The sequence below is a fragment of the Peromyscus californicus genome, unplaced genomic scaffold (genome assembly GCF_007827085.1).
Source record: "Peromyscus californicus insignis strain IS unplaced genomic scaffold, ASM782708v3 Scaffold_16__1_contigs__length_79575227, whole genome shotgun sequence".
NCBI classification, from domain to species: Eukaryota; Metazoa; Chordata; class Mammalia; order Rodentia; family Cricetidae; genus Peromyscus; species Peromyscus californicus.
This window is the reverse complement of record NW_026294458.1, coordinates 68,718,448-68,790,536: the sequence shown is the minus strand read 5'-3', so window position 1 is coordinate 68,790,536 and position 72,089 is coordinate 68,718,448. Positions and strand designations below refer to the sequence as shown.

General features: G+C 42.3%; 1 protein-coding gene across 1 annotated transcript; it reads right to left on the bottom strand.

Moving 5' to 3' along the window:
• Nucleotides 1–28,140: 28,140 nt before the first annotated feature.
• Map3k7cl (MAP3K7 C-terminal like) lies at nt 28,141–69,454 on the bottom strand. Its single transcript, XM_052741084.1, has 5 exons — nt 69,022–69,454; nt 66,325–66,433; nt 52,132–52,193; nt 41,899–42,014; nt 28,141–29,205 (listed from the first exon to the last, which is right to left on the bottom strand). Exons 2-5 carry the CDS (start codon nt 66,392–66,394, stop codon nt 29,025–29,027), a joined length of 429 nt encoding a protein of 142 aa, XP_052597044.1. The 5' UTR covers nt 66,395–66,433; nt 69,022–69,454; the 3' UTR covers nt 28,141–29,024.
• Nucleotides 69,455–72,089: the final 2,635 nt, after the last annotated feature.

The following is a 72,089-nucleotide window of genomic DNA, read 5'->3' as shown; positions in this document are numbered from 1 at the left end:
AATGACCAGAAACTAGGAATCATTTGGCTGGTTAAGCATTCAGGCTTTTGAGAAGCAGTTCAGCTGAGATTCATTTGCATAAGGACTCAGAAGCTTCCAGTCTGAGGAAACAGGATCAGCTGAGGAACTGGCGAGGTGAGGTAGCTGTGTTTGTTCTGCTTCTCTGATCTTCTAGCACTCACCCCAATAACTGGCCTCAGGTTTGATTTTATTAATAAGTACCTTTAAGATTCATGACACACACACACACACACACACACACACACACACACACACACACACACGGGTTTTATGGGGGAAAACAGACTTATTGATACAGGACAAGGTAAATCCAGTTGGAAAGCTGGGGACCGATCACATGCTTCTTCACACTGCCTGATCCGGTCTTTACCACCCAAAAGAGTATGACCCCCTTTTTCTTCCCTTTTAAGTGGTCAAGTAGGCAGATAAAAAGCAGTCATAGCCGGGCGGTGGTAGCGCACGCCTTTAATCCCAGCACTCGGGAGGCAGAGCCAGGCGGATCTCTGTGAGTTCGAGGCCAGCCTGGGCTACCAAGTGTCCCAGGAAAGGTGCAAAGCTACTCAGAGAAACCCTGTCTCGAAAAACCAAAAAAAAAAAAAAAGCAGTCATATATCTGGCCAGATAGCCCAAGGTCATGAGCAGAGCGAATTCCCACTACACCCCTTGACACCTGCAGCAGGTGGGGGACCTGACCCAACCCCTCACCAGCTGCAGCACTCAGGAGAATGGGCCCTGAGCCTCACCTGGACCGCACAGTAGAGCTGACCCTGTAAATAGGTGTGCAGAGTGAGCCAGCCCTGGGAGAATGAGAGGGGCATAGCTGGTACTACCTCCCTCATCTGCAGTGCGGCGGTGGGGGTGAGGGAAAGATGGCCTTCCCCCTTGCCCCTACCACCTCCAGATGCCACACTAAACAGTTGTCACTGGTGCATGATTGGTTGGTTGTCTGTTGAAGACAGGTCTTGATATGTTACCCAGCCTGCTTTCAAATTCTTTTTTTTAAAACTTTCTATTTATTCTTTGTGCCTTTCACATCATGCATCTTGATCCCATTCATTTCCCATCCTTCCATATCTGCCCTCTACCCTTGCAATGTCCCCCCAAAAATAAAATGAAATAAAATTTGAGAAGACAAAAAAAAAAGAAAGAAAACAAGGAAGAAAGAAAAAAATCTTGTCATGGAGGCTGTAGTGTGACACTGAGTCATGCAGTAAACCCCTTTATCCATAATCTTTACTTGCAAATGTTCATTGCAAAGAATCATTGGTCTGGTTCAAGGCCTGTGATTTCTGCTACACTACTGATGCTGGGCCTTCACTGGGACTCCTCTTGGATATCCTGTTGTTGCCCTGTGTCATGGAGATCCTGCAGCTTCGGGTCTGCAGGACTGGCTCCTTCACATGCTCCAGCAGATCGTAGATGGGATGGGCCAACTCATAACCCTGGTTCTGGGCCTGGATAGGTGCAGAGTTGGTCAGCCCGCCAGCTCTCCCCTGTCTTCACCACCAGAATGAGCTCTCCAACATTGCTCAGGCTAATTCACCCCTTCAGGCAGCGGTGAGCAAGGGATGGGGACAATTCTTCTGCTTTCAGGCCCTTAGGGTTAGCTCTCCCACACCTACACCTTCAGGGCCGGCTCTACTGTGTTGCCCAGGTGAGGTGCAGGGGCCATTCTCCCAAGTGTTGCAGGTGGTACGAGGCAGGGACAGCTCTCCCACCTGCTGCATGGTGGAGGAGCATTTCTCCCTTGCCCACATTACCATATGGCAGATGAGAAGTGGGGCCAGATCTCCCATGCTCATGTTCCCAGAGAGTGTTGCTACTTGGCACTAGGAGGAAACTGGCCAGTGCACAACTGAGAAATGAGAGGTCTATAATGATCTGTGAAAAGTAAGCACATGGTGAGTCACAACCATCCATATGTAACTCCAGTCCCAGGGGATCCAGTCTTTTCTTCTGACTTCTGAAGGTACCACACACACACACCACATCACACCACACACACACACACACACACACACACACACACACACACACACACACGGAACATATACATACACCAGGCAAAACACTCATACACATACAATGAGTAAATTTAATAAAAATTTTACGTCACTTGACTGTATTAACAAAAATGTGAACTACTAGAAAAGGGAATCAATGACCTCGATGGTGCAATTGAGATTATTATGTGTCAGAGAGAACAAAACAGGAAAAACAGGCCTCAGAGACCTATACCTTATGACAGTTCCAGAGGTGAGAAATGGATTTTAATAAATAACAACAACAACAAGATAAGAAATAAGCCAAGTATGGTGGCACACATCTATAGTTTCAAAACTCAGGAGTTAGGGGGAGGGAGATTGTAAGTTTGAAGCCATCCTGGGCTTGTCTCAAAATGGAAGGAAAATCTCAAAGAAGATAGTGGCTCAAATTTTTCCAAAGATGATGAAATACACTAACCTACACATCCAAGAATCTCAATAAATTAAAGTAAAATAAACTCAAAGAGATTTGGCGTGCGACAGAATTGCAATCAGAGTACTGAAAGACAGACTCTTTAAAGAAGTGCAGGAGAAGGACTCATCGCATGCAAAGAATTCTCGGTGCAACTAACAGTTCGGGGCTAGAGAAATGGCTGAGCAGTTAAGGTCATGTCCTGCCTTTCCAGAGGACTTGAGTTTGGTTCCCAGCACCCATGTCAGGCAGCTCACAAGAGCACAGAACTCCAGCTCCTGGGGTCTTGTTGCCCTCTTTTGGCCTCAAGGGGTACTGCACTCACGGGCATCTAGCCACGTATAGGCACATACACAATAATTTAAGTAAAAAATAGTTAAAAACTAACACATGATTTCTTGTGAGAAACCACTGATATTTGAAGGAGGTGGAGTAATATAGGCAAAGTGCTAGAAGAAAAAAACTGTCAACTAGCACACCTTCATCCTGTTCACCACTGAGACCATCCTTTTCCCATGTTTCCCCACTTTCCCTATTTCCCTAACCCTAGTGAGAGATAATTCAGTCAAGGGGCTTAGTGCACCCTCCCATTCACCATAGCAATCACTGTTCCAAGTCTTGTCACCTCCAGAAGCCCTTTCTGTTGGCTGCAGGGACACCTCACACCATCCTTTAGAACCTCAGTAAATGGTGATAAAAAAAACATCCCTGAAAACAAAAGTGTAAAACTTAGTCTATCCTGTGCATCCCCCGGGCACTTGGACACAAGCACATGCTCACACAGACTGGTGTGCTGCTGAGGTTTTACTGTCAACTTGACACAGCCCAGTGTCACCGGAGAGGAGGGAACCTCAACTGAAAAACTGCCCCCATCAGATTGGCCTCTGGAATGGGGTTGGGGGGCATTTTGTGACTGCTCTTTGATGTAGAAGAGCTCAGCCCACTGTAGGCGACACCATCTCCCAGAAAGTGAACTTGGGCTATGTAAGAAAGTTAGCTGAGCTGGCTGGAGGGAGCAAGTCAATAAGCAGAATTTCTCCATGGTTTCTGCTTTACTTCCTGCGTAAGCACCTGCCATGACCTCCTTCAGCGATGAACTATGACCTGGAAATGTAAACCAATGAACCCTTTCCTTGCCTAGGTTGTTTTTGATCACAGTATTTACAACAGCAACAGAAAGTAAACCAGAAGACACCCATAAAGGATGCATACACAGAAAACAGAAATGGCATGCCCATTTCCGGGCAACCAACCAGTGTTATCTTACTCAGCCAAGGGCTTTTGATGTCTGTCCTTAACTCTACTGTTACTATTTTTAGATGAATGGATACCTACAGAAAAGCTCTGGAGGTATAGACAGAAACCTTAGCTCATGTGACCCAGAGCTAGAAAGGGCCACCCCAACACAAGAGGAAGGATGGAACAGGGGCTTTCCTGGGGTGTGGCAACACCAAATGACTCATGCCACTTCCTTGTTCTAACCCTTTCCATTGCTAGGGTGGAGAAGACTCAGACAGGCTGGGGAAGCACTCTTATTTAAGGGGTGGCCTTGGTGTGGTGAGAGCTTTCTGATTTCGTCTTGCAACAATGCCAGGCAAGGAACTAAAACTGCAGAGCGAGATGGTGCGGCTTCAGAGCCACGACAGATTTAGTGCTTGGAAAATGCCTTCTCAAAGTGCTGTGCCACGCCAAGTACTTCCAACTAGAGGATGTTGGGAGCCTTCTGAAGCAGTCTCAGAACCTCCCACCTCCCTTCTTATTCCCTGAAGCATATCCTAAAGAAATGAGAATTCTTCTGCCCCACGGTGGGTGGTAGAAACCAGAACCAGTTTTCATGAAGGCAAGGCACAGAGAGACAGCATGGTAGCCGTCTCCAAGCTCTCTGTAGGAGTGAGACATAAATAAAGGTTCTAGCCTACCAAATCATAAGAGCTCTACTCTGGAAGGGGCCTGCCGTGTGCCCAGGAGGAAGGGATGATACACATCCAAGAAGACTCCCAACAGGCAGGTCCCACTGAGTCTCCATACTTGGTATACTACACCCTTTCCACACATCAGTCCATTCTGCACTGAATCTAAAACACACACACACACACACACACACACACACACACACACACACACACACATACAGCCATCTTTTCTGAGTCTAAAACTCTTATTAAATAAACCTCCGGTGCTTGTCTCTTATTTTGCCTTTGTTACAGGAATGTCAGCCATGACCCTTGTGAAAGAATCGAACCTTTTCACCCCAGCAGGTACAGGAGCCATCTCTGAGATCAGTTCAACACGTTCTAAAACTAGTTACCCACCGTGTAGATATGCTTACAAAAAGAGTCAAGCTCACCAAACTCCTCTTTGTGAAGCCAGGGACTAAAGGAACCTCAAAGCTCACAAGGCAGCTATAGAGACCAGACAAGGAAGACAGGACAGAGGAGAGGGAGAAGAAGAGGCTAGCCTCCATTAGCTTGGCAACCTAGTGAGCACAGGAGCCCTCTCTCAGTCCCCCCAAGCAAGGTTCGATTTGCAGTTTCATCCTGTGACTTTCTGAGATTTTTCTCTCTCGACAGCTAGAGAAGATAATGGTTCCAGACACTAAATCTGTCTGAAAGCAAACCACTCAAGTGCTCGCTCTGCTCACAGGCAGAGGAATAATTGGGTTTTTTATACCTCATGAGGCTTCCAAATCACCAGAGATTAAGCATCAGCAATTATATAAATCCATCCATAATTCAAAAAGAATCCAAGCTGTTGAGGAAACCAGAGCCAAAACAGAATGACTCTTTACTTCCATGGAACCACGCTGCTTTTGAAATGCTGTTATTGAGCTCATTCAGTAAAATTTGCTTGCTTAAAAGCTCTTTGTTGAACAGAAGAGTGGAGAGTAAGGAAATTATAAAATGCTGTTTCATAAACAGGCTATGTGTGGGTATAAGGGAAATTACATTTAAATTTTTGTGTGCGACACCTACTGCAGTGTGGGCACCTAGGAAGGGACCAAAGAGACGTGGGTGCTATTGTTATTGTGCTTTTTATCATTGTTTTAACTAAAGAGGTGGATTTATGAATTACAAAGGCTTCTCAGTGGCTGTGTAACTCACCCAGACTGCTCAGAAGGCTTACAATTGACCTCGTGGTCCACAGACAAACTAAGTTCTATGAAGAAGCTCTGTCTGTATTAAAGATCCTGCAGGTTGTTTGACCCTGGCTGCATAGGATATCATGATGGCGGAGAGTGTGACATTCTGTAGACCTCGTATCATAATCATCTTGGGCCACATTGTGACCTTCAGTGGCCACTTGCCTTCGTTTTTGTATTTCACAGACATTCTTATAACTAATAGATAAACTCCCCAGGCAGGGATCGCAGAGCTTAGCAGACGTCTCTCCTCTACCAACACAAAGCTAAGCAATGTTTTAACATCTGACACCTTTAGAACAAACTTTCCCATTTGGCTGTAACCCTGATGATCCACCAGTGTAACTGGGAAGCATACTGATTTACTTCTTCCTTGGTTCTGCGACTATGCAGATTCATGTAACACCTTCCACAGTGAAGCACGTCCTTCAGGGCAGTTTGGATCCGTGTTCCTGGGTCACTCTTGATTGGCTTTCAATAAATGATTTTCTTATTTCTTTTAGCAGAGTATTTTATATTGGTACATGTGGGGGAAATGTAATATTCATGTTTTGGACCAAATTATAACTAATGCCATGCCTTCAAAGGAATCTTTATTATTATCTAAAAATAATTACAACTTCACATTCCTGAATTTTTTTAATTGTAGGAATTCCTTATTGTGCGTGTCTCTGACCTAGAGGAGACCAGAATACAGCCACCTCAAATATGCCTCTTTCTTGTTGTTTTGTTTGTTTTTTAAGGAGAGAGAGAAAAAAAGAGTGTGGAGTTATGTGAGGAGGGAGGGAGGGAGAATCTGGTAGAAGTTGGGGTAGGGAAAAGTGTGATCAGAATACATTGTATGAAAAAGAATTTTCAGTTAAAATAATAATAATAATAATAATAATAATAAGCCTCATCTCCACTGATGCTTTGGGGCCAGTGTGAAGTCTTCATTTTTGTACCAGGAAGGAATGGCAAAATCACCAGACCTTCTTATTAGTGGAAGAGGCACCAGTTTAAGCTATAATTCACCTCTATGTTCTGGTTCAGCAGAACAGCAGCCAAACATGAATACAAGGCCACATCTTTGCATTTCTGAGTATTCCCCATGCATACACAAGGTATACTGTTGCTGTTACACTAATATGCTGGTATACTGATACTATATTAAATGTATACTAATATACTATTATATTTCTGCTGTTTTCTTGTTGGTGTGTCTCTTGTTTTACGGATCTGACCCAGCCAAGCACTCTGAAGTATAAAGAAGAACTTAGGTTTATCACCTAAAAATCCCAACAGCTAAATCTATCCATTAGTTAATTTCTGTCTTTGTTACCATTGCATAACTATCAGATGTACCGAAAGTATCCTGTAAGGAAAAATTATACTAAAAATGTGAAAGAAGGCCTGTGGGAGATGGCTCAGTAGGTAGAGCACTTGTTGCCCAAGCGTGAGGACCTGGATTTGGATGCCAGTGCCCACATAAAAACCCAGGTGGGGCCATGTGCCGAATTGTAACCCCAGTACTCTGGGGAACAGAGACAGGAGGATCACTGATGGTTATTGAGCACCCTCCTGGCTTCTGGTTCAGTGAGAGACACTCTTTCAAAGAAATTATGCAGGAAGTGATAGAACAGGACACACACACATGCACGCACGCACGCACGCACGCGCGTGCACATGCATGCACAAGAACTCTGTGAGTTCAAAGCCAGCTTGGTTTACATAGTGAGATGCTATCTCAAAAAGAGAAAAGTAAAAGAATTTCAATCTGCATGGGCTACCTAAGAGTATTTACTCTTACTAGACTATTTTGCAACTCTTTAAATATACAAATTAGAGCTGGAGAGATATCTTAGCAGTTGAGAACGCTGGTTCTCCTCATACAATTCTATTCCCAGCAACTACTTGGTAGCTTACAACTGACTGCAACTCTAGTTTCAGGGAATCCGAAGCCCTCTTCTGGCCTCTGCCAGCACCAGGCACACAAGAGGTGCACATACAGGCCGGCAAAATGCTCATTGTATCAAATAAAATAATTTTGAAAAACTAAAAAGAAACATAATTTGGAAAAATTTGATTGTCATATAAATAATGTCTGTGAAGAAATAAAAATTGGATTTTCTTATCAGCAATACCCCAGCCTGTGGCCTATAGACCACATGTGTCCCAGGATAGGTATGAATGTGGGCCCAACCATTAGATGACAACATTATGTCACAATGTCAAAAGTGTGGACACCTTTGACCTAAATAGCCATCAGACTTACATGGTTCACTCAGAAACACATTCACTTTCTCTCCAAGGCCAAATGCAGTGTCCTCCTTCCTGAAGCTTCTGAGTATTCGTCATCAGAGAATCTGTCCATCAAAGACGAGTGACTAAGTTTATGGGGTAAAGAGCTACACCCTGCCAATCATGAACAGCATTTCCTTAAACAAGAAAAACAACGGCAATGCTTCTAAGTGTCTCGGGGGACATAGGTAAACCATGAGCAAAGGAAGGAAGGAGGCCACCTTGCAGAGAGGAGTCAGAAGCCAGACTTTATCTAAAGGATGAAGTCATATCAGCTCATCACACAACAGCATTCAAAACAAAGACTTGGCTCTGTTTTGAGAAAGTAAAAATATCAGAACTCCACTGTGGTTCACACTTTACCATTACAGTTGCATTTTTAAAATCACAGAAAAAGAATGATCCAGAAACTTTGCCCTAGGCGACATGTTGCTGAAATGTTGAGTCCTTGTTTTTAAACTTTAAATCTTATATAATTACAGAACTTAGCATTTTCCAGCTATAATGTCATTCTAGTTATGGAACATGTTATGCAGTTGAAATAATTATACAGGAAGAATTTAATTAGCCCGTCCATTCAACCTTTAATGTCAGTTATAAAGAAACTTAAAATATATGCCTACATGACTGTGTGGTGTTTCTGACAAGAAAGACACCAAGTTATAATTTTATGAATAGCTGCTGATTCTAAATGATCATTATTTAGTGTGTGATTCTAGGGAATGCTGGATAGGAAAAAAAACAGAATTCTGTCTGTGCATTCAGTGTGGGACACTCAATGGAAGAGGGTGGGAAGCTTTTGATAATTAGAATGTCCTATCATGTCTATTTTAATTATTTAACTATAAAATTATCAATAATTTAATTGATTGTTAATGTGTAGATATTTCTTTTTAAAGGGCTTTTTAAGTGTGTGTGTGTGTGTGTGTGTGTGTCTGTGTGTGTGTGTGTGTCTGTGTGCCACTTGTGTGCGTGGACACCCTCTGAGGCATCTGATCACCTGGAGCTGGATTTACAGGTGGTTGTGAGCCACCTGATGTAGGTGCTAGGAACCAAACTCAGATCTTCTTGAAGAGTACCATGAGCTCTTGAACACTGAGCCATCTCTTCTGTCTGCTATCTACTTAGGAGTATCTGTCATTTGCTGCCTCCTACTAAGGTGATCAGACAGTGAGATAATACAGTCAACACTCCTCAGACATCTCCTCCCACAAAGCCATCCTCAGTGTCCACAAGACAGAAGCGTACATGTCCTTCTTTCTGCTCCCAGTATATCTGTGACTACAAAAAATGGTGGCATTTGGGGGACAATATAGATGTGGAACCACACCATGTTTGGATTCCAAAATAACTAATTGCTTTATTGGGTGATTATAGATAATAAGTCAATACTGTGACTCTCAACAAGAGGTGCATTTAAAAGGTTATACTGAGCTGGGCGGTGGCGGCGCATGCCTTTAATCCCAGCACTCAGGAGGCTGAGGCAGGCGGATCTCTGTGAGTTCAAGGCCAACCTGGTCTACAGAGTAACAAGGTCCAGGAAAGGCACCAAAGCTACACAGAGAAACTCTGTTTTGAAAAACCGAAAAATAAATAAATAAATAAAAGGTTATAGTGTTACCATATAATTAATATATATATAGATATATATATAGATATATATATATAATAGCATTATAATATTGTGAAGATCAAGGGCAATGCCATGTTGCCATCTGGAATATAATAAGTGATCAATAAAGGTTATTTAAGCATTTCCTTCTCTTTCCTAATCACCAGTGAGCTTTTTAAAGTATTACATTATGTACATATATATGTACAAATACATATATATATATGTTTTTATATTTTTCACTGTACATGGAATGTGTTACACGAGGGCACTTCCACACAGATATACTTTGATCATTGAGTACACGTCTTCATCATCATATATGTACTGTACAAAGCTAGGTGGTTGCTATAACAGAAAATGGGCACCAGTGAAATGACAAGGATCCTAAGATTCACATCTCTCACACTGTCACCTCTTCCTTTGCTACATTGCCATCAGAATTCACTTTTTCCTCAACTTCGCTGTTCTGACACCAATGTTTAAAAGCACACACACATTGAGCAATTTATAATGCTTGCAAAATGTTCCTGGCCTTTCCTGTTCGCTGTTTACAATGAGGGACGAATGTTCAAGCCTAATTAAGTAAGGAGAAAATATTTGCCCAGGGAGAAGGATCTAGTTCTGCCTGTCCATGAAGACAGCAGAGGGGCGGAGGCAGTGGTGCTCAGGAGGCCAAGACGGCAGAGTAGGAGGCAATGCCAGATCCTGCCTGACCATTCAGCTTCACGGTCACCCCCTTTCACACACCTGCCAAGCCGGAGATCAGGCAGTCTTGAACATGCCATTCTGGGTGCTTGTCACATAGGGGTTCTTCTCCCAGAACCACCCTTCCTTGCATTTTGACCTGTGATCTTTGCAAGTCTTTATTGAGTCGCCTACTTTTCACGACTATCCCACCCTTCTCTGGAAGGGAGAGTAAAAAAAAAAAAAGAACAGAAGTAATGTCTTATAGCCCATCTCCTTCACTCTAGGAATGGTAAAATATAGGTGGTCCAGTCACATGTGAATTCTAGTAAGTGATAAATGATGTGCATGATGAGTCTGTCTCAGATATTCCACAACATAGTGTGTACTACTTACTTGAATTCAAGTTTCATTCGGCACTCGGCATTTTCATTTGCTCAATCTTGCCTTACTGTTGCTCCTTATTGTGGAATAATATTGGGCAACTTGTCCTGTGTGGCACCATTCTTTGTAAATATTATCATACTACGGTCTCTTTGAGGCCAGGAACTCTTGTTCCCTCACTGCTCCTATCTCACCCACCGAATTCCCATAACACCGTCTTAAATGTTGGGAAAGCAGGGATGGGATCCCCATTCATCCTTTCACTCCTTTGCACTGAGAAACCACTGCTAACGTCTGACCAGCTGCCAGGCACTGGGCTGGTTCTGAAGATAAAGCTTTCAACAAAACCCAGCATCAACAGGTTGCTCCCAGCTCCAACAGGAATGCAGATAGGTCAGAGCTCTTCTATCACTGTGATAGCTTCTCCAACAGGGTGATGATAATGCAGGTGAAAGACACCAACTGCACTCTTCTAGGAGGGAAGAGCATCAGGCTGAGACTTGGTAACACATGGCAGTTTACCAGAGAAATGGCAGAGAGAATGGCATAATGAAAGCTTGCAGACAGAGGCATGGAGCACCGATGATTATGAACCCAGCTTCCTCTTATTTCAAGCTTGTGCTGACTTGGGACGTCACTCACTGTCTTGGAGACCTCAGGCTCTTGTTTATTGTTTTCATCAAGTACTTCCAGAACGATGGCTCTTCTGCCCTTTCGTATTTTCCTTCTCTGAGCACTGGGCTGCTTTCTCTCTCTTCCTACAGCCTTGGCATCTTCAGGGATGCAGGGCTGAATGCTACCAGGTGTCTTTCCAGGCCTTGCCTCTCTCCATCCATCTTCCCCTCACTGCTCTATTCTGGATTCTTGTTTTCCTTTACTCCCTCCACCTCCCATGGCCTAGTTGAAGCTGATTCTACTGCTGCCTTCTGATCTTTTGAGCAGCACTATTCACCTTTCATTCTGCATTGCCTGCATCAAAAAAACCCACATGGCAACGGCGGTGGACAATGACCTTTGTAGGTTCCAACTCTAAAACTGTAGTCACAAGAGAAAGTAAAGCACTTCTCTAATGAGAGGCACACAAAGTACAGGAGGAAGTTCTCAGGTGAACCTGTTAAATTGCCCTTCCTAGGCAGTATCCTTGGGACGAGCCAGCTGTCCTTTCTCATTTGTGCAGTACTGACCTGTCTGTGCCCAGCACAAAAACAGCACCCGCGAAGCTGCCGATGCAAGAATTTACATGTAATTAAATCTTCAGTCCTAATTAAGTTGTTGATATAATTAATGTCCAGTGATGGCCAAGTGATAGAATTAAACAAATAACAAACTGCTTTCTGTATACTATGTGTTGAGCAAAATTTTACAGGGTTTGAACTGAGGTCTTACACAGAGCCCGGTAAAGCTGATCAATTTAGAATCTAATCACAGCAACTAGACTCTCTTTGGCTTCTGGAGGGCCTGTAGCCAATTAACTAATGAAGCTATAAATAATTAACAGGTTAGGCTGTAATCAATTGTGTGATTGGCTGACTAAGCTGGGACCAATTAAGTTGTTTTTCTGTGACATGCTTCTGTTTTCCCATAAATGCTATCAGATCACATTGTTGGGAGAGTTCTTGAAACCTGCTGTGACTGTCCCAGCTGCTGCCCAGTTTGTGAATCAGTTGATTTTTGTTTTGGCGTGCTAAACGTAATTAGTCTAAGGTACTTTCATTTTAACATGGGAAGCCAGGAATGTTAAGTGCTCTGAAGAATTTGTGAGAAGAGGGTGTCTATGGTGGTTAATTTCACATGTTAGCTTGATGGTCAAACAATATTCTGGATGTTTCTAGGGATGTTTTTACATAAAATTGCTGGTATTTAAATAGGCTGAGGAAAGCAGGGTCCCCTGTCTTTGGTGGTAGACTTTGTTCAAAACAAAAATGCTAACTATTCTCTGCATATATAAAAACTTCCTCCTTGCTGCCTTCATAGAAGCCATGGGTGTCCCCTGAGTCTTAAGCTTCCTGGTCTACAGACAGGACGATGCCTCTGGCACTTCCCAGTCTCAAGCTTGCTGACAACTCTACACACAGCAGGGCTTGAGCACTTTAATACCTATAAGCTAAATCCTTTTTACAAATTTATGTATGTAAGGCACATAGATGGTAGACGATAGATAGATAGATAGATAGATAGATAGATAGATAGATAGATAGATAGAAAGTCTTAGTTAAAGTTTCAATTGCTGTGAAAAGACACTGTGACCATAGCAATTCTTATAAAGGAAAACATTTAATTAGGTGACTCACTTACATGGTAGGAAGCAAGGCAGCATGCAGGCAGACATGGTGCTGGTGCTGGAGTCCCTACATCTTGATCTGAAGGCAATAGGAAATTGTAATCAGAGGCTTTTCTCTGTCCTGCCTCATCCTGCAGCCATTTCCAAATAATCACTCAGAGGCTTATGTTAATTATAAATGTTTGGCCAATGTCTCAGGCTTGTTACTAACTAGCTCTTATAACTTAAATTAACCCATTTCCATCAATCTATGTATTGCCATGTGGCCATGGCATTACCAGTCTGCTGGCATCTTGCTTCTTGGGCAGCTGGCTCGGGTCTCTCGACTCTGCCTTTCTTTCTCCCTCTATTCAGTTTGGTTTCCCCGCTTATCTATATTCTGCCTAATATAGGTCAAATCAGCTTTATTTGTCAACCAATGAGAGCAATACATATTCACAGCGCACAGAAAGACCACCCCACAGCATTGGAAGTGATCTGAGACACTGTGGGTAGCTTGAACATATATGAGTCTTCAAAGACTGGCTCTACAGTGACACACTTCCTCCAACAAGACCACCTACCCCAACAAGGCCACACGTCCTAATAGTGTCACTCCCTTTAGGGACCATTTTCTTTCAAACCACCACATAGATGATGATGATGATGATGATGATGATGAAGAAGAAGACAATAGATAGCTAGATGATGGATGGATGGATAGATATATAGATAGATAGATAGATACATAGATAGATATTGTAGCTTTACACATACACATACACCCTATTGGTTTTATTTCTGGAGAACCCTCATGCAGTCTTGCTAAAAGCAAAGCAATAAGAAGCCACTTTGACTAGAAAACTGGTCTTTAATTTGACTGACAAAGCCTTTTTTATTCTGATAAGCCTATCTCTCTTGGCTTCTCCCAGTGTTCACCTACACTAAATGCAGATGATTTCATTTCAATGGGTCATTTTTATTTCCATATTCAATGTCAAAGACTTTGAAAGAATATTTCTAATTAATTTAATCCTTAGCAACCCCCTAACAATAGGCAAGTAAATATTTACCACATGTATACCTAAGACTTCAAAGTAGGCTAGGGGATAGAGTTGTATTTGAAGGAGTCAAAAGATAGGACAATATCTGTGAGTTCTGATATTCAAAAATCTAAAGAAAAAATATGGGTAAAGCTAATTGAGACATTCTCATTAGACCTCACAGTCCATGATGGTTTTTTGTGTATTTGTTTATTTGTTTGTTTTGCAGAAGTAAAGGTTTTGAAAAGGATGCAGAACTGAGAATTCAATGGGGAGGAATGAGGGGAGTGCTGAATAAGGTCTTCAATGGGATCTGGGTGCTAAATGCATTTCACTAAACAGTATCACTTTGTAGATGCGCTGTAGTCAGATGGGTCCTGAATGGGTCAAAAGCTCTGCCACTGTGTTGGGCTGCTGAATAACATTTTAAACACATGACCTAATTTTTCTGTGTTGCACTGAGCCCTGGAAGTTTATTCATCTTTCCATCTCATAGTGAGTTTGATAGCATACTAATTGTAAAGCAAATTGAGGTCTCACAGTCTCCTCATTCTCTCCACAGTAGGAGGAACAGCCAGCCAGCCATGAGAAGTCACTAACAGGAGCTATGTCCAGTTAGCCTTGTGCAGACACGAGAAGAATTGGAGTACCTATTCCCCCTTTTTACAAGAGTGTAGAGGGCTGTTTCCAAAACCAAGGAGTGACATCATCTGCCACTAGTTAGTGAAATGCCTTCCAAGTCCCCAGTCTAGAAACTGAGTGATTTGGCAATAATGTCCAAGCCTTTCTTTGTCATTCCTCACCTCTGACAAACTTCTAGCAACAATAAAAGGAATAAAAAATTTGGTCCATATATGTATATGTGTGTGTGTGTGTGTTACTTGATATTCAAGGGCAATCACTTTTAATTTCACACCAGGCTGAAGGTAGATCAAATAGCCTATTTCCATGCTACACACAATTATATCAGTGATCCAGGGACAGTATTTTATCTTTGTAGAGATGTTCGTTATTTTAAGTACCTTGGATGTACAGTAAAAATGAGGGAGTTTAGGTCTAAATGATGACTTTATGAACTTTGATGGTGGATCAGACAGCAATGCTGCTACCTGATATGATATGTAGAAGCTCAGACTTCTAAGGTGACAGCCTCAACCATCTCCTTAAAGTAAGAGAATATTTGAGTATCACGGCTGACTACTCATGGCTACTCTGAAGGGTGTGAAATCCACTCATCACACACATGCACACCACAACATGGAGGGAAGGAGGGAAGGAGTTGAAGTTTGAATGTGGACTATAGCTGGAAGTTTTCCTGTGTCCCAGCCAGCTGGTGGTTGGGACAAATCTCTCTCACTCTCATCCCCCAAGTAAACACACAGAGGCCTATATTAATTATGAAACTGCAGCATTACTAGGACTAAAATAGCAGCTTTGGCTGCTGGCTCCACCCACCTCAACTTTCCAACATGGTAGAACTATGTTTACCGCCAGCTCTGGGAGAACCATGCTCTCCACTGACTCTGGGAGGCAGTGGGTCTATGCTTCCATCCAGCAGTGTGTAGCCCAAAAACCTTTTCTTTCTTTCTTTTTGTTTTTCCCCTGTACTTGCAAAGGCCAAATCTGCCATGCAATGCTCTATGTAGCTTGGAGATGCCACTGTGTACCGAGGTGGGAATCCACCACGCTGTGCTGAAGTCCGAATGCTGTGGTGTCTCACGGCCCACATGAGACATGAAGCAGGAGCCTGTTTTGGGCTCCATTTAGAATCGCCTAAGTATTCTCAGGTTTCAGGTGGAAACTCGAGCCATTGGGTGCCATTTATAGTTGGACGTTTTCCTGTGTCCCGCCCAGCCCCGCACAGTCCAGACAAATCTCTCTTGTCCCCAGTCCTGCAGCTGCTTATAAAACAATCATTCAGAGGCTTAATATTATTTATAACTGCTTGGCCATTAGCTCAGGCTTATTACTGACCAGCTCTTACACTTAAATTAACCCATAATTTTTATTTATGTTTAGCCACATGGCTTGGTACCTTTTCTCAATTTTGCCCTGTCCTCTTGCTTCTTCTGTGTCTGGCTAGCAACTCCTGACTCAGCCTTCCTCTTCTCAGAATTCTCCTTGTCTGCTTATCCCGCCCATACTTCCTGGCTGGCTACTGGCCAATCGGCATTTTATTTATCAACCAATCAGAGCAACACACATTCACAGCATACAGAGTGATATCACCCATCAGTGGAATGTTCCCCACAGGCTCTTGTTCAAACACTTGGTCCCCAGCCACTGGTGCCATTTTAGAAGGTTGTAACACCTTTTCAGGTAGTGTCCTACTCACATAAGATCCTACACTGGTTTTATTCAACTCTTCGGTTGACTGGATGAGTACTCCCTGTACTCTTAGAGACACGTTATAGAGTGTCGCTTGACCAATAACATGTGTACATCGTAGCTCAGTGAAGCTGACATTTCAAATTAAGCATCAAAACCGTGTCACTGGAGGCATCCTGCAGCAGCTGACAAGATGGCTGTCCCACTCTTCTCCATCTTCCTTTTCTGGCCTGGATGAAGTGCAGCTAATTTGGGATGATAAGAGAGACAGACATCCCTCACAAAAGGCAGAGATACTTCAAGCCCTGAAGACTTCATGCAACACAACCTGAAGATTGGCCCAGGACTTGGCATCTCTCTCATTTGCATAAGAGAACCAAGAAGCATTACCTGTTTAGAACTCTGCCCTTCACAGCTGACCCTCATTCCTTTTCAAGACTCCCACTGCCCACAAAACAGAATTATAGACTGGACAACAAACTAGAAGAAACACCTCTGTTCAAGTTTCATTTTTGTTCTGTGATAACAATATATATATAATTTCCAATGCAGGAAAGTCAAATCCGCAGGAGCTAGCGACAGCTGGTCACATCACATTCACAGTCACGAGCAGAGACAAATGCTTAGTACTCAGCTCTCTCTCCTCTCACACAGTTCAAGGCCCCAACCAGGGAATGTGCTACCCACTTCAGGCTGGGTCTTTGGGAAATTAAAAGAGTCCCCCCTGAGACATGCCCTCAGGCCAACCTGATTTAGATAAGCCCTCATTAAGATGAGATGTTCTTCCCAGGTTCTTGGTTGCATAAAGTGACAATTAGAACTATCACAACTTGTGACCAAATATAGAGAAAAAGTAAGACTGTCTAGTGAGGGAGTATCCCAACTGTACACAGCACAGTAACACACACATAGCCCGTCACATCGTTTCATATCGTCTCAAAGATGACTATAAAGAGCTAGCTAGTGGTTTTTCTTTTTTCAATTAAAAATTTTTTTTTTCATTTTCATCCCCAGTTTCCCCTCCCTCCCCTTTCCCCACCCCACCTGCTTCTCCCCTTTCCCATGCCCCATCCACTCTTCAGAGAAGGTAAGGCCTCCCTTGGGTAGTCAACAAAGTCTGGCATACCAAGTTGAGGCAGGGCCTAGCCCCTCCCCACTGCATCAAGGCTGAGCAAGGTATCCCACCACAGGGAATGGGCTCCAAAAAGCCAGTTCATGTACCTGGCATAAGTCCTGGTCCCACTGCCAGGGGCCCCACAAACAGATCAAGCCTCACAACTGTCGCCCACACTCAGAGGGCCTAGTTTGGTCTCAGGCAGGTTCCCCAGCTGTCAGTCCAGAGTCCGTGAGCTTCCACTAGCTCTGGTAGCTGTCTCCTGTGGGTTTCCCCATCATGATCTTGACCCCCCTTGCTCATATGATACCTCCTCCCTCTCTTCAACTGCTCTCCAGGAGCTCAGCCCAGTGTGTGGCTGTGGGTCACTGCATCTGCTTCCATCAGTTACTAAATGTAGGTTCTATAATGACAATTAGGGTAGATCATCAATCTGATTACAGGGGAAGGCCAGTTCAGGCACCCTGTTCACTGTTGCTAAGAGTCTTAGCTGGGGTCATCCTTGCGGAATCCTGGGAATTTCCCTAGCACCATGTTTCTCTCTTGCCAGATAATGTCTCCCTCTATCAAGATATCTCTTTCATTGCTCTCCCTCTCTGTCCCCTCCCACAGCTCAGTGTTTTTATTCTCATTTTTTCTTTCTGAAGTGTTGATGATTGTCCCTGTTTTGACAATAATTGGGTTTTAATTGATTCTGCATATTAAGATAAACAAAGCTATTCTATATCAAGCAAACAATCTAATATCCTATTAAATGGAAGGCTATCACTTTGGAATCTCCTATGGTGAATTTTTAAAGCATCTTTAATGCATGTACATAAGCCCTTAAGGCAAGATTAGAAGATGAAGATAAAATTCTACTTTAGCATGATGGACGCCAAAGTGACTACGTTCAATTTAAATTGTATTTTAATGAAGACCTACGGTCACAGAAAAACAAAGACGTGGTCAAGCCTGCTGCTTGTTTGCTGTGGTGGTTATTGTTACTGTTTGGTTCTGGGAATCAAACCCAAGGTCTGGCTCACCACTGAGTGATAGCCCCAGCATTTGGGTTTCAAACAAATTAAACACAATTATTGATACTCTGATTCATGTTAATATTAAATGCCCTAGAATTTCTCACACTGTGAGAACTCTTTTATTTATGTGATGGTTTAATTTGACCATAAAACAGGGTTTGCTTTTTTCTTTCTTTCCTCCTCCTTCTCCTTTTTCTTCTTTCCAATATTCATATCAGTATTTTAGGCACTAGTGTTGAGAACACACATTTTCAGAAATCCCTTACCATACCCACTTCCAAAGGACTTTCTTCTCACCAAGCACAAGCCAGCACAGGAGGGCTGTGCAAGGACACAGACATGATGACTGAACCTTCTCCACACTGGCCCCTAATTAGCATTGCTTACATTTATTAAAATGTAATGTTAATCCCACTCATCGAGAATAAGATAACTACCACAATTTTGAGCCAAATTTGAAGCAAGCTTTAACTAAATGCTGGCCATGCTGGGTGGCAGTGGTGCATGCCTTTAATCCCAGCACTTGGAAGGCAGAACCAGGTGAATCTCTGTGAGTTCAAGTCCAGCCTGGTCTACAAAAACTCTGTCTCAAAAAAAAAAAAAAAACTTAAATACTGGCCAGAAGGGTGGGCTCTGGCCAGGAAATAGTCACGGTCATCTTTTGCAGAGGCTTAAAAAAGGCAAAACCACAAGGTATTTCCCACTAGATCCAATCGGGGCAAGCATATATCCTGATGTACTTCCTGCCTGCATACCTCCCACCTACATCCAATCAAGGGCAAGCGTACATCCTGACGTAAGTACCACCCTCCAATATTTGATCAAGCACTTCTGGTGCAGATGAGTCAAACGACACAGGACAAGCAGGAACTTATTCTTAACTGTTTTAACCTAAAACAGAACTCTTAACCTGCATAAGAGTTATATTTTCCTGTTTGATTTCATAGTACACCGGCCAGTTAAAATTGGTTTTCAAATGAAGAGTAAGATCTTAGAGATTTATTCCAGGCAAGACTGGGGACATAATTATATGAAAGGCATTAGCTATTGTCTATGTGAATCCTGGGATTTTGTTTTCACTAAACAGGCTGCATTTTCTCTGCCAACCCCGCCTCTGATCGCCCCATGAGCTGCTTGCCTTCTCCATTCAGACTTGTGTGTGTAACAATGCTTTGGTACTAAAGGCTGTCACAGGATCAAAAGTGACAAATCTGAGCGTCCTGCCTTTTTGTTTGTTTTGGTTTGCTTTTTGCAAGTGTCTGCTTCCCCTGGCCGTCCTCCTGACTCGGCTTCACTGGTGCTGGGATTAGAATGGGCACCGCTGGCTGCAGCTGGCTGCAGCCGGCTGCAGCTGGCTCGTGTTGTGGTCCCTTGCCACTGAAGACGGTCCACTTCTTGGAGTTGGTCTGTGCTAGAGATTCACCACGTCCTCTGCACATCTCTCCTTTACCTTGCTCAGGGCCCGGCAGAGAAGCTGCTTGGGTTTAACAACCAGGCTCCTGGTCCTCTTGCTGCTGGTCGGGCTTGGCCAACGGGAACCACCCGGAGAAGATTTCAAAGGGCGGGAGTGAGACAGATATTCATCTTCTCCTTTTCTCTCTGCAAAACCCTGATAAGCTGTAACTCTGCTCCACCCAAGGTCACGTTCTGGAGGCCGGTCAGTGGCCAGGGAGGGGTAGGGAACCCCTCCCATAGACACGGCTCAAGCACAGCCCTCAGGAAGCTTCCTCCTTTGTTCGCCCTTGAAGGCCAAGCAGCTTTCCCTGCACGGCCCTTCTGATCTCCCTGACTCTACGCCCTGTTCTTTAAACGGTCCTTCCCTGGGGTTGTCCTGGATCACCCCCTTGTGACTGTACTCCTCTCCCTCTCAGGACCCTGATTTTCCTGATGTGACAGACGTACAGCTGTGATTCCCAATCTCAACCTCAATCCTAAATGGCAAACTCACACCTGGTGTTGGCTGAAAGTCACACACGGAGGGTACCAGCACCTCGATAACCATAAAGAAGGCCTCCCCCTCCCCACCATTTCTGAATGAATCAGAGACCAACAAATGCCCTTTCCACTGCATAGGCTGAATGTCAAATGTTGTTATGATGCTGGTCAGTGTTATCACCAGCATCCTCAATACCACATTTAGATGGAATGGTAGCTGTCGCCTTGGAGGTGGGGACCAGTGTTTTTAAGTGCACTCAGTGAGCATCTCCACAGAGAAGGAGAATACTTGCCTGTGGACCACTTGACAGGCTGGAGGTATGGGTCAGGGTAGGAGGGTGAGCCTTGCCTCATGCCTGGGGTCTGAGATCAGACCAGCAAAAATTCAGTGTCCCTCTTCAGAAAGCCCAGAAAGTCCTGAGGTCTTCAGAAAGCCCAGAAAGCCCTGAGGTGTGGTTGTGAAGCTGTCCACAGAACACTTAGACATGAGGCAATTTACATGAAAAAACTGAAACAAACAAAAGAAGCCATCGGGAAACTCTCCCCCTTACCCCCACACTCTCCCCCAAAACCAGCTATTTTTAAATAATCAAATCACCGTAGTATCTGTGGCATTTGGGAGATTGCTGGGACTGTGAGTCATCTCCGTATTTACAGGAATGATGGGGAAAGACAGCATGTTCAGCAATCATCCATTTACGAGATGTGAACAGCAATTAAGGTGCTGGAGGTGGGAAGAAGATGGAGGGGGAAGGGGAGGGTATTTCACACGCAATTGTACCTCGTCCCAAAGTCTCTTTATCTTTCCCTTCTCAGGACTCTGACCCGAGAGAAGAGCCACTGCCCAGATATATGTGGTGACATGGTAGTCACCGGCCATCCTGGAATTTTGTCTCTGCTGCAGAAACTTTGGTTCCTCCTAGGACACCCTGACTCATATGCTTAGAATGTCATTCCTGACCCTCTTCGCCCATAGCACCTGGTGAAAGTCCGACTCCTGAGGGAAAAACTCTGTGTTCCAGGGTGCGTGACTCAGGTGTGACCTCATGGCACAATCAGAGCCTCACTCAGTAAACAGCCCTCATAAAAGTGACCTCTTATCTACCTACCTTCCGAGCTGCTGGAGCAGGACATGCTTGAGAGACCTGAACACAATGTTTCCAACCTCTCACAGCAACACTCTCCTCTTCCCCAAGAAGAGAACTTGCCTATACTATGAGAAATAAAAGAGCATATTCCCACTTCGTAAGAACAGAAGGTTGGAATAGGGAGGAGAGCAACCGAGGAGCACTGCTGTCAGCACTGCGGTGTTTCCTTAGCCCAGGCAGGCTTGAATTCACTGACCCAGGCTGACCTCAAACTCACCTCCACCTTTGCACTTTTGTACGGGCTTCCTGTGCTCATGTGTGACGGTGTCCGTGTTCCCAGCTCTGATGACCATCACACTTCAAAAACAGCAAAGATGACAGCTGGGTGTGGGGGGTGCAAGCCTGGAATCCCCACATTTGGGAAATCCCCGCATTTGGGAAAGTGAGGCAGGAGTTTTTATGAACAGGAGGATTATGGATATCTCCACATGGAACACGCTCATGGAAACAACACAAACTCAAGACTCTTTATTCTGCTAGGCAATGTGGTGTTGCTAAAGGCTCCTCTGTTCTCTAAGAAGTATACTCATTAACCGACTTTACAAAATGCACATCAGTTGTGTCTTCTGTCTATCATCCATCCCTCCATCTACCCACCAGAATATATAGAGTACAAAAAATTCTACATAGCCTTCTAAGTAACCTAAAATGAGGTAAACTATCAAAGAAAACGCTTAAAAATCCACTATCCTAGCAATGACTATAATGTTACCCTTGTAACATAACACAATTGAAATTCTTGCATAGTGCCACTTTGCTGTTAGGATTAAGACCAAAACAAAAAACAAACAAACCCCCATACGTAAAATGTGGTTTGATCAAATCCACCCCCCATCCCATTCCATCCCCTCCAGTTCTTCCTTTTCCCTCCCAACTTCAAACAAACAAACAAACAAAAAAAGCACGGAGTCCATTTAGTGTTGCCTGTGTACACACAGTGTGGGGCTTGGATGGCCTCTTGGGGGACACATCTCTGGAGAAAACTGACTTATCTTTAGCAGCCATCAGTTACCAATGGCTTCTCAGGTAGTGGCTCATCTACACTGGCCTACCATCAACTCTTTAAAGTAGTTCAGGGCCTTTTCATGGGTCGGGGGGGGGGGGGGGTGTTGGTTTGTTTGATTTTTTTGGGGGGGGGGGTCGGGGGTTTTTTTTGTTTCCTTTTTTTTTTTTGTGGTCTAGATCTTCTCCACCTGCCTTCTCTGCCTCCATAACTCTTACTCATCCATCAGATCTTATCTCATTACTCATTACCAAAGCATCAAAGATTCCTCATCTCATCCCTACTCCCTTTTTATATGCACTCATAAATGATATCTTTTTCCTGTTTGGCTCTCACCCCACTTGGCGTATTACTTATCTTTTACCAATGAAACGATCACCCCAAAATTTAGTGGCTTAAAGCAACAAGTATTTACTGTCTCAAAATTCCCAGGAACCAGGAGCTGGAAGCAGCTTGCCAGGGTTGTGCTGGCTCAGTCTTTGATGAGCTTTCTGGCAGCCTGTAGACACCTGAAGTCCTGCCTAGGGCTGGAGGCTCTGCCCAGCTCATTTGGTCATTGTCAAGGACATCAGTTCTAACCCCTGGGCCTCTCCCCTCTCAGCCTGACTCTTCACAGCCCAGCAGCATACTCACCGGGGAGAAAGGACAAGGATGTGGAGGCCACACCGTTGCCTTCTGTGCTGTGTCTTCCAGTCTGGCCCCTCCCTACATACACACTTAAAAACACATTTTAAGTCAAATGCATACCATCAGAAAGAAGAATTGGTGTTCACTTCTTGAGGGAATTTTTTAGAAATATTGTAAGCTGCCCCACATGATTACTTAAATGAACATGTGTCTTCCTTCCTAGACTAAGAATTTCTTGGGAATAGGACCCCCTACACACACCACTCCCACTGTTCTCTGCCCGAAGCCTGAAAGTACCTATATATGGAAGGAAAGAGGGAGGGATGGAAGGAGGGAGGGATGGGAGGAGGGAGGGATGGGAGGAGGGAGGGATGGGAGGCAAGGACAGAGAGATGGGGGTATGTGGGAAGGACATGAGTGGGAGCAGAGGTGGTATGTATGTAACTGAATCCTAGATCTAGAGAGTTTTGTATACACTATGAAACTTTAATTTTCTAGTTTGAGTAAATGAGTATAAATATAGCCACTTAGTAGGGACATATGCAAATGGCATGATGCATCCGATACGGCAGATATAATTTCTCTGCATATAGCATGAAATACAAGGAGACTCTAATGGGGAGGGTGTCTACTGGAGAGGGACAGCAAAAGAAAGTTAGAGGAGAAAAGACAGAATACATATTTTCTCTTAATGACAGAATCTAGATTTAGTTAAGTATACTCACGGCTATATAGTACGTGTATATGTGGGGGTATTGTGTTTCATGACATGAAAACACAAGAGGGGTTATACTGGGTTAGGAAGGGGACCAGCCGGCCACAGGAGAGTAGGAAGAATGAAGAAGCAGGGTAGGGAAGTAAATGTGAGCAGAGTACAATAAATGCTTTATCTATTTCATATGAAAATATCAAAATAAACTCAGTATTTTGTGTTTGATTTAAAATTATTTCAAAGGTGTCTCTGTTGTGCAAAATATAGCATAATGAACTTGTGAAAATTCTCCAAGAACTAGATAACACCCTGTACTTAAAGACACAATGTAGAATACCAGGTATTGCAGCCAGAAGTTTCTCAGTCCCACCTGGAACTGCAGTCCCACAGCTGCTTATAAAATAATTACACAGAGGCTTATATTAATTACAAACTGTGTGGCCTATGGCTTCAGCTTCTTGCTAGCTAGCTCTTACATCTTTTTTTTTTTTTTTTTTTTTTTTTTGGTTTTTCGAGACAGGGTTTCTCTGTGTAGCTTTGCGCCTTTCCTGGGACTCACTTGGTAGCCCAGGCTGGCCTCGAACTCACAGAGATCCGCCTGGCTCTGCCTCCCAAGTGCTGGGATTAAAGGCGTGCGCCACCACCGCCCGGCTAGCTCTTACATCTTAAATTAACCCATCTCTATTAATCTATATGTTGCCACGTGGCCATGGCATTACCGGTCTGCTGGCATCTTGTTGCTCCTTGGGTGGCAGCTGGCATCTCTCTCCACTCTGCCCTTCTTCTCTCTGTCTCTCTGCTTGGATTTCCCACCTGGCTATAAGCTTTCTTTCCATAGGCCAAAACAGCTTTATTTATTAGCCAATGGGAGCCACACACATTCACAGCATACAGAAAGATATCCCACAGCAAGGTATAGTGGCACACACCTTTAATCCCACCACTAGGGATGCAGGAACAGGCAGATCTTAGTGAATTTAAGGCTAGCCTGGTCTTCATAGTAAGTTCCAGGCCAGTCAGAGCCTCATAGTAAGACCATGTCTCAAAAATAAACAAACAAAAAAGATAGAGTCTGACAGAGAGAGGCCACTGAATCTTGCTCTTCTTCTGTGTTTAAATGACTCATGCCATCTATTTGATGTGGATTCCACTTCTGGTGTATTTCCCATCCCTCCCATCTATTGATACGTTTCCATGGCTACCACTCCAGGACCCTTGCATATTCCTATGAGCTTCCACCAATTTCTTCTCTCTCTCTCTCTCTCTCTCTCTCTCTCTCTCTCTCTCTCTCTCTCTCTCTCTCCAAGGCAATCAACTCACCACAACCAGACTAGTTATCTGTAATTCTTTACGCCATTTGCTTTTGTGGTCTCTTTTGCTGCTGTATTTGTTAAGTGTATAATAGACCTCGGGGGTGAATTGTACTTGGATTTCAAGTCCATTCTGTTCCTTATTTGTACTGAATTGATAATACACCCAAGCCCTCTGTGACTTAGAGAAACAAGCTCTGCCAGTTCCAATAGATATGGCTGCTAGCCATATTTGATCACATTCTTCATGTCTGCAAAAACTAAATGGCCCACAAATAGCAGATCTGTTAGTAGAGCAATTGCAAAATATAATGAGATTTTCATCGTTCTTTAATTCTAGCTCTAAGGCAAGAACCTTTACACTATTACTAATAAGGCCTCTGTGTTGATTTTTAACATTCTGTAATATTAACAATATTGCTATATCGGAATTCTTTCATTCTATTTTTCCTTTTTGTGTTGCTGGGGATTGGCCCTAGGGTCTCACTCAGTGCCTGGCAAGTACTATACTATGGCTTTCTAATGTGAAGATGGTAAATTCTCAGTGAACTGTAGTAGATAGACAATATGCAGTGGTAAGTAAGGTTTGTGGGAAGTTGTCAAATGAATGACAAATTCTGCCTTTAGGCTTCTCAGACTTGCAATAAAGTAGATGATATTTCATGTTTTAATAAACTGAAATCTACTGAAAATACATACACTCAGGGCAAAGTTTGCTTCTGAGGAACAAATATGTATATTTTGGAGACATTGGATAAAGGTTCTTATTGAGACTAGCAGGGCTACAGGTGTTATTCATACAGTGATTCTGGGCCATAGCCTCAGTGACATCCTGTGGTGGTTTGAATAGGAATGCCCCCCATAGGCTCATAGATTTCAAAGCTTGGCCATTAGGGAGTCCCGCTACTTGACAGAGATTAGGAGGTGTAGCTTTGCTGGAGTAGGTGTGGCCTTGCTGGAGGAAGTGTGTCACTGGGGGTGGGCTTTGAGGTTTCAAATGCTGAAGTCAGGCCCAGTCTCTTTCTCTTCCTGCACCTGCCAATCTGGATGAAGAACTCTCAGCTCCTCTCCAGCATCATGTCTGCCTGCATGCCACCACACTTCCCGCCATGATGATGATGGACTAATCCTCTGAACTTGGAGCAAGCCCCAATGAAGTGCTTTTCTTTTCTAAGAGTTGCTGTGGTCATGCTGTCTCTTCACTGCACTGGAACACTGACTAAGACACAGCCCAACAGTTTTGCCTCCTCTAATCCTCATCCTGCCAGAGTGGGGACTTGGGAGCTATTTCCCTCATCCTCGGCATGAGGTCACAACTGCTTGCGTTCTACAGATGCATGCAGCGACTGAGATCAAACCCAGTGTTTGAAGCTTAGTGAGTCACTCTTCTGCTGCCGCTCTGTGAACCCTAAACTGTGGAAATTTGGAGAGCAAGATCTCTTTCCTGTTAGTACTTCCAAGCTTCACAGTTACTACAAAACGAACAAGGAAAATAGGGTCTAGCCAGAATCACAAGGGCTTTGTTTTGTTTTGTTTGTTTTTTGCTTTGGGTCAAATACTAAAGCAACAAAAGGTGTCCAGACTTCACAGTGATAATGACCTGCAGAAAAGCTTCATCTCTGTAAGAGGGAGGCCTCACAGCCTCTGAACTACATATGAAGGAGCCCCTGGCTACCCATTCTGTACCCAAGATCCCCAGTGATTGGTTCACCATGAGGGAACATTGCTCTTTGTCCTGTTGACATGTCACTGAATGGGATAACTCTTTTTAGAGAAGGCTGCCCAGAGTGTGGTATCATTCTTGGGCCCTGGCCTCCATGCCAGTATTGTCCTGTACCCTAACTGTGGCAACCCAAGAAAAGGGCCAGCACGACGGCTCAGCAGGTGATTGCTGCCAAGCCTGAGGACCTAGGTTCAATTCCAAAGATGTACAAGGTAGAAAAAGAGAAGTGACCCAAAAGTTGTCCTCTGACAATCACATGGGCTTGATAGCACACACAGGCACACACTCACACACGTGTGCAGGCACATAAACACACGAATAAATAAATATTTTTTAAAAGGACAGAAATGTCTCTAGATACTGTCAAATATCCCCTAGGGGACCGTCATGCCTGATTGGGAACCACTATCAACATCTAAGGTCAACTTAGTACCTCATAGTCAGTATTAGTGCTCTGAGTATTTTAGTGCCCCATGGTCACTGTTAGCACTCTGAGTATTTTAGTACCTCGTGGTCAGTATTAGTGCCCTGAGTATTTTGGTACCTCATAGTCAGTATTGGTGCTCTGAGTATTTTAGTACCTTATGGTCAGTATTAGCACTCTTAGTATTTTGGTACCTCATAGTCAGTATTGGTGCTCTGAGTATTTTAGTACCTTATGGTCAGTATTAGCACTCTTAGTATTTTAGTACCTCATGGTCAGTATTAGTGCCCTGAGTATTTTAGTGCCCCATGGTCAGTATTAGTGCTCTGAGTATTTTGGTACCTCATAGTCACTATTGTTGCTCTGAGAACTTTAGTACCTCATGGTCAGTATTAGTGCTGTAAGTATTTTAGTACCTCATAGTCAGTATTAGTGCTCTTAGTATTTTAGTGCCTCATAGTCAATATTAGTGCTCTGAGTATTTTAGTGCCTCATGGTCAGTATTAGTGCTCTCAGTATTTTAATACCTCATAGCCAGTGTTAGTGCTCTGAGTATTTTGGTTCCTCATAGTCACTATTGTTGCTCTGAGAACTTTAGTACCTCATGGTCAGTATTAGTGCTGTAAGTATTTTAGTACCTCATAGTCAGTATTAGTGCTCTGAGTATTTTAGTGCCTCATGGTCAGTATTAGTGCTCTCAGTATTTTAATACCTCATAGCCAGTGTTAGTGCTCTGAGTATTTTAGTACCTCACGGCCAGTATTAGTGCTCTCAGTATTTTAGATGAGAACCCAATTGCTTCCCTGGAAAAAGACTTCACTTCTTTTTCAGCACATGCTACTGAGAATAAATTCTAACCAGGGCAACACCTAGCATAAAGGGCTTAAGAATGAAACAAGACTCGGGGCTGCACTTTTGATCCATGTTTAATGAAAAAGAGGTCACATGACCAGGAACAGACACAGAACAAAGATGGAATTCACAAGCACGTTCCTGTCAGTTACTGTGGACCTAGCACATTTCCGGAAACCCCAAAGACCACAATAGTGATGTCATTCCACTGATCTTCCATGGACACAGACCAGGGAGTGTCTGAACAGCCTCTTCCCATGTTCCCCAGGCCCAGAGCCCCAAGACACACACAGCCAAGGCAAATGTAGCCACTGGTTGTTGACACGGAGTGAAGGAAGCGCAGCCTTGAGTCTTTATTACACAGCAAGTCAGCACTGGCCAGTGAACTTTGGGCATGGACACAATGTCTGCTAACATTTTCATGAGAAAGCACTTCAGCAATGCCACCCTCTATTCTTAGGACAATCAACCACTGAAGAATTACATCTGACTCTACCAACTTCAGCTATGTGGAAAGAAATTTCTATGGTTTATAGCTGAGCAGCATTGAAATATGAAAAGGCATAAAAATTTAAAATGCACAGCTGTGAAACTACAGTGAACATCCTACTGGCTTGTTTTATGACTTAGGATTTTCAGTGGGACTAGTCAATATTCTACTTTTACTATTTTTTACTTTAATGTATACTATGATCATATCTTTAAGAACTCTGGTCTCTGAAGATATATACTGGTGATAGCTTTGCGTTAATGACCTTGCTTAAAATAAAATATCCCTCTCTCAAGCTGGAAGCGAGTCAGCACTAAACTCATTCTAGACATTTGCCATGTGGGTAATAAAGAGAAGCAATACATTTTGCTCTCTGTCCCTTTAAGATACAAATTTTGCTGGCCAGTGCGTAACAGCCAGCAACCTTGTATGCTCACATTTCATCATCGGCCAGAGTTAGGAGGACCCTTGCCTCTTCTGATACTGGATTCTGAGTTTTTCCAGTTGTTCTACACACTGAGACTGGGCCATCTTCAGCGTCCGGTTCTCCTCCGTCAGAGCCTCAAATTCCCGAACCAGCTGAGCAGCATCCAGCTTCTGCTTTTCTGCCTGATCCAGCTTGGCAATGAGCTCCTTTCTGAAATGCAGGGCACAGGGCAAGAAGCACAGGCTTCATTGCAAACATATCCAGAATCCACACTCACACTCTGCACCTCTCGGTGCTTACCCTTCTGGCTGCCAACGGCATACCTTTATTTTCCCCTTCTTTTCTTCCTCTTCCCTTCTCTTTAAGTATCTTTATTTTTTTTCATTACTTTACAAAGCAACAGGTTTCCTTTCACATGGGATTTTCACACCTTTCTCACTCTCCCCTCTTCTCCCACCCTCTGTCCCCCACTGTACCCTTGGCCCCCACTGTACCCTTTGGCCCCCACTGTACCCTTGGGCCCCCACTGTACCCTCTGTCCCCCACTGTACCCTTGGCCCCCAGGCCCCACTTCCATTTTGTTCTATTGTCTTCTCCACACTTCCCTTAAAGCCTTTTCTTCCACTCTCATGGACCACTTTCCAGGTTCCTGGCCTTTACTCATTTACGTCCTCCTGGACGTGTATATTTAACCATCAGAAGTTAGGACCCACATGCACTGTTTGTCCTTCTGAACCTGGGTAGTTAGGACCCACATACACTGTCCATCTGAACCTGGGTAGTTAGGACCCACATATACTGTTTGTCCATCTGAACCTGGGTAGTTAGGACCCACATGCACTGTTTGTCCTTCTGAACCTGGGTAGTTAGGACCCACATGCACTGTTTGTCCATCTGAATCTGGGTAGTTAGGACCCACATGCACTGTTTGTCCATCTGAATCTGGGTAGTTAGGACCCACATGCACTGTTTGTCCATCTGAATCTGGGTAGTTAGGACCCACATACACTGTTTGTCCATCTGAACCTGAGTAGTTAGGACCCACATGCACTGTTTGTCCTTCTGAACCTGGGTAGTTAGGACCCACATACACTGTTTGTCCATCTGAACCTGGGTAGTTAGGACCCACATACAGTGTTTGTCTTCTGAACCTGGGTAGTTAGGACCCACATACAGTGTTTGTCTTCTGAACCTGGGTAGTTAGGACCCACATACACTGTTTGTCTTCTGAACCTGGCTTACCTTGCTTGCTATGTTTTCCGGTTCCAGCCATTTTCCTAAAAATTTCATAATTTCACTTTTTCTTTACAATTGAATAAACCCCGTGTGTATATGAACCACACTTTGACTGTCTGTTTGTCTGTTTATGACATCCAGATTGGTTCTTTTTCCTTGTTATTGTAAAAAGAGCTGTGATAAACGTGGATAGGCAAGTATCGCTATAGCAAGATGTAGAGCCCTTTGGGTATGTGTCCAGGAGAGGTAACTAGGTCATAGGTTAGTTCTATTTTTAGCTTTTTGAAAAGCCTCTCACTAGTTTCTACAGTGGCTGTAGTAGTTTACACTCACATCAACCGTGGATGAGAAAGGGTCTCATGCTACAGACCTAAGTTGGCCTGGAACTCACTACATAGCCCAAGGTGACCTTAAATGTGCAGCAATCCTCCTGCCTCAGCTTCCCAAGTGCTGGAATTATAGTTGTGAACTACAATGCCTACATATTAGTCTTCTTTTTTATTTTAATTTATACAAAATCATAAGTTTTAGAATCTTTTACTTAGCACCTCCACTAGATACTCCAATATGCTAAACATATTCTAAAGACCCATAGGCCTTTCCATCATCCGAACCAGTGATCTTTCAAACTATTTAGTGTGTGTGTGTGTGTGTGTGTGTGTGTGTGTGTGTGTGTGTGTGTTTGTGTGTGTGTAGGTGTGCATGTGCTGCAGTCTGCAGTAGAATCAGCTCTCTCCTTCCACCGTGGGTTCTGGGGATCCAACTCTGGTGGTCTAGCTTGTGCGGCAAGTGCTTTTACCTGCTAAGCCATATCACTGGCCTGTGATCTTGTTGTGGAATATTTGCTTAAATAAACAAAGATGGGTTGCATTTGTTTAACTATGTAAAGATGTCTTGCATTTGTTTATGTTGTGGAATATTTGTTTAACTATGTAAAGATGTATGGCATTTATTTAATTATGTAAAGATGTGTTGCTGTCTTATCTTGCCTGCCTAAGGCACTTGATTGGTCTAATAAAAAGCCGACTGGCCAATAGTGAGGGAGGAGGTATAGGCGGAACTTCTGGGCAGGGAGAGTAAGTAGGAGGAGGAATTTAAGTTTGAGGAGGAAAGAAAAGGAGACACCAGGAGCCAGACCGACAGACACGGAGGAAGCAGGAAAGTAGGACATACACAATGAAAGAAAGGTGAAAAGCCTTGAGGCAAAACATAGATGAGTAGAAACAGATTAAATTAAGTTAAAAGAGCTAGTGGGACAAGCCTAAGGTAAGGCCCAGCATTCATAATTAATAATAAGTCTCTGTGTCTTTATTTGGAGCAAAGAAAATGCCAGCTACATGATGTTTTTGTTAAGCACAACAAATGAAGTGTTGACTACTTAAAAGACAAAACAGCAATGCATTCCTGTTTCTGAGAAAGAAGATATCAAAGTTTTTATAAAAAAGGCCAACAAGTTATTGAAGTTATTACTTTAGAAAGGAATGAAAAGACCATTAGTTACTAATGCAGCACACACTAAGGCCCCGCCTACTGTCTTGTAGGGGAAAAGCTACTTTGTCTCTTACTGGATCTTTGTCCTTATAACTCAGTGCTTAGCTTCCTTTGTTTCAAATATCTCAGTTTAACAAATCTTCATCAGGGGTTGGGGCTGGAGTTCAGTGGCAGAGCACTCACCAGCCATGCTCAAGGCCTGGGGTTTGATTCTGAGGATATTATTTTCCATGTCTTTCTCTAGTCCTCACACATATTAATACCCATCAGGCATTGGGTCCAGAACCCCCATGGATTTGCTGATGCTCAAATAGAATAGCATAATATTTTTATGTAACCTGCACATGTCCTTCTGCATATTTAACTCTAGATAATTTACAATGCCTAATACCACATGCATGCTACATTAAAAAAACAGTTAAAATGCTGTTCTGTACAGTTTCAAAAATGGGACAAGAAACACACCCTAGCTGCTCAGCATCCTGATGTTGATTGGATCATGAATGTAGACCCCTGCACAGAAAGAACCACATTCCTGAAAGTCTTCTCTTTTTCTTCTTATACTGACCTGATACTATATAAGATAAACAGAAGAATGGAAAGAATATATTCCTAAAAAAGAATAATATTGATATTTATATTGGAAATAAGTCCAGGGCTACTAGAACAAAAACATTTTTTGATCCCAAATTCTATCTGAAATGTTCCAGTAATCAATAAATAGCAAATGGCATGACTGTCCTGTTCATTTGTATCTCCTAAGCCATTGGAGTATTTAAGACTATTAGTTAAAAATCAGATATGATAGATGCATTGCCTGTAATCCTGGCCCTTGGAAGCCTGAGGTAGGAACTGGTGGTCAGCCTAGGTTACATGGAGAGAAACCCTATCTTAAGAACTAAGAAGTAAAAAATACTACTAGTTAAAACACACGCACATTAAAAAAAAATTTTGTTGGACACAAATCCAGACTATTTCAGCACATATATATATACTCATTCATGAATTATATGTGTTTGTTTATTCTGTATATTACAAAGCACATCATAAATATGGATATGTAATGAGGTAACATGGGATGCTAGAAAAAGTGGGTGAAAGAAAATCTGGAGGAACAATATACTCACACATTCTCAAAGTGTATTCCCAGAAAATCTTACAAACTACAAAGGGTAGAAGAGTGGAGAACATGGGGTGACTGCTTCAGCTAAATCAACAGCACTGTTGTCACTACTGAGGAGACAGGTACCATGTGCCCTGTGAGGAGCATGCATTATATCTGTGCTCTCGCCTACCCAACGCAAAATGCCCATGTTACATCTAAACATGAGGAATATTAGACAATACAAGAAAAAACATCCCTCGTCGCTCAGGAAGAATAAAGCACATTTAGGGAAACTTTTAATAGTCAATCCAGTAAAAGACACATGAGCATTTTTAACACTTCCTTTGGAGTTTTCTATACGTTTGAAACCATCAAAATGACCTCTGAAGGAGCAAAAGTTAAATCAGAATAGAAATTCTAGTATTTTCTTCCCATACCCAATAGACTCCCTTAGTGACTCAATTTGGTATCGGCTGAGCAAAACCAAGCATTGTAAAAGAAGGACCCAGCAGTACCGAAGGGGAGGGTGTAGGACACACGGGCACATACACTAAGTTCTTGGGCTCCAGCTGATCTCTGGATCTTCTAAGCTGTTTAAAATAGAACAGGCTCCCAATAAATACTTGACGAATGAATAATTGAAGAAAAAAAAAAGGACTTCAGGGAAAGATCATTTATATCTTGAAAGAAAGGAAGCCTAACTCAAAGTGTTCCGTTTAATTAAAAAAGCCACACAGCTAATAAGAAGAGGCAGAAATCAAGGCTGTCCTGACTAAATGCTTAGGGCTCTGTGTCCCTGAGCACGGTTAAAGCAGAAAATGCCGATAATTAAATATTGATTAGTAAAAGTTCTCTTGTAACGATCTTAAAGAAATTAATGAGAAAAAAAAAACTACATGGGGTTGCAAAAGAGAACTGTGGCAAATCCTTCACCCGTCAGGTCATCCCTGGTCGGCCTGGGGTTCCCTCCCCCCTTTAAATTACCTACATCACATAAACCATTTAGGTCTAAGCAGAGTTCTGCTTTCACTGCATGGTCTGGGGTGTGGTACCAGGTCTACCTGTGGCATTTTCTTAACTCCTTGTTTGACTTCAGTTATCCCCTGATGCCATCTATCTGTCTTTCGTTTTGATTTTATAGTTGACCAACCACAGAGTCATCAGCTTTATAACTGCAAGGAATGGTTGAGACTGTCTCCTCCCATCTCTCTGCACTGGAGAATGTCAATAATAATTTCTTCTTTACTACAATCAAGAAGCCTCAGCTAATAGGTTTCTGAATTAGCCTCATGTAAGTAATTATATTGATAGCCAATAAAAACTGCCAAGATGCCTGCTGTCTCCTGTTTGGGACTTATTTATTTAGACATATTTATGTTCATCCATTAGCAAGTTGTGAGTAAGCCTTAGCATATCAAGCTACTGAAACTATTTTATAAACGGATGATTCCAAGAAGAACTCATTATTTATAATGAGGTAAAATATGGTCCCGACTTTGATTTTTTTCAGGCTACTATGTCTGTCACTCATACAGTGTCTTATGATGTGGGGTGGAGGGCCGTAGCTATAGGAATCTTGCTATAGGAATCTTACTTTTATGCTAAGAACTGGTAGTATAACAGTCTATGTTGATGTACCTTAGCAGTCTGAAGGATCTTGTGGTGGTATTGTGTTCCCCAAAATATTGTGCATGCTAATAAACTTATCTGGGGTCAGAGAACAGAACAGACACAATATTAAACATAGAGGGTAGGCAGTGGTAGCACACGCCTTTAATCCTCGAATTCCAGAGGCAGAAATCCCTCTGGATCTCTGTGAGTTCAAGGCCACATTGGAAACAGCCAAGCATGGTGACTCACACCTTTAATCCCAGAAAGTGAGCCTTTAATCCCAGGGAGTGATGGCAGAAAGCAGAAAGGTATATAAGGCATGAAGACCAGAAACTAGAAGCTTTTGGCTGGTTAAGCTTCTAGGCTTTGAGCAGCACAGTTCAGCTGAGATCCAATTGGATAAGGACTCAAAGGCTTCCAGTCTGAGGAAACAGGATCAGCTGAGGAATTGGCAAGGTGAGGTGGCTGTGACTTGTTCTGCTTCTCTGATCCTCCAGCATTCACCCCAATACCTGGCTCCAGGTTTGTTTTAATTAATAAGTACCTTTAAGATTCCTGCTACAGGATCTACTTTAGGATCTACCACAAATCATCAGGCATCCCCATCCTAAGCCACATATCTGGAAAAGTTTTACTTGTAAAGAAAAAAAGAGAGAAATAAAAGTGTTAGTAAAGAAAAGATTAAAAACATATGGAAACTAATTTCAAAATGGAGGAAATTCTTTAGGTTCCAAGAAGTTAATTCATTGATGGTACAAATATTTTTTTTTTATCTAGAAGAATCACAACTGGGGCTGGAGAGATGACTCAGTCATTAAAAGCTAGGCTCACAACCAAAAATATAAGAGTGGAAAGATCACTATCATGGTCCTTGGTGCTTGCAAAATTAACGAAGAATTTTTATGGAGAAAAAGTTAAAATTCTAGACAGTTTGGCTCCGATGAGCTAGTAGGGTAAACTTTATTTAAAAAAAATTCAAATCCTTGAGCTGGTGATGCATGTATGTTCAGAGGCCCATATTTATATGGGAGTGAAAAAGCAGATGCTGCAAGATGATTGGAGGATGGAAGATCTCACCTTCTTTTTTTTTTATGATGGAGAGATAACAAATGGTGTTGAATTGAGGATTCCAAAACTCAACCTGCCAATGGTGCTAAAGATTCATGAATCATAAATGCATACATGTATTAAGATATGAGGAGTCAGAGGCGTGGCCAAAGGACAACACTGTACCATTGCAGGGGAGGAGGTCAGGGAGTGGATTGAGTCTAAACAAGGGTTTGTTTAATTTTATTATGATTGACCATTAAACCTGAAGAGTCTGCCCTAGACCATGGCATTACAGGAGGCTTAGCATCATCCTTGGCTTTCACTCACTAGATTTTAGATACAACTTCCTCACTTCCTGGTCATGAAATCAGACATTTCTCTAGATATTAGCCAGGTCCTGGGTTGGAGATGGGGGAGGACAGTCCCCTTGTGAGAAACACTGCTTTAAGTAAAGAAAGCTGCAGGACTCAGTCTATCAGTCACCCTGAGATGATCCTGGGGTGGAGGATAAAGTAAAAAGGAAGATGTTTCCTTGTTCTGCTCCTCTGGCGATTGCATTGGCTCTGCCTCCTTGGGAAAGATAATAACTTAAAGATATACTCATTAAGGGTATATGAATGTCATGTCCCTTTTAACAAGGCCTAAGAAGAGGATGAAGAAATGAAATTCTAGTCAAGAAACTAGACAGCATTGGGTTAGATAGTATTAGAGAGCCAATCGTTTAAAGAAAAATATGATCTCACAGCCAGACAACATCTGGAATACTGATATTTAACACAGAACTAGCTATTTAAATGAAAAAAAAGTCCTTTTGCCCTTCCTCTGCCTCCTCAAGCAAAGCCTTCAGCAATCAATTTTCATGGTCCTCTAGTCACTTGCTCAAGAAGTATTACACAGGCAGTGTGTCTATTCTCGCTCGTGGGTTTGTCTCGGGAACCACACCCTCACTGTTGGGAAATGAACTCAAATTCCACACTTTATCCAGGAGGCAATGTGCACACATCAGACTTCATGAGAGAAAGAATAGATGTTTACACCATGGGCCTACCTACTATTATAAACACCTGTGGAAAAATACTTCTCTTATTGTTTTTTTTAATGACAGTGAAAACCTAATTTCTAGACTGAGCAAATGTGTTAAGACCCACGTGCTTGGAGGACAGAGAGAGGTTTAGTTCTCCATGTGCTCACACGACACAATCTTTTTTTCAAACCTCACACCCTGAGTGGAATGGTGCCGTTCAAACTGGCTTTTCTTTGTTTGCTCTATGACAGTGGCCTGTTGATATCCTCTCCATCCTCAAACTTTGAGAGATTTTCCCCAGAACTTGGCTTAAAAATCTCTGCCTTTGACAATAATCTAAAGCAACAAATGTTTCTATTTACACACAGAAATCTCTGGTGGCAGTTTCAGAATGACAAAAGCAAACAAAAAAGGGCTATTTATACATTAAAGTTTTACAAGTAACCTAAGTACCCCTTCCCACACTGCAATGTTCCCCTAGATAGTCACTTTTTATTTTAATTAGACATAAGCATGCAGGTCTTGTAATGTTTGTGGCTTCCCAATACAAAAAAAAACCTTCTAATGGTTCACCTGAACCCACTACAGTTATGTGACTCTTTTACTCAATTATTAAAAGAAAACCCTCTTAAAATTGGGCAATGTATCTAAATAAATATTTCTCCAAGAAAACATAGAAATGGCCCAAAAGTGCATGAAAAGTTGTGCAACATCATAGCCATCTGGGAAATGTAAATCAAAACCACAGTGACACATCATTTCCAACCACTAGCATTGGTATCATCAGGACAGACCAAGAACTTGCAGAGATGGGCAACAATTAGAAGTTTCCACAAATGTTGATAGTGGCATTATTCAAAATACTAAACAGTGCGAACAACCCAAATGTTCATTAACCAATGAAAGGCAAATAAGACAATAGAATGTTATCCACAGATAAAAAGAAGGAAGCACTGGTGTGTGATACATGGATGAACTTGAAGCATTATACTCTGACAGTATGAGAGTCACAGCAGAAGCATGTTACATGATTATGTTCATTTAGAAATGTCTAGCAGCAAGCTGATAGACGCAGGAAACAGGTTTGTTTGCTAAAATAGCTAGGAAAGAAGGGCAATAAGAGGGACTGCTCCAGACTACAAGATCTCCTTCTGGGCTGATGAAAATCGTCTACAACCATGATAACAGCCACATGCCACTGGAACCACTGCAGAGTTCAGAACTGTCAGAAAGGACATTTCAGTGAGAAGTATCGTCTCATCTTTGGTAACTACCCCTTTCTGATATTGTTCAGCTCCTCAGCATGGTTCATTTATAAATTGCGGAAATGCTTTTTCCACCAGACAAGATGCGATCATGTCTAGACATCAGCACCCTTTACAGCTGGTTGTAGTTTAGTTGTATATTTTAAATCATTTCTGTCTGGCAACTGGTGCTAGATTTCTAAAGCTCTATGAGGGACAAAAGAAGCTCTGTACACAGAATGAAAATTCTTATAAGATGTATCAAAAATATGTCAAGCTACAATATATGCAACAATAAGGCATATGATCACATGCAAAAAGATCTAGATGTTCCATCTAAAGTAGGAACTGATGGTATACATCACTGGTCACAAGCCAGAAATAAATTTAAATAAATAGGATTTACCCCATGGTGAGTTTGCAAACCTTGAAAAGTTTGACTGTCTTTGTCGCTCAATGGACATGACTGGTAACAGTTCCATCAACTCTTCCCTTGTAAGTTCTTCACTGTAAGTTCTCCCAAACTTGATCCAGGGAGACCTCCTCTGGAGATATGAGAGAAGTTCAGTCTCAAGTTCAAACATCAGGCTGTGGACAAACGATTCCGATAAAGAAAATCTCTCTTTTAAAATACTAAAATCCTTGTGTCTTACTTTGCATGAGGCAGCTGCCAAAGGCGTCAAAGTCCGCCACACTTTACGAAGTGTTGGGAGAGAAATTCTCATCAGAATCATTTTTGGAAAGGAATGCTAATTGCTTGGGTCAAATCCATATGGCCTGATTTATCTTGCTTGAAAACAAAGACTGTTCAGAAAAAGATCTGTGATAAAATGAACTGCTGTTCAGTAAAGCATAATGAAAAACAGTGTTGCTAACAGCCCTTAGTGGATGGGTTCCGTACAGTGATGACTCCAACCATACTTTGTGATTTAACACTTTATCTTAGTAACCCTTACTGACATCAAATCCACATTTTAAACACAAGACCATAGCAACACAAACAGAATATGTTTATGCAGAGAGCATTACTGCAACCTATAAGGGCTACCTTAAATCAACCTCACTTATAGTTGACCTCTATGGTCAGCTCCATGGTGGATGATAAGGATACAAAGAGATGCTAAAGTGTGTGCCTGCAAGAGAGACAGAGGCCTTCCTTCCTTCCTTGATGAATGTGGAGCAGACACAGACAGAATCCAGCTCCATCCCGGGAAAGGTAATTGGCTAACGCAGTTGAGGCAGGGTCAAGGTAGGAAGTTCTATAGAGGTCCCTAGGCATATTGCAGTAGGTTGTGAAACCCAGGCCAGAATTAGGTGTGGGGGCTAGAAGTGTAGGACAGTTTGTAGGGTGCTTGCCTAGCATGCAGGAGGTTCTGAATTTGACTCCCAGCACTTCATAAAACATGTGTGGCAGCATACGCCTATGATTGAACCATTAGGGAGGTCAAAGCAGAATGATCAGGAATTAGGTCATTCTTGGGTACATAGTAAGTTTGATGCCAGCCTGGATCCATGAGACTGTCTCCAGAGAGAGAAGGAGCAAGGGAGAAGGAGAGGAAGAGGCAGAAGCTGCCACTAATTTTTAAAGAAAAACAGAGAGAGAGAGAGAGAGAGAGAGAGAGAGAGAGAGAGAGAGAGAGAGAGAGAGAGAGAGAGAGAGAGAAAGGAAGGAAGGAAGGAAGGAAGGAAGACAATTATAATATTGCACCAACCAAGATTTGAAGCAGAACATCTTAAACCCAGATAGAAGAACTGGGAATGGAGAAAAAGGAACTTGAGAAACTATATGAAAGAGAACAAAAAAAGTAAAAGATTTGTCCTTGCCCTATATGTAGTCAATTATTTAGAGAATTCAGATACAATTGATAAAGGAATAAGATGACTTCTATAGAAACACATATGACCTTATGCGTCCTGGCGGGGAGCAGGGGTTGCTCCTTACTTCTTTGAGATCCTGGAGGAGTATATAATGTTTCTCCCCTAACCAGCTAGCTGCTTCTTTCTAAGATTGACTTAACTCTTCCTTACTTTGATGCTGCAGTGATACACACAACTTATCATTTTTCTCAACACAAGCAGCAAGAACAAGGTACAGAGCCCCGACATTAGTCATTCTTATGTTATTGTCCTGTCATGTTTCAAAATGCAGTGCTGTGGGATAATGCTCTTGTACACTGTAAAGATTTGTCACTCAAATTGGTTTAATATAACGCTGATTGGCCAATAGCCAGGCAGGAAGTATAGGTGGGGTGAGCAGACTAGAAAAATGCTGGGAAAAGGAAGACAGAGTCAGGAGTCACTAGCCAGATACAGAGGAAGCAAGATGAGAATGCCTCCCTGAGAAAAGGTACCAAGTCACGTGGCTAAACATAGATAAGAATTATGGGTTAATTTAAGTATAAGAGCTAGTCAGTAATAAGCCTGAACTAATGGCCAAGCAGTTATAACTAATATAAGCTTCTGTGCAGTAATTTTGGAAGTGGCTGCTGGGTATTTGGGGGTTAATGGAGGAACAGAAACTTCTGCCTACAATGCAGCACACAAAAATATAAACTATTAGAGTGGGTGATTCTCACATTGCCAGAAAAATGTCACATCTGAGGTTAAATTAAATAAGTCCTCCAGAAGATCCAAACTGAAGAGTTTATCAATAAAGATGAACTACATAGGTGGGTTTTTCCCTGTGATGCCATCACAGCTCATGTGTGCACATGCACAAGTAAACACGATACAGAGGATACACTCACAGGCTGAGTCCTCTTGTGGCTACAGCATTGGTCACTCTCAGAAGTCACGCTGTGCTAGCAAGTGCAATCAAATGTTTTGGACAGCTTATCAAGACTCTGTGACCAGAAAGGAAGCCTTGGATTTTAAAAGTTGTGCTTTCTGGTTTCTTAACAGTTTTTAATCCCTTATAAGCAAAAGTCCAAGTCAAATTTTGTGTTTGAAGTGAAGCAAAGCAGGGAATTTAGAAGAGGCTGAGTTCATTTGGTGAATAGAGTAGTCTGCTTACCAAATCCACAACTGTATAGATATCCAGCCGCTATACGGCTGAGTCTCAAGGGTCCTAAGATTTTTCTTAAAACCTTTCACCTTCTTTCATTTAGAAACTAAGTAGCAAGTATATTGTGTCACTGAATTAAGATGAAGGGGATGGGAAAATACAAGGTTAAAAAACAGCCATGCTTGAGAGTTCTATTTCAAGTCCTAACAATAACGTGTTTAGCATTTAGATATATATAATGGACAAGGCTTCAGGAACTCAACAGTGGGAAATGCCTCTCTAGCTATATTTTCATGGGATTACTCCCTAGTCAGAGGTGTAAATACTACCACCATATCTCCTAATAAGTATGTGAGGACAAACTGCCAGTGGATGAAGATACGGTGTTTAATTTGATGCTTTTCAGGAATAAAAAAAAAAAAAAAAAAAAAGTAAGAGTCACTGAGGATAGATGTTGGCAGAACTGAGTGCAATTAAAGTGGGTTTTGTGAAACAGTCAGTAAAATTAAAGTGCTCTAATTAATTGAATTGTATAACTTTCCATAGCAGACCTGTAATGATAATAAACGCTATCATGATAAAAACTTACTGGGACTATAAAATGCAGTTAGTCAGCTAATACATTTACATAATTCTAAAAGGGTTTTCATTTAATGTGGGACTTCTACTGTTTAAACATCAATTAAAATTCACCCCAAGCCAAAGTGCCCTGAGCCTCTTGGTACAGCCATAGAGAAAGAATATGGCATGGTTCTAGATGGTATTTTGACAATTTTAAATCTAAAATTCTTCTTCCAAAATCTCTTATTTAAAAATCAATAAAGTTAACCGGGCAGTGGTGGTGCACGCCTTTAATCCCAGCACTCTGGAGGCAGAGCCAGGTGGATCTCTATGAGTCTATGAGGCCAGCCTGGGCTACAGAGCAAGATCCAGGACACAGAAAAACCCTGTCTTGAAAAAAATAATAAAATAATAAAGTTTTGAGTGGGGAAGCCTTTCCACAGCTCTCTCTCCTAGTCCATAGGTAGAAGCACTTGATCGACAGAAAGTCTATTGCTTGTTCCTACAATCCTCTCCTTTCCCACCCACCCACCGCAGTCTCCGCTCAGTAGAAGAGACTCAACAGGAAAGTACTTACTTCCTTTCCTCAAGCAGGGCGATCTCTTTTTTGACCTCATGGTACTCCTCTGCTATCTGGCAGTGTTGTCTAAACACCTGCATGGATTCTACGGAGTCGTGACGCGGCGGCAGAGGCTGCACAGACAAGGAGAAGCAGTCAGTCCACGGCCTCAGAAAGCGGCGCTGTCAATCAACACGGCACAGGGTGGGTGAGGGGATCCTGCCGACATCGACTTTCCTGGGACATTCATGGACATCTCGCCCCTGAGCCAGAGCTACTGAGACCTACTACTACCTGTCAGCTACCTGCCATGTGTGGATGAAAAATAAGTTTCCCACTGATTTGGGATTCCCCTTGGAAATTGCAAACTGCCACAGAAAAGATCAGCGGGAATGCTCCAGTTGTCGGTTTCCATTCCCGGATTTTATCTATGCCCACGGTCCTGAGACACAAGCCCACGGGAGTGGAGAGCAGTCCTACGAAACAGCTCTCTTCTGAGATGCAGCTCAGCTCAGAGACAGACCGCTAGGCTGTGGGGTGGTGCTGGCGGGAAGGAGGACCAGATCCCTAAATCCTGCTCACGGTGTCTGAGAGTGAACAGAAAACAGATTGGAGCTTCTTCTTTCCTCCCATCTATGAGGAAAACAGGTCCACGGGGCAAACTTTTCTACATAGAACATGAAAAAAATTCCTACCTCCGGAGATCATTTTTAACTAAAACTGCCATGAGTTTTTGTTCTTATTTCTACATCAGCAATGTGTGATTTAAAACACGACTGTTTGGAATGGTAGTTAATTGTCTTTTAAAGTGGTTGCATATCATCGCCTAATTACTTATGGAAAAAAGTATGTAAAATCTGAGAAGCATGAAAGTTTGTTATGGAACAAGTTGTTTGGTCTTATCTGTCACTATGATCTACGTAGGTAAACTATGTCTGACTAGGTACCATTCTCATTCACTTATACTAGTAAAGTATAAACTAATGGATTGTTTCCTCTTTGTTCCTATATTCTGCAAACATATAGATTTTTTTCAGCTGTTGTATTTCCTCAGTAAGTAACAGAAATTCAAGTGTGTGCTCTGACTGATAGCTAAGAGGACCCTTCTCACTCAAAGGAAGTAAAAGTCTAAATGGACATATGCATTATTGACATGTCATACTGAACTTTGTTAATATGCACAATGAATACATCAAATAATAAGAAGTTCTACAATATTTTCAAATTCTGATTAGGACAAAGTTTACATTCATGTGAACTCCTCATTGTCATTTAACTCATGTGGAGTCTAACAATAATCGCTTTATCTGGCTTCTTTCCCTGGATCCCTGTGAGCACATTCACAATATCCACCCAGCTGATTGTCACCATTATCCTTTTTAACACCGAAATAAATGGAAAACCAGAACACAGTAGCGCGACAATCTAATTCACCCCAGGAGATGAAGCCATTGCCAAAGGAATTCAGAATCCTGGCTCCTCCAGTCGGTGTCCCAGAAATCTCAACACACTCACCAATTTCCACCTGCTATGCTGGCAAGTTACCAGGTGTAACAGTGAGTGGCATGAAAGCAACATCCCCGGGGCTCCCCAGCCAAGCTTTTAAATCAGCTGTGCCCTGTTAAAGGACTGGCCTCCTGGCAGCCATGGGATTACACATCCCGTCCTGCCCTCATGAACACCACATAAGCCACATTCGTTCAAGCAGGATTCAGCACATCACTTGCCACGTGCAAGTCCCTGAGCTGCAAATTCAGCAGCTACCTAACACCATAGCCCAAACAGTCTAAAGTGCTCCATAAAAGGTTCTGCATGCCTAAGAGACTGAAGATGGTGGCAGTCACGGCAGAATGTCCTTTCTGCTGTGGTTTAAGAAAACTGAACATCACAAGAACGCTTCCTCCAGGCGAGGGAGGTTTCTCCCTCCTCCTCCCTTCGCTCGGCACCTTGCAATTCTTTTAAAGAACTGGGACGTCTTTCTCCATCACTTTCGATTTGTTCTGTTTTTAATTTTATGAGTAAGAGTGTCTTTACTTGAGTGTCTGTCTGTGCACCACATGCATACAGTGCCTCAAAAGCCAGAAGCTGTCAGATCCCCTGGAACCCGAGTGACAGACTGTGCTGAGCTGCCATGTGGATGATGGAAATCGAACTGGCATCCTCTAGAAGAGCAGTGACTGTTCTCAGGGGCTGAGCCACTTCTCTGGCCCCTTTACTTCTGTTTTTATTTGTACTTTAGCATGCTACCTCTGAGTGACATCTCTGGGCCTTTTACATTTTTAATTTTTGGACAGTGTCTTGCTAAATTGCACAAACGAGCCTTGAGTTCATTCACTATGATCCTCAAACCTGTCTCCTCAAGCTTCAGCCCCTCAAGCAGCTGGGATTACAGATGGACACCACTGCATCTGGCTAACTGGCGTCTCTTCATTGTAGAAATTAGATACTGTATTTTGGAGGAGGAATGAGACCTGTGGGAGACAGGAGGAGGAAGAGGTAAGGATAATGGGAGGGGTGAATACAATCGAGGCACTTTATGCACATAGATGAAAATGCCATAACGAAACCTAGTTTTTACACCTAATATCAGCTTTCAAAACTATCTGAAAGGATGTTTTTTGTTACCTAGGCAGTTTGGTCATATACTAAGGGCATGTGGAACTAGCTAGGCAGCTGGACTGTATACTTGGAACTGACTACCATAGCAAGCTTTATTTTCTTTATTTTAAACCATAATCCATGTTGATGCAAAGACAGTTTTCTATGAGACTTTTCTCTTTCCCAGTCCATCTAAGATGCCTTCCTTCTGGAGTCTGTTGCCTCAGCTTGCCTCATCTGTACTCAGCTTTTGTCTTCCCTGATCCTTTTGCCAGGGAACTTCAAATTTCTCACCACTTTAAAATTTCAAGCCATTCACTACTTAACCACAAATGTTGCTGAGCAAATCAAGATGTTTCCTGGTCAGCAGAACCCATTGTCATTTGAAGACACTAGACATTTACCCCAGCCCCGAAAATTCATTGAAGAATTTGTCTATGTGCATGCGGTTTGCATCCCAGAAGAAATTCCAATCAATGAAAGTTTTAGAACTAAAGCAATTTAGAATAATGATGTGCTACTCTGTGCCTCTGAATACCCATTGCCATGTTTTTTCAAATAGGCTCTTATGTCATCAAGTTGGCCATGAACTGACTATGTTGCTGAGGATGGCCTTGAATTTCTCATCTCCCTGCTTCTACCTCTGTGTGCCACCACACCTGATGTGCCACCTCGGCTGGTGTACACAGTGCGGGGGACTGAACCTGGGGCTTTGGTATGCAAGCAGGGTACCAGCTGAGCTCCAACCCCAGCCCCTCTACTGCAGTAAGATAGATATGTACTTCTGTTATGTCCCCACTGATGGCAGCTCTCTCTGGCCTTCTTAGAGTTCCTCAAAAAGAGGAGGTGATGTGACCAGCAGTGTTCACTAAATCACAATCCCCCCCCCGGGGGGGGGGGGGGAAATGCACTCCTAACATCCAACCATACATATATGATGTATAGTTTAAAAACAGAGCTACCAACTCTCAGGTGAGGGCCATCCCACACCAAGGCAGGAAGACGGTGTTTGCAGAAAAAAAAAAGATGAAAAAGTCTCTGGAGTTGATCAATTCCAAGTTCCAACTTGTTATGAGAACTGGAAAGCGCATGACTCTGAAGATGAGCAGATGGAAGAGAAGGAAATTGCCCATCCTTGCCAACTGTCCGGCTTTGAGGAACTCTGAAATAGAATATGATGCCATGTTGACCCAAACTGGTGTCCATCACTACAGTGGCAAGGATATTGAACTGAACACAGAATGTGGAAAATACTACAGAATGAACACACTGGCTGTCATGGATCCAGGTAATTCTGATATCTTTAGAAGCATGTCAGTGCAGGTTGGAGAAATGCAAACCAGGAAAGTTTTCAGTGAAAACTTACCAGAGCTTGTTTAAAAAAAAAAATAAATATATAAAATTTAAAAGACAAAGACAGAACTACCAATAGGCGTAAGTAATGGAACATTTAAACCCAGGCATGTGTAATTTATTTGGTTTTTGATCCCGCTTAACACATGTTCAAGTTTAAAACTTAAGTATGGGTTGGGGGTTTAGCTCAGTGGTAGAGTGCTTGCCTAGCAAGTGCAAGGCCCTGGGTTCGGTCCTCAGCTCTGAAAAAAAAAAAAAAAACAAGTATAATCTACAAGAATTCCTGGAATAGCTAGACAGAAAACATTAACTTTGGGGAATAAAAGTAACAGTTTCTGCCAGGCATGGAGTGCACCTGCAATCCCAGTACTTGAAGGTCAGAGAACCAAGAGTTCAAAGTCATCCCTGGCTATTTACTGAGTTCAGCACAAAACTGCTACATAAGACTATTAAAAAAGAAGAAAAAGAAGCAAAACAACAATAAAAAATAATGCTGTTTTGATTCCCAACATTTGATTTAAACTATTTCCATTGGAGAGATTTTCATTGAAATCCCATGCTGGGTGTGGGTGCTCGAGCAGTTAGTCAACTTCATGTCTGCGTTTTCCTCTTCCATCAAGAGGAGGCACTGCTCTTGCTATGCTCTCATTATTATGCTGCACGTCCTACACTTTGATGCCCTTGGTCCGCACTCCTGTCAAACAAATGAGGTTGCACTCCAAAGGAATCCCAAAATACTGAACAATAAAAAGATCCTAGAGCAGCCTGGGAAGCAGACAGCGGCAGAGCCCATGCCTAGCATTGGGAGGCCCTGGGTTCAACCTCTGGTAGCATGCCCCTCAACCTCACCCACCCACCCCCATCACCAAAACCAGTTGTTTAAGATTCTAGAACAGCATCTGTGTTATCACAGAAACTGCTTTTCGATCTCACTCCGCGTGGAGGTCTCTTACTGGAGGCTGAAGGGGCTAAATCAAGATGTTCTCCCAGCCTCGCTTCAAGACAACTTTGAAACATAGGTTCCCAAGACACAGATTGGGGCTTGGATGAGGTCAGAGCCCGGGGTGGTCACTTCCTCTTCACCCCCTTTCCTGACAGAACTGAGCTTGCAAAGGCTTTGAATCACACGGCAGAGTCAGGGGAGCCGTGGCCACCTCTGGTACCCAGCCCAATCACCAGGACTAATTTAACACGATGAAGTAAGAGAGAAACCAAACCGCAGACTCCTGTTCCAAGAATGCGGCTTGAACCACACCACCCCATCTCAGCCACCGGTTCACAGCCTCCAGAAGTGTATTCCATCCTTTGGAAATGAGCCTGTGAGAAAGCATGTGGCCAAGCATCCCTCAGCAAGGGGCAAAGCCGGCTTAAGCGTTTCCGTTTGCTGCTTGGATACTTCAGAAACTACTGGCCGTGTCCGCTTCAAAAATGCAAGAATTGACTCTTCCTACCCCAGCTTCCCACACAGAGGATATATTTAGAAAGCCAAACATTCTACAGTGGTTGAGTGGAGTTTGTATTTATTCCTTGATTCTCAGGATTACCTATTTGGGGGGAGAATAGAGGTTACACTCCATTTTAAAGTCTCTCAAAATTAACAAGCATTGTCTGCTGTACCTAAAAGGGAAAACCCAGTCCAGACTGGAGAAGGAGCATCTAGAGTACATTCAATTATGATCACTCAAATTTTATTATTTTAAGACTTTAAGGATTTGAAAAAATATTATAGTCACTGACACTTCTACAAACAATACAGTCCACTCCTAAATAAGTGCTGGAATTTATACCCTGTAACTTACACATTATACAGCTTGGAGTAAAATACATTTATATCCCTTCTGTTGATCCAGGGAACATAAAAGAGCAAAGTAACTCAAGAATTCTCAGACTTTTCCCATAAGGTATACCCTAACAACCACTGACCGGGCTTTCAAAAAGTTACTTTGGCAAAGTTCCAAAATATCTATATATGTTCTCTGAATGTCCACCGAATCCAAAGGATAACTCTAAGACACTCATCAATGTGTGGACAAGAGAGAAAATGCTGGCTGTCTCCAGTCGTCCCCATCCCCACCCCCAGCCTTTACCGTCCATGGTTCCAGGAGGGTGTTGAGGACATCATGGTAGCAGAATCCAGGGATGCTGGGCTTACTTCATCTTTCAACATTTTCGTTTCCCAGGTGTCAAAATGATATACTGAGGCAGTACTAAAAGAAGTTTCTGGAGAGGCTGCCTGGATAACAGTATATTATGATACTCAAGGGAACCTGAAATTGTCTATTTGTAGAAGTGACATCAGAGTGTGGACTTACTGGATCCTGTCTGAGAAAAGGCAAGTTCACTATGTACCATGGAATCATCTGTCACTGCCATCCCATCTGATGAGAGGACTAAGGCTTTGAAGCTATTGCTCAATTTAGTCTGGGTTTTTTGTTTTGTTTTGTTTTTAAAGATCATTGTTTTCCAAGTGCCTGGGCCTGATGAAGAGAACATCCAAAGAAGTTCAGAGGAATGCATGTTTGGTTTTGTTTTACACATATAGAAATAAATCACTTAATCTTAAATATTTTGTCCAATTAAGAATTTCACCAAGGAAGACTATTTATATTGATTGAGCAATTTTTTTTCAAGTACTTCATTAGGCCTCCTCAGTACCATACTTTATTCCCACCACAGTGTGAGACAGCTTTTATTGACTCCAGGTACGGGCTGATAAGAGTGAGTCTTGGAGAGAGAAAGTTTTGAGTTAAATCATAGTGACTAAAACATAACTCCTCTACTTGGGCTGTAGGATGGACTTGGTCTTGCATTGGACCATGAAAGAATTTCATCATCTTTCCAGATAGAGAAAAGTCAAGAAGTCCATCAACACTGCTCCAAATAGAAGAAAACCACTTTTCCCTAAAGAAAGTAATAAATTCCATCCACTCTCGAAGTGAACAAAGAATACCATCCTTTTTCCTCTTCATATAATCTAAACCTGCTATACCAAATATTGCTCCTGATGCCCACAAGAGATTTGGAAACTTAGTCCCAAGAAAAGAATGTAAAATTAGCCTCCACCTGCCCTTCAGCAGAGGCTCAGGGCCTAGAAATGAACATTATAATGTTCATTTAATTCCACCTTACCCTGAGGTCTCTGACCCAGAATTTTGCATTAATAGAGACATCAAGAGAAAGGTTTGTCATTGCTATTCTTGCCCAGGGCTTTTTTTGGCTTCTGTTAAAATAGAAGCATCATGAATTACATGTTCAAACACGTCCACATTCTTGGCAAAGCAACGGAAAAATCGTGGGGGTCAAATTGATGTTAGAGCATCTACCAAATAGATATTTTATAGCTACACTTTATAAATCACCAAGGAATGTGTAAAGGCTATCAGAAAGTACCAGCAAGTTTTACAAGGCGGTTCTAGAACTACATCACGGTAACCTTGCCAACCAGAAACAAAACAAATCTCAACTTATCAAACTAATTTAGACAGTCGATGTGCCCCACAAAAAGTACAAAGAGAAAGATCAGCAAACTGATTTAGACCAAAATTTGACCTCAAGTTTCTCATGAAGAAAGTGGAGACGGAACGGTTAGCTTCTATAATTATTTCAAGAACCAAATGAGATCACATGTAGAAAAATGGCCCTTGCCTGCTCCAGAGTCAACGTGCAGTGGTGGGACCTCATTCCTGGGTTTGCAGAGAGGACTGGTAGTAATGTCTGGCATTGGTTGCTCTCTGTTTGGTGAGGATTTGAGTCTCCTGTATAGTGACATCCACAAGGCTCTTCTTTCTAACTGGTGTTTATTTTCCCATAGTGGGTTATGACAGTCAATAAATAAATAAAATTACAAGAATGAAGAACTCAAGTCTAACTGTAAAGAAGACTTGTTCCATGTTTAAAAAACAAAAACAAAAACAAAAAACCAAAGATGATTCCTTTTGTCCATAAAGCATTTTCAACGCTGTTAATACAGGAGGACTTCCTCAGGTAGAATGGCTGCCAATGTGCGTGCTTCTGCTAAGCATGGGAACAGAACTGTGTTCTTTCCCTCCTCAGTCCTCACTGTCTTGCTTTTTTTTTTTTTTCACTCATGCCCTGGAGAATAAAGATTATAAGCAACAGTTCTAGACAGCGGCTGTCCTAACCAAAAGTCTTGACAACTGGTAAATGTTACTAACAAACCCAATCTCATCTCACCTCTCAGCCCAGGAAGAGATGATGTCATAACCACACTGAAGGAGAAAATCAAAACCCCGAAGGCAGAAACCATGCGCCCAGATGTCTACCCTATCAAAGACCAATCAAGATAGAAGTTTCTCACTGGAATAAAATAATCACATAGATTTAATTTCTAATATATGTCAAATAGAATTAAAGCAATAAAATTCAAATGGACTTTGTGATGCTCTAACAGAAAATTATCTGGATAATCACCAGGGGTGATTATCTACAGACTGAGCCACAGGCTAAGAAAGACTACTGATATTCCAAGTAAGAGGAAAATGATTTTTCCAACACTGCCCACAAGGAAAAGCAACAACCAAAACAAAACCCTTAGAACTCATTAGCCATAACTTCATGAGGGAACAAGAACCTGAATTGACTCCCTGATCTATTTTCAAAACATGTTAACCCCATTTTCACGATTTCAAGGACGATAAAACAGCTTTGAGGTGACAGTACAATAAAGGAGGGTTCCTTTTACAATCCCTGCTCTACTACCAGTGGTCCATACAGAGACAAGCCCTGGAGGACAGCACTCAAGGCATGTGATGTGTAGGACGAGAGTAACAGAAAGAAAAGGAGCCTGGAAGAGGAGTACTGAATAGTTCTCCACGCTGAAAAGATGCTGCACCAGTGTGGGGGTAAAGGGAGTGGGATTAGATGTCAGCAGCCGGAGAGCCAGGCTGAAGAACCTGTGTGGAGCACTGAGGAACAGAAGATAGAACTGACAGCTGGGGAGGACATCTTTGGGATTACAGCACCATCTCATGATAGCTGTGTGGTGATCATATAACCTTCCCGCTGGCTATGTAATGTTTAGTGAGACCTGCATAAGTGATCATGATCTGTTAAACAGGCTGGCTTCTGGAAGGGAGTGATGAGATCCCCCCATCTGAGCTGCTTTAGGTTGGTTCTGAGGTGCTACCCCAGCAGCTAAGGGAACTGACTGCTCTTCTAGAGGACCCAGGGTCAATTCAACCACATGGTGGCTCTCAACCATCTGTAACTGCAGTTTCCAGGGATCTGACACTCCTGGGCTCAAAGGTGGTACACAGACAGACAGGGAGGCAGAAGCATAAAAACGTAAATTTAAAACCTCCTTTGCCTAGTGCCAGAATACACCATCTAAAAAAACTAAAAGTAAATAAATGAGCATCTTTAAAAACAAAAAATTCTGGCCAGGAGGTGGTGACACCCACTTTTAATCCCACAACATGAGAAGCAGAGGTAGGTAGATCTTTGTGAGTTTGAGGCCAGCCTACTCTACAGAACAAGTTTCAGGACAGCCAAGGCTACACAGAGAAATCCTGACTAGAAAAAACATTAAAAAAAAAAAACAACAGCAAAAATCATTCTGATGCATTCTACTGATGTGGTCTACTGGGATGACCTTTTCATAGGTCATCTAGAAACTATTTTCTCATAGGCTGAACCAACAATTTTCTGAAGGTCTTAACTCCCACTTCTACATTCCACTAGAGCAGTGGTTCTCAACCTTCCTAATGCTGTGACCCTTTAATACAGTTCCTCATGCTATGGTGATCTCCAACCATAAAATTATTTCATTGCTACTTCATAACTGTAATTTTGCTATTGTTATGAATCATAATAGAATCTGATATGTGAGCCCAAAGGGGTTATGACCCACAGGTTGAGAATCACTGTACTAGATGTTGTCAGAGAACTGGGAAAGAAGCAGGTAGCAGGAAAAAAAATATATTATTCCCACGACTTGGCAATATGACAGATTTCTCTGCAGGATCTAATACTAAATCATTTACCCAAAATGGAGCTAAAATCCAATGGCCCAGAGACATCATAGCAAAGGAAAGTGGGACCACACATATTCTCAGCTGCACCTACTTTACTCTGAGCGTTTGAAGTCCAAGTATTATGACAACCAGGGGCATTCTATAACTGCTTCTATCTGTCTAACCTTGGAGCTCTGAAACACAAATGTTTTATGACTTAAAAGTCCTCTACCCTGTGTATCAATCCATCTTTCCCACTTAGCCATTTCTTGGCTCACTGTATTTGTGGAACTACAGGAAAGCAGGCATATGTTTTCAGAATCCTTACCTGGAGCTGCTGCTCTAACTCTGGGAAGACCAAAGGAATGGCATCTTCAGACGGTGTATCATCTAAAATACAAAAATACAATGATTACTCAGCATGCCCTGTGTCTCATGTGCATCACCCTTCATTTTCTTTGCACATGGAGACACAGAGAGCTTAGTTGGCCTGACACAAAATTTTTAAGTGTGTATATGTGTGTCTCCTCAAATGTCTGCTCTAATAGCTCTCCAATTTAAAAGGGCTACTTAATACTGTCACATTAGCCCAAACCAAAAAATATGATATGCATGTAAGTGCTTTAACAAGGTGCTAATGGGATGGCCTGAGAACTTCAATGGGGCAGAAGGACATGTGTGAAAAACAGCAGCCTCACCGAGATAGCGTTGCCCTTTACTCTTATCACAAACCACAATTTACAAGCAGCTCTCCAGAAATCACCCAGGGTTACTGTGGATAACAGCCAGGAGCTCAACAGGGAATCTCTCCCCATAGTGTCGGACAACACTGCCAACCTGGAGCAGACTCCACAGCTGTGTTTCCAGACGAGCCTGAGCCCACACAATGGTGGCAACTCTGTCCTCAGTGGCCTAAACATTCCCTCAAACAGACACGGAAGCAGCTTGATGAACCATACACAGCTCTTGCTCCTTCAAAAGATGCAGACATTCTTGGAAGACTGGAAGGAAACCTGGCAGAAATGTTGCCTCAGATATTCAAGTTACCCCAAATTTCTTCAAGAACAGGCTGCTAATTCAGCCTTGGTGCTTTGTTAAACAGGATCTGTCTCTCTGAACTTTGGCTCCACAGGGACATTGACTAATCATTTCCAAACCTTTCCCCCAGTACATGCCTGAGAAAACAACACACATACACACACACACACACACACACACACACACACACACACACACACATACACACACTTAAAACCAAAGCCATTTCAAGTCAAAATAAAGCAAGGAAATATATTAGTTTTTATATTCTCAATAACATAATCAAATTCACTGATAAACTAATTAATGCTCATTTTTAATTATGTAAATCATATACAACAAAAAGACAAGGACAGTCATGGTTGGTATCCATGGAGATTTATTTCCATGACCCCCCCATGGATAAAAGTCTGAGGATGCTCAATTCAAATCCTTTACATGAAATGAAGTGTTTACATATAACTTAAATGTATCCTCACCCATACTTTCATTTCTTAGTAACTCTTAAAACAATACTATGTGATTGCTGTGGAAATAGTTGTACTAGAAAGATTAAGCAATAACAAGAAGTCTATACCAGTTCAGTATATACATGGCTTTAAGTTTTCCCTATCCTTGGTTGAATCCAGATACAGAACCCAAAACATACAGGGCCAACTATATCTCTCCCAACTGGCTGAGAACATGGTCCAAAATAAAGTGTAGTAAATACACAGGGTATTTGTGGCTTCTGTGGCACTACAGCTCTTTGAAGGCATGGAAGATGATCACCAGAGAGATGATTTAAACAAGGATAGTACTAACCTCTACCAAACACCTCAAGGGTCTAGTCACTCAATAGCAGTTGGTATATTTTGGTCAAGAGTACTGAAATAAATACTCCCACTTAAAAGTGGCCTAAAATAATGGCAATACATCACCCAACATGAACCTCTCTTTGAAAATGCAGTTGTGTTGGTCAGAAGATGCCTAGGATTCACTGATACTCCTGAACATGGGCTTTGGAGAAGGGTAAAGCCTGTGCCCCTTCCTGTCAGAATAGGAACAGCAAATTCCAGCCAGTTCCTGTGGCTTTCTCAATCCACATCATCATTGGCAAAGAAACTGGATGAAATTATCACTATCTGACACATTGTAGAGAAGTCTTTCATTATAAAGTTTAGAAGACCAGTTTGTGTCTTTGGTGCACTTAATTTACTTCAGTACAGTTTCAAAAGCCTAGACATCATGATGATTTAAGCTCATCAGGTCCAGGACCTGAGTGATTTGGCACAGTAAAGAGGAGCATATTGAACATTGGCATCCCAACCTTAATAACCACAGATGAGGAGGCAATTGGAAGGAGAAACCACCTCCATAAAATACAAACAGACAGGGCATGCTAGAATTCTAGAAGGTACTGAGGAATGGAGCTCAGGGCTTCCTAACATTTAAGCCATCGTGCCCACTGTGCAGTCACACTCTTTCTTGCTTCGTTATAAAAGAAAAAGTGGGGGGAGTGGAGGGTAGTTATTCATTCACTTAGCTGCCATATTGTAAACAACCAGTACCTGAGGTGACCCAGGATGAATGAAGCGATGTAGAAATCAATGTCTTTATACACAGCCACACCACACTGGGGCACATGTGACTATGAAGTTAATTTGTGGCTAAATGGAGGTTTGCAATTGGACCTCTTTAACTGAAAGGAAAAATCTAATCAACATAATGGATGTTTTACAGACAAGCAGAATGGAAGCAAGACTTTTGCTTCAGAATGGATCAAGCTGGATTAACCCAAGCAGGAAATAGCAGCGGAAACAAGAAAAACCAAAGACAGATGCGAGGAGTCTACCAGCTCTGAAAGCCAACCGGCATCTCCTGCTCCATGCCATCTGCTTTAGCTGGCAGCCTCGCCTGCCAGAAATTTCAGGGTTTGAGAAGCTGCTTACAAAGCCACCCCATGTTGGTGTGAGGGGTGTTTACTTTTAAACAGTGGCTGCCTTCTTTGACTGGTTTTAAAAATAGGCAAATATTCTAAAAGCAGAATGATGAATCACAGGATTGGGCCAAAGGGAAAGAAGGGGAGTGACTCAGGAAGGCTAGTAACACAGCTGTCGCACAAACATTTGGCCAAACTGTGGTAAAAACATTTCCACCGTGATGATGGTTCAGAGTCCCCGAGAGTGCGCAAGTTTACTATGACAATCCCAGAAGCACACAGCAGACCACACGGTCGCAGCACCAAGAGACCCCTGGGCATATTTAATTGTTGTTCTTTTTCTAATAGAGAGAAAAGAAACATTTACTAGATATATTTATAATGGGACAAAGTTTCAGAATAAATGCATTTTTATTATGATTTAACTGCCAGATATTTACTGTCCACCGTGTGTACAATAAGGAATCAGACTCCATGCTGAACTGGAAAATCAGACCAGATTAAGACAGGGGTGAACCCCAGTGGTAGAATATTCATCTAACGTACACAAGAGCCTATAACCTAACAAACCGACCAACCAAAATCTATCTTAAGCCATTTCTTTTTTAAAAAACATTTTTAAACACTTTTGTCTGTTTTGTGTATGGGTGTTTTACCTGCATGTATGTCTCTATACCCTAGGCATGCCTGGTGCCTGCAGAAGCCAGAAGAGGGCACCTGATCCACCAAGACTGCCATTACAGACAGTTGGGAACCACATGTGGGTTCTGGGAATTGAACCAAGGTCCTCCGGAAGAGCAGGCAGTGCTCTTAACCACTGAACTATCTCTCCAGCAAAGATAAAATACACAAATGAATGAGTTGGAAAGGAGAGAGAAAAAAAATTTAATAAACAGATGTTCACTGCCTGTTTGGCAGTTGTGACATGACTAAGCCAACACGATCCTCAAGATAGAACTTTCTTGTTGGTATGCTAGATGCACTAACACACCACAGTCCATTTTATGATCCTTAAGATAGAACTTTCTTGTTGGTATTCTAGCCACACTGACACACCACGGTCCATTTTATGAGGGGCTCATTTCAGCATCTGTTGACTCGCTGTTGGTTGGTGTTCAAGGGCATTCTCTTTCCAGATTCCCTTAAACCATTTGATCTATGTTTTTCCATGAAACAGATAAAGGAGATTCACTGAGTCTGTAAGCTAAAGCTTCACTGGTATCTAGGAATTAGTTACTCCATCTGAGTTATGACAGAATGCTGAACTGAAGGGGCTGAGCGAGCATCTGGCCCAGTCCACTGAGAGAAGAGTAAGGAACGCGTCCTGAGAAGGAGGAGCTCTCCAAAACGCCATGACCAGTGACCTTGTGAGATGAGGTGTCTCCTGGCCCGGGGTTCTTTCCCCAGCACTGCTCTGCTGTTCACCTTCTGGCCAATGAATTCCCAGACTTGTATTTCATAAACCAGGACAAATTCTCCCGAAATATTGGAAACTGTACCTTAGATTGCATGCAAGCTTTTATTTAGCTTGTGAAGATGATTCAGAAACAATTACTGTACATTCTTAGTTTCTCTGTGCATCGGAGAGAAAGTTTTAATATAGAAATTATATGAAACTTGGAAAAAAACGGTGGCCATTGTATTTGGTAAATTTTAGCTTTGTATGCTAAAGCAGTGTACTCCAAAACCTCATCGTTAACATCTGTTTCCATTTTGTTTCAAGTGAGAGGTGAAAACCCTATCAAACTATTCCGCAAACCAACATTTGAAAATTGCTATCCTAAACACTCTCTTGATTGGGCAACATTTTTATTGGACTTTGGGGTCAATTATTCCCTTACAGACACTGTTTTCATCATAGACATAACTGTAGTGTAGACTAGAAGACTTGTTATAAAGACCTTAGGTTTTCATACAGGGAGCCCAGAAAAAGAAGATCCACATTAAGAAGACACTCCAAAGCCCATCCCACACCCCATATAGACTACAACAAGTTGTCCTGTTCTCAGTCCTCTGAAGAACTCTACTTTGTGGGCTAGGGAGATAGCACAGCTGGCACATTACTAGTTGTACAGGCACAAGAGTCTAAGTTTGATCTCCAGAACCCATGTAAAGGGCTAGGCAGTATGGCTCCGTGCCTGTAACCTGGGTACCTGGGAATTAATGAATTTCAGGTTCAATGAGAACCTTGCCTAAAAGAATAAAGGTAGACCAGGTGGTGGTGGTGAATGCCTTTAATGCCAGCTCTAGGGAGGCAGAGCCAGGTGGATCTCCAAGGTCAAGGCCAGCATGGTCTACAGAGTGAGTTCCAGCACTACACAGAAAAACCCTGTCCGCTACACAGAAAAACCCTGTCAAACACCAAAGTAAATAAACAAACAAATAAATTAATTAATAAATGTGGAAAGCGGTAGAGAGAAATACTTGGTATCTACAGCTGTCCTCTGCACTCACACATACATACATGTACACCCAGGTGCATATCTGCACACACCTGAATTAGCATTTATACACCCACACACACACACACACACACACACACACACACACACACACAAAACAACAACACAGCACTCATACCATACCATACATGTACACCAAAAAGAAAAGACTGGGACTAAAGAGATGGCTCAGTAGTTAAGAGCACTGGCTACTTTTGTAGAGGACCTGGATTCAGTTCCCAGTACCTACATGGTGGTTCACAGACACCTATAATGCTAGTTCCAGGAACAACTCTAGTGCCAAGAGACCCAGAGCCCTCTTCTGCGCTTCCCTGGCACTCAGAATACACATATATATATATGCAGGCAAAATACCTATATACATAAAATAAATAAAAATATAAAATATAAAAAAAATTCTGGGTGTGGTGGCACAAAGAGGCAAGTTGATTTCTGTTACTTTGATGCCAGCCTCGTCTACATAATGAGTTCCAGGATAGCCAAAGACATAAAAGGGCTCTGTCTCAAAAAATTTTTAAAAATACACAAATAAATAAATACTATTTTTGTTAGTCATAATGGCTTCATATAACTATGATCTGTGCAGCCACTAAGAGTCATCAGGCCAGATGAGCTGTATTTGTTTTATCATTTTTCCCATGGTGTCTTGACTTTTCTTGATAGTATTTGAGTAATGAGTCCCACATTTGTGTCTTGTGCTGCACACCCAGGCAGTGTGCAGCTGGTATGACCTGCAGAATAACTTCTGAATGCTGGTGACCTGGAGGCTGTTCTGCAGGCCAGCAAGGATCAGGTGATACTCAAGGGGCAAGCAACCTAGACAATGGCTTCAGATCGGAAGGTCATGCCCAAATTTTCCTGAAAATTGTTTGCCTATAAGAGCTCCTAACTGGCTAGCATACATTCAGGGAACACAACAGCACAGGTCTGTATGCGAACTGTAAGTCCACATTAGCTGGGGAATGTGAATAGTGGGTCCTGTATGTGAACTGTAGGTCTACCTTAGCTGGTGAAGGTGAATAGTGGGTGTGATGTGAGTAATGGGTGTGATGTGAATAGTCTGTGTGAAGGTGAATAGTGGGTGTGATGTGAATAATGGGTGTGATGTGAATAGTCTGTGTGACGGTGAATAGTGGGTGTGATGTGAATAGCTGGTGTAATTTCTTTGAGAGTTGGTTTTCTTTCTGCAAATGGGCAGAGTGACTTGTTTCAGAGACTTGTTATTGATGAAGAAATACACGTGTCAATCACTTAGCCTGAAACTTCACATCTAGGAAATAATCATTAACAAGGATGAGTTCTTGATATAATTGATTTTCTTTTCCATTCCTTCCCATTATAAACCCAACCGATGTGTGGAAATGGGGCAGATGTATGTGTGCACAGGTGTACGTGCACATATGTAGTATTGGGGACATTCTCATCTAAAACAAAGAGAATGTATGTGAGTCAAGGTCACTGTCTTGGCTTACTTACTTTCCCCCTGACAGTTGAGGGGACTTCCCAGGTGTAGCCAGCACCTCGGGTCTTATGATTTACTTTCTTCATCTAAACTTGAATTGAAGAAGCATCTCTCCTTCATTTCCCCACCAAAGCAAACATTTCTTTCATGAAATGCTATCTGAAAAACTGAACTCATATAGAAAAGTTCTTTAAGTAGTTTTATTTAAAATGAAGATGGCCCACACATTTCTAATACATCATCACCATCAACAACAACAAAACCTTTTTTAAAAAAATAGATATCCCAGATCTTATAAGAGCACCACAGTTTTAAGCTACCTCAAAATACTTTTGAAAATTTTGCTTCCTGATTATTAAACGTTCTGTGTGAATTCTGTAATGTGTGCTGGATTTTCAGAGCCATGGGACTAAAAGCACCACCAGAGATGGATAGGGTGAGAAGAATGACCTGGTAAAGAGAAAAAGCTAGTAGCACATCCAGTCCCTGTTGGTTCTTTATCATTAACAAGCACCCTATCACCTCTGCCACCGCACGTGAATAAACCAATGCTGTTTCTCTGCAGAGAAGGACTTGATGCAGCTTACAGCAAATTTTTTGTTTCTTAGAAGCACTCTTCTATTCCCTGTTATTGTCTCTGACATCTTCCTAATTCCACCATTTTTCCTTTTTCTCTCAGAATGTTCTAATGATGATCAAAACATGATCTTACTCAGATGGTTGGTACTCAGGTATCCAAAGGCGTCAAGCACCAAGTGTTACACACAACTGGCCCGCTATATATATGTAAGTTCCATACCTGTAAGTTCAGCCAGTCACAGACTGAAAATATGGGAGAAAAAGAATTATGTCTGCATTGACAAGTTATTTCCTAAGTAATCAAAGATGGCAGGTTTTTACACAGCCTCCACACTGTATTTGGTAAAGTTATCCAGAAATGAAATATGGGAAGATGTACATAGGCCATGTAAACACTACACCACTTTCTGTAAAAGGCTTGAGCATCTACAGAATGTGGTGTTTTCAGGAGTCTGGAATCAAGGACCTCAGAAACTTCCAGAAGAGGACACTTATTGCTCAGTACCCCACCAAATACATTTTCACTTCTCTTTTTCCTCCTACCTCCAACAGCATACCAGAAGTAGCCTCTTCCCCTTCTCCCTGTGACTACTGGGGAAGCTATTTGCTGGCAGGAACATTCATGCGTTTAAAAAAGACAGGGTCTTTATTATATAACTTGAGCTTTCCTGGAACTTGTGGAAATCTTCCTGCTTCTGTCTCTTGAGTTCTGTAGGTCTACACAACCATGCAGCAGCTCATGAGTTCCTCTCATTGTATGGGCCTACTTCTGACTGGGGAGTGATACAAAAACACCCAGGACTTGGCTTTGAAGCACCCCTATTTATTAATTGCTGGTTGGGTTCCTTTAGGCAACATTTGTACAAATGGTTACAAAGTCTCCTGTGGCCTTGTTAATGGTAGGAAACAAGTACAAATTTTATGTACTGTTGCAGAATATTATTTTAAGGTGTGTTACTTTTGTTTCTGTTGCATTTGTGTAACTCTGTGAAGCTGTGTTACTGTGCCTGTCTAAAACACCTGATGGTCTAATAAAGGACTGAATGGCCAATAGTGAGGCAGGAGAAAGGATAGGCAGGGCTGGCAGGCAGAGAGAATATATAGAAGGAGAAATCTGAGATGAAAGAAGGAAAGAGGGCTGGAGAAATGGCTTGGGCATTAAAGGCTAGGCTCATAACCAAAAATGTAAGAAGAAAGGAAGTAGCCAGAGAAGGAGGAGGACGCCGGGGGGCCAGCCATCCAGCGATACAGCAAGCCATGGAGTAAGAGTAAGTTTTACTGAGTAGGAGAATGGAAAAGCCCAGAGGCAAAGACAGGCAGGTTAAGTTTAAGTTAAGAAAAGCTGGCAAAGGGGTGGTGGTGGTGAATGTTTTAATCCCAACACTCAGGGAGTGGAGACAGGCAGATTTCTGTGAGTTCAAGGCCAGCTCTAGTCTGCAGAGGTAGCTCCAGGGCTACACAAAGAAAATCACATCTCAGAAAAAAAATCAAAAACAAAACAAAAAAGAAGAAAGATTTCAGGACTGGAGAAATGGCTCAGTGGTTAAGAACACTGGCTGTTCTTCCAGAAGACCTGGGTTCAATTCCCAGCACCCACATGGCAGTTCACAAGTGTCTGTAACTCCAGGTCCACAAAGGAAAAGAAAAACAAAAAGAAAAGCTTCTAAGAAACAAGCCAAACTAAGGCAGGGCATTTATAAGTAAGAATAAGCCACGGTGTGTGATTTGGGAACTGGGTGGCGGGCCCCCAAAAAGAGCAAAAAACAAACAATAATGTACTCCATAAACATCCACTTCCTTTATAGCCTTTCTTTGAAAACTTAAGCAACAGATTCTAACCAAAATAAATAAAATCTGATTGCATCTCGAAGAATTTTCATTAATAATAATGAACTCCAAGCGGCTATAGATATTGTATTATTGATTTCATAAATGTGTGGTGAGTCTCTAACATTAAAAATGGTTGTCATGGTGCCTCTGTCCTCGCTGGGTTTACCAAGCATCCAGAATTCTAGCAGAACTTTCCTTTTGCTCTCTATTAAGTGAATGGGTAAAGCAATTGATGAACAGACTAGTGCTTAAAAAATAAGTCTCAATATTCACTGTGGTTAGTCTTCCTGGAGAAAAGGGATTAAGAGTGTAGAGAGGAGAAAGTACTAGAAGCATTTGGGCCCTAAGGAGAGAGAAAGATATATTATCCAAAGTAGGAAAGGTTGGTGGGAGGAGATAGTGGCAGGGACATCTGAAGCAGTCTGTCTGACAGTCACGTGCACCTGACCAGGAGAGCCACTGCCCCATGTTGGAGTGCCCACGGCGACGGCTGCTTCAGCTAGTCTGTGGAATTCCCACTGCTGGACGCAACATTGGATTTTTGAGATCAAAACAAATACTTTTAGTGACTCTGGTATGGTGGGTCCTGGATTTTGTAAACTAAGTCTTGTGTGGTTAATTTGTGCCCTAATGTGAAAATTCTAACAACTCAATCTTTTCAAACAAAGTATTAACAGCTCCTAGTCTAGGCTGATGCTAGTATCCTTGGAGAGAGAGAGTGGGATGGAAAGTCTAAATATATATGGGAGTATGCCACCCTTGTTAACTCAGTTGAAGATAAAGAAAACTCTGTAATTAAAGGAAATCCTAACATCTGTCCAATTCTAAATTCTCCCCCATGAGAAAGGAGCCTGTGAGTCTCACAACAGCTCAAGGGTAAGGTTTCATATTTCTTTTTGGCACATTTGCTATTGTGAAAACTAATTCAGTGGAGGGCCTCATTTAGGAAGTTAACATTTTGGAATTCCTGGTTTGGATATAATATTGAGCTTATTGAAGGCAGGGATAGCTGCCTCCAGGGCAATTATCTAAGTATCATTTAGTGAAGGGCTCTGACAGTGGCCTGGAAGAGGTGACTGTATCTGTAGGACTCCACATATTTCTCCCCAAATCCTGCTTCTGTACTCAAGCAATATAGCACTAGCCACTCACTGGATTACTAATCCCCCATACAACAGCAGGCAGCTACACTGTGAAGTGTATCTTGGCATCAGGGAGCAGTGTGGAACGTCCATGGGGCACACGATCCCTAGCAGTTTATATTTGTCTTACTATTCCACAATCAGCTACCGTAATGATGGGGACAACTTGAATATTTCATTTGTGTCAAGCACTTTGCTAAAAGCTCTGCCTATAAGGTGGCCTTTCATTCTTACCTTCCTATGCAACTGAAGGAAGACTGAATTCCGACAAGGCTGAATAGGTAGCTTATCCCAGACCGTGCTAATAATGATGAAGATGGGCCCCAAGTCACCCTTCTCTAACTTCAAAACTAGACTTCTGTGTTAAATGCCTCAGGAACACATGCTGAAAATTCTAAAATTAACCAAGTCCTAACTACGTTAGTCCCACAAGAAGTGACTTCTTGGGGGCCAGAGGGATGGAGCACTGGTTAGAGCACCTGCTGTGTGGTCATGAGGACCAGAGCTCTCGTCCCAGCACCCCCACCACACTGGGTCCTGAAAATGCCTGTGATTCTGGCTCTAAGAGACCCAGTGCCCACTTCTCATCCCAGTGTGGCACATACACACACACATAAGTAAAAGAAATGAGTGGATGTGATCAAGATACATTGTATACAAGTATAAAATTGTCAAAGAATAAAGGATCTTCAAAAAGAGAAACAAATATCACTATTCACAAGTGAAGATGTCTCCCTTTCCCTTTGCCTCTGCATGTTCATCAATAGTAAATCCGACAGTGAGGAATCGCTGTCCTCAAAAGGCCAGCTTCCTTCCCCCATTTGCTATTAAAGAGTAGGAGATTTCCCTTTGCTTTTTTTTTCCTTCCTAAATATGTGGTCCACAGAATACACACACTGGAATTCAAAAGGCATGTCTAGCTTGCATGATGGCAAATGTGACTGTGTGCCTGTGGGACACTCCACACACTCCTCACTCGAGAATTCAGAGGGAGTGTCCCAAATATCTGCAAAGCATCCTTTGGCGAACTGACAACTTTGTATGCATGGAAAAGTCCCAAGTCCTCGGCCTCTGAGTGACTCTTGAAATGTTGCGTGTCTGGTGCGTATAAACAGATAAGAGGACTTTCTTCTTCCTTAAAGAGAAGTAGCAAGTCTCTAAGAGCAGCATAATAGGAGTAGTACCTTTATACATGTGTTCTTTTTCCTAAATATTTTTATTTATTCTTTCATAATTTCACACATTTATACAATGTATTTTGAGCATACCCATCCAATATTACTTCCCTCCAAGTCCCCCTAGTGCCCCCAACCAATCTCCCTCACAATTTCATGTCTTTCTGTTTTGGTTTTGGTTTTTCTAAAGATGTGTTCTTGATGGATGCTCTCAAGTGATAGAATCAGGCAAGGTTGAGAAACACAGAACTACCCTCTGCCTTAGACTCTATAGTCAGTCATCCTTCCTAGACAAATTGAAACACATTGGTCATAAGGCTAAAATAATAAATCATGGTAGATTCTTCTCTTATTGGTTTATTTTGTTTTGTTTTGTTTTGTTTTTCCAAGACAAGGTTTCTCTGTGTAGCCCTGGCTGTCCTGGAACTCTCTCCTTAGACCAGGCTGGCCTCAAACTTAGAGATCCTCCTGCCTCTTGCCTCTGCCTCCATATAAGCCTTCCTAAGCATCTTTTTGTGGAAGTAGAGGGTAAGAATTATTTAAAGTGTAAACTGTTTTTAAAGAGATCTATTAAGAAACATGAATTTCGGGCTGGAGAGATGGCTCAGAGGTTAAGAGCACCGACTGCTCTTCCAGAGGTCCTAAGTTCAATTCCCAGCAACCACATGGTGGCTCACAACCATCTGTAATGAGATCTGGCATCCCTCTTCTGTATACATAATAAATAAATCTTTTAAAAAAAGAAAAAAAATAAAGTGCTTTAAATTAAAAAAAGAAACATGAATTTCAAAAATGGACATTTTGAAAACATTCAAAATTAAAAAAGAGACTGAAAATGTAAATTTAAATGTATTGATTAAAAATGTTCAAGAACTCTTAGCTAAGATCAAGAGCATTCAAAGACAATGCCAAACAAATCTCAAGTTACCATTTTGGACTTCAAAGAAGAGTTTATTCACTCAGCCCAAGGATGAGACTCACCTCTCTGTGGCTCATTTCTAGTATAGTACATTTTACTTGGTAAAGCAAGATTTATGGACTGAAAATTTCTTTGTAAACCTGTTTATTATAATGGGACATATTCTGTGGGACATAAGTAGAAGGGAAATTAGACACTTCCTTTCTTCTTGGATTATAAAATTGCATGTATGTGTCTTGAGGACTACTCACTGTATACAGGCCATTCCTTGAAATTTGGAGCTATGAAGAGTGTTAAAAATTGGAAGGAATTTTCTTATACTTTTTCGAGAAGTAACAAGATGCAATGAAGGGACTTAGACTTGCAAGTGTAAGGACTTATGTTTGGACCATAACACCATTATTTAACTAACAATGTGGTCTTGAGGCCTCAGAATTCCACCCTGTAGATACAGAATGCTCATGGCTACATTGTATGATTGTTTAAATTAACACAAATAACAAAGATCAGTTAGTTCCTAATGCAAAGAGAATCAGAATGTAGTGTTTATTTCTATGTTGGAGTGGATCTTCCTTGTGTGAAGGTTTCTCCTGACCAGTGTCTTACCGAATAACCCTTGAGTGGGAGAGACAGTACATGAAAACAGGTCATGGGAGACTGTCAGCAAACACACCATAAAGAGCCAAGGTTTCATCTCTTCATACTCTAATACATGCTCCATTGGTGACTACAGTCTGGGAAAGTTTAGGGTGATGAATAGCTATATAATCACCCAGCATATGGCTGTGTCACGCCAGAATTTTGAGAGCCAAATTTCTTACTTTACATTATTTTGGAATGATTCTGCCCCTTTTCACACATAAATTGTGTGTGTGTGTGTGTGTGTGTGTGTGTGTGTGTGTGTCTCGAGGCCAGAGGACAACATTGTTCAAGTACCACCCACCTTGTGCTTTTAGCAGGTCTCTTACTATCCTGGAACTCACTGACAAGGCTGGCCAGCGAGCCCAGGGATGCTTCTGTTTCTACCGCCCAAGTGCTGGATTGACAAGTGTGCACCAAATATGCACCAAGTATGCACCACCATGCCCAGCCTGCTCACAAGGCTTCTAGGGAACTGGGCTCGGGTCCCCGTGTTTGCATGGGTCCTAAAGTACATGGCAAGCACTTTACTGGCTGAGCTCCCACCCCAGCCCTGAAACGCTAATTTCTAAAACATCACTCCTCTGTGTGGACCATTACAGAGAGAGAAAGAGCATGAAAGAAAATAAGACATGGTTCTCAAAAGACCTGAAGTTTAAATGGTAATGTCTGAGCAGGTGATTTTAAACTAGAGCAACACTGATGCTCTAAACCAGACCTTCCTCTCCCAGCCATCGTGACCTCCCACCCCTGGGAGCCCCTTGTTCAAGGGTGGCGCAATTCCATATGTGTGTTAAGAGGTCACTGAGGGGAGCCATGATGAAAGGCTCTAAATATGGCAGGCTCACCTCAGACCTTACTATTTAGAGAGGCCCCTCCTCACCTGTCCCATTCATCATTCCTGGTGAAGCCTATTTATTTAGCCGGAAGTGTGGGAACACCAGTGAGAAGCCGACATCACACACACCACACATGTGGCTGGACTGGGGACAGTGATATTTTTATATTATCTAACCAACTGCCAGCTCTTAATAACCACTTCCTCCTGCCATTTTGACCATGACACCGTTTTCTATCCTTAGAAACGGTTCCATCTCTATGGTTCTTATCCTAAAAGAAAGCTTAAACGGGGAAGGAGAAGAAGTTAAAGCAACCCAACCGAAGCGGTGGGGGGAACTGCCAGAGGCGTTCCTGGAAGCTACGGTCTAACCGTGTGTGGTGGAATAGCCTAAGCTTCTCATCATCGGGTCACGCAAACATGCAATTGGAAACACTCTCCACGGACATCACGAAATCCAGTGAAGATTCTGCAAGTGTGGGAGGCAGCCCTTCTTTCCCCTGAAGCCAAGCGTACCTGGGGCATCACTGAGGCTGAACGCGATGCGCACCGGCTTATCTGCAGGCACCCTGGCTGTGCTGATCATGTGGGCACCTGAGGCCCGGCCTTCTCCTGGGTCTTCCAGCTGTAAGGACAAGAGACAGCCACTGTCACTTTACCCAGCATCGTACGTCCACACCCCAGAGACCCTCGGAAATTAGAAGGGAAAGCTAGTAAGCTGCCTTTTCCCATGTTGTAAATACCTAGTCCATTTTTATTTATTTATTTTTCTGACTTCTACAAAAATTACTTTGGTAATAGACATTGAGGATGAATGAAATATGGTTTTAAAAATCTCTACTTCATATTTTCAATATCTCTTCCTATTGATCAGTTTAATCCTGGCTTTGAGGGTCACCTATATTGCTTTTTTTTAATGGAAACAATATAAAAAAAGCTACAGTGTTGGGGCTGGAAAGATGGCTCAGGGGTTAAAAGCACTGACTGCTCTTCCAGAGGACCCAGGTTCAATTTCCAGCACCCATATGGCAGCTCACAACTGTCTGTAATTCCAGTGCCAGGGGACCCAACACCCATAGCAAAACATCAATGTGCATAAAATAAAAATAAATAATTTTTTTTCAAAAGATACAGTTTTAATAGACTTTCAGATAGCTTCAGACTTAGCTACTTTTTCATGCTTAAAAGCCGAGTTAGGGGATGGGGAGATGGATCTGCTGGTGAAGTGCCTGCCGTACAAATAGAAGGATCAGATTTCAATCCTCGTGTAAAACAGAGGGGCATGGTGTTACACACTGGCGACCTCAGGAATGGAGAGACAGAGACAAGCGGATCTCTGGGGCCCCCAGGGCCACTAGCCTAGCCTCATTGGCAGCAAGCCCCATGTACTAGTGAGAGACCAGATCTCACAGAACAAGGAAGACAGATCCTGAGGAATGACTCCAAAGTTTGACCTGTGACTTCTACATGCATGTGTACACCTGCACACCCATGCAGACGCACAACACACATACACACAATGCCTAAATAAAATACAATGCTTTGTTTGGGAAATAGTAAAGGATCAATATAATGGAATCATTTAAAGTAAGCCCCAAACCATTTTTAACTGTCTTACACTTGTAGTATGAACATGACATTCTTAACTATCTAATGACCTAGAAATCTATCAAACATTTATGCCTAAGGTTTCACCTCTTAACAGCAGGCTACAACCAAAACAAAACTTGTCCACGGGGCACACACACCTACAATCACCAACACTTGGGGCATGAGGAGGGAGGATCAGCTGATCTGAGGCAATATTTACTAAATAGTGAGTTTGAAACCACTTGGGCTACCCTGTCTTTAAAACAAAACCAAAAACCCAAAAATGTCCTGTGAGTGTTTGGCTCTACCTATTAAATTATTACCTAGTTAGTAAACTTAGAAATAATTAGTGGAAAACATCGTTTGCATAAGATGGAAGAGCAAAAACTGTTCTTAAGAGAATTTAACCCAATTATACTTTGAGGAAGATATTTGATAATTTCATGTTCAGTGGGACTAGAAAAACATGTTATAATAAACCCATGATATGGTTATTATTTAAATACATATATTTAACATTTCTATTTTTGGTCATGCCTCTCCTAAACTCTCTCCTCTCCATCTCATGTTGGCAGAAAAGCAAAAAACCTGCATGATATTTTAAGGAAAATGTCTCCAAAAATGGCAAAACATAAATAATGTCTTTAGCCATCCTTGGCAGGATCCTGGGAACCGCTGTAGCAGAACATTTTCTCATGGTCAGGTTTTTTTTCTCTTTCCCATAGCTTTTCTGTGTCTAAAAACAGTCTCCAGAACACTGAGTGTTGTTTTTACAATTACTTATGTGGGCAAGTTCAAGGCATACATTTGTACAAGTGTATTTAGATATACATACATTTTGGGCCATCCCAGGCACTGTATGTAAAGAAAATAGGCTTATATTAACCATCTAGTAAAGCTTAAAAACACAATGACGGTTTATGAGCCACTTAAAATTCTGTTAAGCCCATGAAGTTAACCCTACAAATAGCTATAAGCACCAGACATTCTACACACCATGGCATGTAATTATAAGTTACAAAAGGATGGTATCCTGAATTTGCCATGACTTAACACAGGACTTCTTGCTTTTACAAAAACAACCCTCCGGCATACTTCTGTGCAGATTCCTCTGCTTAGTATCAAGTATTCTCTTAGCCACCTGTTTCTGAAGAAATAGCACAGATTGTCTCAAACTGAATAAAACCAACCAAAGCCCCCAAAGTTGGAGCTGAAAGGAAAAGTCTTTCTTTTGGGCATCCTACAGTACCCAGTCCACCTGAGCGTGGCTTCTAGGGATGGGAAGCTCACTCCTCTTCAGGTACATCCCTTTACACATTCCTGTGTCAAGAAATGAAGCACATGAACTACCCCTGGGGTTTACTAAACAGACCTCTGCTCTGCTTTCAAGCTAGAGAAATAAAATCGATGAACACAGCTAAGGACAGCACAACAGAAAATATCTGTCTCCTGCAGAAAGAATGATGTAGAGGTCCTGTAGATACTGCGTCTATAACTTGCCTTTTCATCACACCTCCCCGGGGAAACCGGCTGCTGGTCCCTTCTCCTGGCCACTGTAACAGAGCCTTAGTTAAGTTGCCGGTGCTCCGAGTGGTTAGTTGAGTCTCACACCTGCTGCCTTACCTCACTTAGTTGAGAGTCTGCACTTGTGTAATCCAGGGCCAGCCACTGCCTTGGCCAGTTGTTGCGTGTGTGGAGTCAAGACTCAGCGAGAGACCAGTCTGCACCTGCTGCATAGCAGCCACTGAGACTCTGAGGGGCAGAGACAGCTGTCTACGCTACATACTACTACCTGCTCTGCCCCAGACCCCGGCGTCCCAGCCCACGGGACCTCCCTGTTCTGCTTCCTTGCACAGCCCCTCTCTCCTTTCCTTGCCACTCCAACAGCCAGGATGTTGTCATGTTTCTAGAAAAAGCAAGAGCAAAAGAAAAACCCTCCTCCTCCTGTCAGAAGCATTGATAAACAGCGAGTTGTAGGGAGTCCAAATGTTTTAATTCATTAGTCCTGGCAAACCTAAAATAAACAGACTTGCTTCACAAGACAGGAATGTCTTCGTGGTGACCCAATCCGTGTCTGTGTCTATTCCAGCAAACTGGCAAAGATAGCATGACTCTAGTCAGCAAAAATGTCAGCTCAGCTAGACCCAGCCAATTTGGACAGGCCACTAGCTGACTCTTGGACCATAGTTGTGATGATCCCATTAAGAAGGCGAGGTTTGAGGTTGAGCCGGGCCTGAGCTTGATGACTTGATCCATTCTACAAATGCAGACATTCACAACAGGGGTCAATGGGGAACAGGGAACATGACGATCCTTCAAACTTTTTTTTTTACAATTGTAAACTTGGATATCTTGGGTATTTAAAAATAACTGAACCATGATGTTAAGGTTAGATAGTCAAATACGAATAATATTAACAGAATGCAAGACAAGCCACAAACTGAAAGAAAAAATTTACAAAATGCACATGGGAATTCAAAGTACGCAAGGAAATCTTAAAACTGGACAACAGGAAAACAACCAAGTCCAAAAAGGGGAGACAAGAGTTCTGAACAGACATGTCATGAGCAAAGGTAAACAGATAACAAGAAAACCTATGAAAGATGATCATCTCTTAGGTCATTAGAGAGTCACAGACTGAAACAATGGTGCATCACTGTGCATCTATCCCCATGGTCCACATCCCAAAACAAACCGTGAAGTACTTATGTAGAAGAATGATACTTCTTCACTTCTAGTGGGAATGCAAAATGGTAAAGGAACTTTGGAATGCAATTTGATCATTTCTTACTAAACTAAATACATTCTTACCTTGTGATCCATCAATCACAGGCTGTTTAATGGTCCAGCATTCCAGGTTCACATGACATTAGATTGTAATTATCATGATGCACACATTTAGTCTCAAAGGAATAGAAGTTGTCCATCTTTTATGTACTGGGAAGTGAATAGTTGTTGTGTCTTGAATTTTAAATGTCATCCAAAGGTCCATGCATTGAAGGCTTGCTCTGCTAGCCACAGCATGACTCGGATAGGTAGTGAAAACTTTCAGGGGTAGGGTCTCACTGAAGACTTTAGGTGACAGTGGTGTGCCCTTAAAGGAGGTTATCAGTGTTCCAACCCCTCCTCTTCTCTCTCTTTGCCTCCTATATATAGAAATGTGAGAAGTTTTCTGCATCACATGCTTCATGATAAATTGCCTCTCCACAGTCCCGAAGGCAACAGGACCAAGTGAGTATGGGTTACCACCTCTAAAACCATGAGACCAAATTAATCTTTCAGTTTTATAAGCTGACTTTCTTAAGTCCTTTGCCAAAACAATGAAAACTAATGCAATACCATGTCTCTATTGATTCCCACACCAGCCCCCTAGGTCTGCCTCTAGAAGAGCTGCTGGTGACACTGATGGTGCTAATGTTATCAGTAACTGCTAACCTCTGGATTCCAGTGAGGAGGACAGTTAGGGATGGGAAAAAACAGACTGAGGTAGCATCTTCCTTAAAGTGACAGTTCACATTAAATACATGGAAATCATCTCCTTCCATGATCATGTAAATAGTACCTGATAGACATGTCATCTCTCTATCCCAGAGTCACAAAAGTAATCCTGGAGGCTTCAGAGAGCATGGGCTGTAATGCTGATGGCTCCATCTTCTAGACGTCAAAGATGACTTCAAGAGAGAGGTGGTGTAGCTGAAGTTTTCTCCAGTCCTGTCTGGCTCACAGTCAGGACAAATCTCTCTCACCTGCCAGTCCTGCAGCCACTCAGACCCAACCAAGTAAACACACAGAGACTTATATTGCTTACAAACTGTATGGCCATGGCAGGCTTCTTGCTATCTAGTTCTTCTATCTTAAATTAACCCATTTCTGTTAATCTATAAGTTGCCACGTGGCTTGTGGCTTACCAGTATCTTACATGTTGGTACTCATGGCAGCGGCTGGCAGCGGCTCTCTGCCTCAGCCTTCCTGTTCCCAGAATTCTCTTCTCTGCTTGTCCCGCCTATACTTCCTGCCTGGCTACTGGCCAATCAACATTTTATTTATACAGAGCGATATCCACAGCAAGGTGGGGCAGATGCTATGGAGGAAAGACTTCAATAAAGGATAATTTGACAACAATGAGTAAGGAATAAATAAGAAAGTGTCTAAATACTCTAAATATGCTCTGCCTGAACCTGATAGCATAAGTTGAACCTTTTCCAGCCATAATACCTACTAACTCTTCTGTTGTCTTATGAATGATGGTGCATTTCTGGACTTGTTACTCAAAACACACTCAAGACAACAACAAATAGGAAACACAAGTGAAATCCATTTCCACAACTGAAACCCAAAAGAACCACATGGCACTTTAGGAAAGCAAAAAATATAGAAATTCAATCCAGAAAGGATATATGTGTACATGAAAATATTAACACAGTAACAGTATGTTTCTGAGTGGTACCATTACCCAAAATTTTTGTTTTATTCTTTTCAACAGTAAGTATTTCACTGTTTGTGTTAGTCAGCTTTCCATATCCATGACAAAATACTTGAGGTAAATCAAGTTAAAGGAGGAAGGGCTTATTTTGTCTGTTTCAGGGGCTTCCATCCATGGTCACTTGGGCCCATTAATTGGAGCCTGTAGAAGAACAGTTAATCATTGCAGGCATATTTTGTAGAGATTGTGTTCTTCCTCATGGAAGGAA

Bases quoted from the DNA above. Each gene is read 5' to 3' on its own strand.
- Map3k7cl (XM_052741084.1), bottom strand. From the start codon at position 66,394: ATGATCAGCACAGCCAGGGTGCCTGCAGATAAGCCGGTGCGCATCGCG. The intron at 52,194-66,324 runs GTACGCTTGGCT...TTTGTATTTTAG, and splicing joins CAGCCTCAGTGATGCCCCAG to ATGATACACCGTCTGAAGAT. The intron at 42,015-52,131 runs GTAAGGATTCTG...TTGTCTGTGCAG, and splicing joins AGTTAGAGCAGCAGCTCCAG to CCTCTGCCGCCGCGTCACGA.